At 36.0% G+C, this 69,673-nt stretch overlaps 9 protein-coding genes and 1 pseudogene across 12 annotated transcripts; 6 read left to right on the top strand and 4 right to left on the bottom strand.

Moving 5' to 3' along the window:
* Positions 1-124: 124 nt before the first annotated feature.
* AR401 (S-adenosyl-L-methionine-dependent methyltransferases superfamily protein) lies at positions 125-4,887 on the bottom strand. Its single transcript, XM_048099272.2, has 7 exons — positions 4,539-4,887; positions 4,141-4,266; positions 3,245-3,445; positions 2,081-2,177; positions 1,025-1,128; positions 702-753; positions 125-518 (listed from the first exon to the last, which is right to left on the bottom strand). The coding sequence occupies exons 1-7, from the start codon at positions 4,754-4,756 to the stop codon at positions 294-296; spliced, it is 1,023 nt and encodes a 340-aa protein (XP_047955229.1). The 5' UTR covers positions 4,757-4,887; the 3' UTR covers positions 125-293.
* A 766-nt stretch (positions 4,888-5,653) lies between these two features.
* On the top strand, positions 5,654-7,301 carry LOC125204070 (uncharacterized). Its single transcript, XM_048102617.2, has 4 exons — positions 5,654-5,681; positions 5,871-5,936; positions 6,035-6,396; positions 6,501-7,301. Exons 1-4 carry the CDS (start codon positions 5,654-5,656, stop codon positions 7,107-7,109), a joined length of 1,065 nt encoding a protein of 354 aa, XP_047958574.2. The 3' UTR covers positions 7,110-7,301.
* Positions 7,302-15,057: 7,756 nt separating this feature from the next.
* LOC125200338 (uncharacterized) lies at positions 15,058-15,954 on the bottom strand. Its single transcript, XM_048097995.2, has one exon. The coding sequence runs from the start codon at positions 15,861-15,863 to the stop codon at positions 15,327-15,329; it is 537 nt and encodes a 178-aa protein (XP_047953952.1). The 5' UTR covers positions 15,864-15,954; the 3' UTR covers positions 15,058-15,326.
* Positions 15,955-24,130: 8,176 nt separating this feature from the next.
* Positions 24,131-33,350, top strand: LIG6 (DNA LIGASE 6). The gene is made up of 19 exons (XM_048098628.2): positions 24,131-26,417; positions 26,525-26,642; positions 26,782-26,863; positions 27,094-27,196; positions 27,293-27,389; positions 28,136-28,238; positions 28,616-28,726; positions 28,891-28,938; positions 29,597-29,694; positions 29,778-29,843; positions 30,325-30,484; positions 30,645-30,752; positions 31,487-31,536; positions 31,795-31,829; positions 31,919-31,980; positions 32,058-32,219; positions 32,316-32,404; positions 32,571-32,670; positions 32,805-33,350. Exons 1-19 carry the CDS (start codon positions 24,146-24,148, stop codon positions 33,111-33,113), a joined length of 4,173 nt encoding a protein of 1,390 aa, XP_047954585.1. The 5' UTR covers positions 24,131-24,145; the 3' UTR covers positions 33,114-33,350.
* Positions 33,351-34,047: 697 nt separating this feature from the next.
* Positions 34,048-36,439, top strand: SGA2 (ASF1 like histone chaperone). Its single transcript, XM_048100245.2, has 3 exons — positions 34,048-34,377; positions 35,487-35,602; positions 35,696-36,439. The coding sequence occupies exons 1-3, from the start codon at positions 34,269-34,271 to the stop codon at positions 36,056-36,058; spliced, it is 588 nt and encodes a 195-aa protein (XP_047956202.1). The 5' UTR covers positions 34,048-34,268; the 3' UTR covers positions 36,059-36,439.
* A 115-nt stretch (positions 36,440-36,554) lies between these two features.
* LOC125201947 (uncharacterized) lies at positions 36,555-39,360 on the bottom strand. Of its 3 annotated transcripts, none has more exons than XM_048100244.2 (7): positions 39,224-39,360; positions 38,543-38,749; positions 38,237-38,287; positions 37,436-37,677; positions 37,075-37,197; positions 36,935-36,997; positions 36,555-36,843 (listed from the first exon to the last, which is right to left on the bottom strand). In XM_048100244.2, exons 2-7 carry the CDS (start codon positions 38,736-38,738, stop codon positions 36,775-36,777), a joined length of 744 nt encoding a protein of 247 aa, XP_047956201.1. In that variant the 5' UTR covers positions 38,739-38,749; positions 39,224-39,360; the 3' UTR covers positions 36,555-36,774. The 3 variants fall into 3 exon arrangements, with proteins under 3 accessions (XP_047956201.1, XP_088921615.1, XP_088921614.1); XM_089065489.1 differs by lacking the exon at positions 39,224-39,360 and adding an exon at positions 39,160-39,178; XM_089065488.1 differs by lacking the exon at positions 39,224-39,360 and adding an exon at positions 39,067-39,170.
* Positions 39,361-45,602: 6,242 nt separating this feature from the next.
* Positions 45,603-46,960, bottom strand: LOC148931622 (uncharacterized; annotated as a pseudogene).
* A 787-nt stretch (positions 46,961-47,747) lies between these two features.
* LOC125215756 (protein DETOXIFICATION 12-like) lies at positions 47,748-50,323 on the top strand. Its single transcript, XM_048117295.1, has 7 exons — positions 47,748-48,037; positions 48,422-48,966; positions 49,063-49,149; positions 49,228-49,284; positions 49,362-49,600; positions 49,686-49,891; positions 50,047-50,323. Exons 1-7 carry the CDS (start codon positions 47,816-47,818, stop codon positions 50,146-50,148), a joined length of 1,458 nt encoding a protein of 485 aa, XP_047973252.1. The 5' UTR covers positions 47,748-47,815; the 3' UTR covers positions 50,149-50,323.
* A 2,182-nt stretch (positions 50,324-52,505) lies between these two features.
* Positions 52,506-55,169, top strand: LOC125202384 (protein DETOXIFICATION 12-like). The gene is made up of 7 exons (XM_048100772.2): positions 52,506-52,759; positions 53,183-53,727; positions 53,817-53,903; positions 53,980-54,036; positions 54,129-54,367; positions 54,457-54,662; positions 54,783-55,169. The coding sequence occupies exons 1-7, from the start codon at positions 52,526-52,528 to the stop codon at positions 54,879-54,881; spliced, it is 1,467 nt and encodes a 488-aa protein (XP_047956729.1). The 5' UTR covers positions 52,506-52,525; the 3' UTR covers positions 54,882-55,169.
* Positions 55,170-62,996: 7,827 nt separating this feature from the next.
* Positions 62,997-65,556, top strand: LOC125203925 (protein DETOXIFICATION 14-like). 2 transcript variants are annotated; one of them, XM_048102445.2, is made up of 7 exons: positions 62,997-63,366; positions 63,642-64,186; positions 64,266-64,352; positions 64,443-64,499; positions 64,589-64,902; positions 64,987-65,192; positions 65,283-65,556. In XM_048102445.2, exons 1-7 carry the CDS (start codon positions 63,136-63,138, stop codon positions 65,349-65,351), a joined length of 1,509 nt encoding a protein of 502 aa, XP_047958402.1. In that variant the 5' UTR covers positions 62,997-63,135; the 3' UTR covers positions 65,352-65,556. The 2 variants fall into 2 exon arrangements, with proteins under 2 accessions (XP_047958402.1, XP_047958407.1); XM_048102450.2 differs by having other exon boundaries at positions 63,006-63,366; positions 64,589-64,827.
* The last annotated feature ends 4,117 nt before the right edge of the window (positions 65,557-69,673 follow it).

Genomic DNA, 69,673 nt, shown 5'->3' with positions numbered 1-69,673 from the left:
CTATAACAGTTTAAACTTTTACTAATAGATACTGAATTGACCAAAATAGCCCTGTTAAGGTAATTGGCATCCAACGTCAAAAAAACGCCAGCTATCAGTAAAAAGACGAGATAACATGCAGCTGTTGGATCTGGATATAGTAGTATTGATATACCACAATCTTTTGATCTGCCTTCTATGCCTAGTTTCAGACGCTTCCAACAAATAAATCAATTTCAACACATCAAAGTATTTTGCAAATTCGCCAAATCAAACACCAAGCCCAGTGTATAAATCCTAAACATCGCGTTACATCACTTTCTTAGAAATGCTACTGTTGCAACACGCGACCCAACTGATCCTCCAAACATGAATGTTGGATACGTGCGTATGTGGTCAACATATTCAAATATGGCATCTCTGCCCGCCGCATCTTGGTTACCATCATCAGCTTCGCGTGACCCACCATTTCTCCTTTGATTGTAAACCTCAACCTCTTGTATCAGTTCATCTTTCGTGTTATTGCACGATGTAATAACCTTAACAAGTACAAACCAAATGAGATTGGAATTTCATTATAAACCTACAAGGCTACGACTAGAGGTAACAGATATAGTCTATAAGTGCACACTATGTTGAGATATCATGTGAGTAAATAAAGATACAGATACAAGATGAACCGTAATGAAAGGAATCTAATATGCAATAATATAGATACTCACCACCAACCCACCAGAAGCCACAAGTCCTGATACAGAGTCCCAATACATTATCCTGAAATCATTATTTACAAATATGATCAAAAGGTCCAACTTTTGAGTGGTTCAAATTCTTGATCAGGATATTTCTATAGGTTGGCACCATTTTCAATATTTAAGCTCTAGTTTATTAATCTACACACAAAAGGGCCTGCATTTGAGGAAACCCCAGCATGACTAGAAAGAAGCATGACCACTTGGGGGAGTGGTAGAGAGGAACAATGAAACAGTATGCAGTATAATAGGACATTAACATAGAAGCCCACACTGTTGAAAATACTATTTACCTTTTGATAGGACCATCAGGATGCAATCCAATTGCATCCAGTGTTCCTTTATCTGTGACTAGCTGAAATTTCCGATCTAGTTTTGTGTCAAGAATATCATCAACCTGAAAAATAGTTTGAAGAAAAAGATCAACCTATTCATATATAACATGGAAAACAAAAGGTTGATTAAAGTATATGCATTGTGAAGAAGCCTTAAGTGAGCACTTTACTGAAGGAAAAAGACTTCCCTGATGAAATATTTGATCCCTAGGTAATAAGAACTGAAGAATGTTTGGCACGCCTTATTAAGCAAAGTTATTGATGATTTGATCCCAAAAGGATTAGGTATTTCACAATGATATATCTGGTCTAAAATTTTGCCTAGAATGTTCAATTTATAATTAGGCTAGTCACAAACCACTATACATCGGTAACAAACATATAATGCCAAAATACAGTAGATTATTTGTATAATGGTTAGAGACAAGTACTTAAAAACCAATTACTTTCATTTATAGATAAAGTGATAGGTCAATTAATCAAGGTTTCAAATCATAGAAAATGATAACGAAAACTGATGCAACATTGCATGAAACATAAATTTAGAGCAAATGTTAGAGAATGATTCTCTTATATAAGATGTCTGAAGACGTAAAGAGTAAGTGGAGTACTAACTAAAGACAAGCAAGGATAGCTACATTGTACAACTCAAATGTCTTGTAGTCAAACAATGCTGTTCTTCCAAAAATTTGCAGACTACAAAGAATGTTGTTCTTCCAAAAATTTGCATTATATTTATGTCCTTAGATAAAACAGCCTCAACTGGTACAAAACAGTATCAATAATTAGCAGTTCATTTACAGAAAAACAAGGATAGAAGAAAAACAACTTTTTAGTATTAGATCAGCATTCAGATTCAGTGAGTGTAACTGGCTCTCCCAAAGAATACTCAACTAATTTAAACTAAGAAACAATATTGTAGTAACAATGAGTATCCAGTAGCGTCCGTATCAATTATCACAGGTTTAGGCTGCAAGAGAACAAGAACGAGATGATAAATATTTGGGGTCTTACCAGGAATTTAATATTAGGGAATCCATCACGCTGTGCAAGGTTTCGAGCTAGGTCAACAGCTGCTTCACTGTAATCAGTTCCAGTGAGATCTGAGAACCTGTGAGGTGAAAGTAGTGACAAGTTGGAATCAAACTTCATCAAAATCAGCAAGAGACAATCAACATTAATCATCACAAAATATATAGCAACGCAAGACCCCACTTGTGCATTAAACTCCGCATTAAGCCACATGAAATTCTCAATTGCAACTTGCAAGCACACTTTATTTCAAGAATTTGATTCCAGCAGAGGCAATGCTTAGCACACATTTGGCACTTTCTTGCAGAAATTTCACACTATATAATATCGTAAGCATGTAACAGATACTTTTTGTTAATTTTATACAACTTAATTTATTAAGACTAATATGCTGGAGACTGCTGCTTAAAAAAATAGATCTGAAGTGAAGTCTTGATTGGCGTAATACGAACCTACAAGGACCAGTGTCAATAAATCAAAAGTGATGTCCCTGGAATAAATCAAACTACTTCCTTAAAAGGCATATGAAGTAAAATATCCATCAATATACGCCAGTATGAAAATTGATATAGGGTAGAAAAGCCCCATAAGCCTATGTTTATCGGTTATTCAGCAGTTGTATGATATCCCAACTAATTACCAATGCATCAATATCTCCAAACCATCACAAAACACTAACAGGACGTTCTCTATCTCTCTATCTCCTATCAGTCTTCCTTAAGTTCTTAACACAAAACTTGCATTATTGGAAGCTGGACTCTTTTTGTAGCCCCTCCTATGGCTGATGAGGCAAGACAAACAGCATCTTTAGCTGCTGGAGCTATATGTTTCACGAAAATAATTGTAGGGAAGCCTATCAGCCTATGTAAGTCTCATTGCAGGGAACGGATACCACTCCCTGCCCTACAATACAAGGACACAACTTCAGTATAAATTGTTGCAACTAACTAAGATAGCAATGCTCTCTGGAAATAATTTCCTTCAATGTAGAGTATAACTAGATAGGTGTATAATGCAACAGCCATAAAAATGCAAGACAGGTATCCAGCACCTAAAAGTGTGTACCGCACAAAAGATCTTTAGGAACAGGAGAAAAAAAAAAGAGAGAAATGAAATAACAAGCAGAACATTTAGAGTTTACTGTACCCCAGCTTACTGAGCTCCTGAAGAAGCAAGCCATTACCAGTACCAACATCCAGAATGCTCCATCCAGATAAGTCTTTTTCAGGCTGCCCAGCAGGCAAACAGTTTGTACTGTCTACATGGTTTGGCAAGTTACGCTGAGAAATTTCAAGGCATACACTTTTGGTCCATGAAGCCATATTTTCCATCACATCAGGTCCAAACCTACAAATTAAAACGTACATGACGAACTTATAGCTGATAAGGTTTGATATAATCACTTCCACAGCAGACAGAACAAGAACAGATGATATAACGAACTTATGCATTGTGATCATTTTCCTTCATGCAAAGTAGTCGCAGCGTATGTAAAGATCTGTTAGTTAGTTAAATATCGTGGTTTTACTTATTTCAATTGTACTGACTTCAGATACATATTTTGAATAAAATAATAAGCAAAGTAGTAGAAAATTTACAATGAGTGGTTTAGATACTCCAAATTTTATTTATAAGATCTGATATAAACCTGCCTATAGTGTTACTTAATACAGAGGAAGAATAACCTAAAGATGAAACATGTCACATTGTTAGTACACTGAGAAAATTTATCCTCTTCAAGAGTCTAGACCACCTGCACTTATCGAACACTCTCCTAAAATCACCCAAGACTTGTAACCATACATGAACATGGTAATCTCATCCTAATCAGAAATCCAAAAAACAATACTCCAACGGCAATAAGGAAATCCATGAAATTATCTGATGTTAAACACGAAGACTAGTTAGGGAGTAGGGAGAATAACTGAGACTCTGAGAGCAAACATAATCTTTCTCCATCACAGAGTTGGGACAGAACAACAATAGTTTCTAAGAATGAAATTGGAATACACCAACTGTCCAGAAACCAGATGTAGACTCACCAAACTTCTCCAGCATGACCATGTTCTCGGAAATTTGCCAATTCATCTGCATATGCTGCATCCCAGTAACTCTGGAATCCCAGCATTGATGAAACTGCCTCCGCATCTGGCTCCTCTTTGTCAGAACTGCTCAACACAAACATCAGAATTTTCTGAGTTCGAAACCACACAAATAAGTCATCCCATGACGAATGAAATTGAGAACCTATTTTGTAATTCCCATAATTAGTTAGCATTCTACACTATCAGTGGGAGAAGAATCCCCAAACGAAGTGACTAGCCATTTCAGAAAATCATGCTATGGCAACGTGGAGTTCAATTATTAGCATACCAAGCAAATTCAAACAGATCACTTGAAAGGCTAAAGTGTTACGAATCGGAACTAAGGCAGAAATGACCTGTAGTCGGACGCGGCACGGTAAGCAGCGGAGGAGAGCGCTTCAGCGGCGTCAGCCTGACGCTGCTCGTCATCGAGAGTGCTTCCATAATCGCTCTTTATGGACCAAGAGTCGGCGGCTATGGAACGGTCATCATCGGAGATCAGATCGATGGCGGCAACCTGCCGAGCAGCTTGCGATACGTCGGAATCCTCCGGCGGCAATCTGATTCCCGCCATGTAGACCGAATCACGGAGATATGTGATAGAGGGATTGAGTGAGAAACCCTAGTGAGAGGAGTTTGGGGATTTCAGGAAAGAGAAGATGAGGAGGAAGTAATGGGAAGCTGCTCGCATGATTTCAGCGTGTGACCATGGTAGGGGTATACTTGAAATTTCAAATTTAGACTTCGTACTAATTTTTTATTTTTTTAATTAAACCAAATTGGATCTGCACACTAAATAATTCAGTAACAAGGCTAAAATATCGTACTCCGTGCTACTACTACAATATCTCAAGCAAGATTCAACAGGTAAGGCATACAACAAGGAGAGACGTGACTTACGGGATAGAGGAGGTATAGGATCCAATAGATCATCACTCTCTAGCTGACCACAACCTATCAAAGGAGAACTAGGAGTACGAATATACACATCTAAATCCATTCTTGCATCCACAAAGAGCAAGTACGACTTAAATCTCTTAAGAAAATTTGTTTTTACTCTTTCATTCTTAGGGCTTGTTCACTATGCATGAGGTGGGTTCTCAAGATATGAAACAAGAGCAGAAATACGATTGTTGGGCCCACCTAATTGACAACTTAATGGGGCGTTCAGTTAATAAGAATTGAGCTGCAGTTTTGACCCAATTTTTTTGTCATTTATTTTTTGCTGCTTTTTTCCAGATAAAGTTACCGCTTTGCCCTTAAACATTTCAGCAAATTTAATTAGCCGCGCAGAACGAAAAGTTAGCGGCAATTGAAAAATTGAACATTGCCTTTTCCAATAAATTTAATTTGCCGCGCAGAGGATCGAAGTTAGCGGCAAATGAAAAATTGAACATTGCCTTTTCCAATAAATAAATGAACGAACCAGTCAGATTCTATCACAAACATTAGTTCATCTCAAACAGAAAAAATGCAATCCAGAGCACTCTCAATGAAAGGTAATCCCCGTTTATTTTGAAGTGTAAAATATGTCGACTTGTTAGGAATTTTTCAAGAGACTGTATTCACCCCCACCCCCAATTTTGTTGGTTTATATTTGGGTATGCGTATCTTAGGCATGTTGTTCACCAATGTTGTGTTGATATGTTGGGGGTATATTCCCCCTCGTTTCGTGTTTGATTTTGTAGGTCCGATTCCACCTACTAAACGGCCAAGGTCAGAGGGATTAGATGGTGGTATCAACTTGGGAGGAGGTGTGTTCTGTTTTACTAATCCAAGATGCTATTTTTTGTATTGCTTTTCCATTATATGTCTGTAATTTATGGTCAGTGCACTATATTTGTGTTTATAGCCTCTGTGGGAATGAATTTTTCACCAAGGCAGAAGTTTCGGAAGGGAGACCGCTCCCGTAGGATGTGGACACCGCGCGAGGAAGAAATTCTGGCTGCCTCACTCCTTGAACTCGTTGCTAGAGGGTGGAAATCGGATAATGGCTTCCGTTCAGGTTACCAAAGTAAGATCGAAGATAGTTTTCGTGCAGAATTTCCCGACTCCGATATCAAAGGGACCCCTCACATCAATTCAAAAATATCGGCATGGAAGAAAAGTTATGGTCTGCTGCGATCCATTCTGAGTAGGACAGGTATTGGTTTCAACAGTGACGGCAAGTATAAGATCGAGTGTGATGATGAGCAATGGGAACAAATTGTTCAGGTATTGTCTCAAGGCTTCAATCACTTAACCCTCCTCCAGTTTACCGTTCTCTGAATATTTTTTTTTGTGATTTATGCAACTAACTAAAGATACCAAAATTACAGGCCGACAAGGAAACAAAGTTTATGCGCACGAAGTCATGGCCCTTATTCGAGATATGGAAGAGTATTTTTGGCAAGGATCGTGCCGGAGGTGGTGGGGCAGAGCAAGTAGATGCAGCGGCGGCACGAGTCCGTGCCCAACTCGCGGGGGGCAGTCAATCCAACGACAACAACAACTACTACTACCCTACTTTCGAAGATTTCTCCCCGGATCCAAGTGTTCCCCTAACTGATATCCCTGATGTTATTGAAACCATTACAAGATCTTCAACCAAGGAGGCATCAACCAACAAACCTAGCAGGTTCAAAGGAAAAACTGACTCTGGTGACAACGCTATGATGGAGTTCCTTGCAAATCTACACAATGAAACCAATGCAAGGTTGGAGGTCATCTCGGAAAGGATCGGCTATGAGTTTGACTTGGGCAAGGCTAGGCAAGATGTTTATGATAAACTAGGTACTGTGGAAGGCCTGACCATAGCACAACGCTATCAGCTATGCAACATACTGGGAGACAAGCCTCAGCGCCTTGAGGTGTTTATTGGTATGCCGGAAGATGCTCGGCTTGGGTATGTGTTGATGCTTATTGATGAACATCGCAGGGGGATCTGAATGATCGTTTAGTCGTTGGTATATTTGCTTTTGTAGCTACGTTTTGTATGTTTAAACTAGTATTATAGTGTCCGACCAATCAACCTTTTGTACTTAACTAGTTATATGTATGGTCGTGACATGATCGAATTCTGTTGCAGTGTATATGAACCTGCATCTCTTTATCCTCATCGTCAACGGTTTATAGTTGACAACTTTTGTGAATGGATGTTTTCCAATATTGGGGATAATTGCAGTTGTAACTTTGACCCCCGTTTATGCTAAGTTGTGGCACATTTGCATGTCTTAGATGTATTAAACGAAGGCATAATTTTTTATATAATTAGATATGCATCAATACAAGTGCTTCTGAAATACAAAATAAGTGAGCAGCCTACATACATCCACAAAAGAGTAGTGAGGAGATTATAAACACAAAGTCCTTTACTACGTTGTTCACATTGCAAAACTCACACATTGTGCGTTGCGACAGGACTTTTATCTCCTTGCTTACAGCCTTCATTTATGCTGATGTGGCAACAACCCATTGAGTGAGTTGGAACCACAAGAACTTCCAAGTGGCGAGACACAAAGCTGGCCGGCAGGGGCACGCATATGGGGTGGTAGTGGTTTACGGAAAGTCGCAACACTCTCGGCCCTGGTTCGTATCGCTGTACTTGACTCCATGTCCGTAGTTGGTAGGTCTTCATCAAACAGTTTACGCCTAACATATGTTCGAGGAACGGTCGCAGGGGAGTTTACTTCTTCGTCAATCGCTCCTGCATTGCCCATGTGTAGTTCGCTTGACAGCTTCTCTGTGTCGTCGGATATGACAATCACTTCGGTTGATGGCTCCGGTTTCGCATCGTCCCTACCAAAAAGGCACACAAGTTTGGAGTACATGGGCTCTTCGTGATGGTAATACGCTCTCGCCAAGTCATTGTTCTACAAAACAACATATGGTTGATGATACAAACCACAAAACATGTAATTTTTTATAGGAGACATAATTTTTTTCTATCGTCTGAAAGCCAATAATATTGAACAAAACTTCATACCTCAAAGATTTGAAGCCAGACTTCGTCAGAGGCAATCACAGACTTGGAGGGGTAATCCCACCTGGCGCCTGGGAACGTCACGACCTCATTGAAGGCTTTGTAGCGCGAATGCAGCACGTCCACGCGTACATCGACTTCAATTGTAGTGAACTTGACTCCTCCGATGCTCGCAATCTCAGAGGCCGCAGTACGCACAAGACTCCAACTGGGGAAGAGGGGGTTCGTGTATTGCGGATCAGACTGCCTGCTCAACAAAGAATCCAGGAGGATATTGTCACAATCTGCAGTCCATTTTCCTTTGTAAAGTAGAACAGCTTGTGGAGGAATATCCATGGCTGCGATAATTGAGAAAGAGTGTAGCTGTGGTGGATGAAAATGACAAAGTTCTTCACCTTTAAATACCAAAACAGACTCATCAACCCCCAAACCATAATTAAACATGACATTAATTACGATGGACATATATCTACCCCTAATTTTCACCAATTTGGAATATATACACTTCAGCCTCTTTACTTTGTTGATGGACATATATCTACCTCCTTACAAATGGAGTACTTGATACAAGAGGTCATAGGTAGGCATTGGCTCAAGACTTTATTTATTTCTTTGCTGTGCAACACACCTCGTCCAGTGAGCACAAAAGATGTAGGTAGGCATTGGCTCAAGACTTCATTTATTTCAATTAAAACAACACACTTTCTCCTATCAGCAGTAAATATATAGGTTGGCATTGGTTATTTGAGTCAAATGATGCTAATTCTACTCCAACATTTCTCTTATTTTTTGCATTAAAATCATCTATCAATTAATCATAAAAGTATGATTATATATATTAGTTGATATATGTATTTGTGGAGTGACTACAATGAGCCAAAGCGGTGTGGACTGATTCAAAGGGTTCGTTTTCTACTAAGACAATGTCCAAATTCTTTTTTCTTATCACCGTTATCTTCGTCTTTGAAATAGCTACGCGTGGGTATCTTGTACGCCTCAATCGGAGCTCGGATGAAGAAGTTATGGCCATTTGACGAAGGCTGCGCGGAGCAGAGTGAAAACCGACGAAAATAAATAACTATGATTAAAATTATCATAATTATAACTTATTTTATAATAATTCATAATAATAATTAATAATTTATTAAATAATTAAAATATAATTATATAATATAAATCGTATGATAAATAATAATAATTATTTTTATAAATTAATAATTAATCAATAAAGTTATATTGTAATTTTAATTTATTAAATTTATTCACTTATAACATCCTTAAATATTATAATTATAATACTAATTATTATTATTATTATTATTATTATAAATAAGTATAATATTTCAAACTATAATTATATGTATTATGTTATACTCCCTCCGTCCCACTTTAGGAGTCCCGGTTTACCATTTTTGGGTGTCCCACTTTAGGAGTCCCGGTTGGAATATTCCATAAATGGTAATCGGCCCCACATTCCACTAACCTTTTCTCACTCACATTTTATTATAAAACTAATATATAAAAGTAGGACCCACATTCCACTATCTATTTTCACCAACTTTCATTTATATTATGAAAGATAATCCATATTTAAACTATCCATTGTAATAATAAATATAATAATATAATTATTATTATTTGTAATTAATAGTTTATTAAGAATTTTAATTTATTATTCTTTTTTATAAATAAAAATAATAAGTATATTTTTAGTTTGGTGTTTTAAATTAAATATAAATTTAAAAAATCTTGATATTTTCCAAACACAGGAAAGTAAAGTTACTATGAATCATATTTCCGGGATTCATTTTTCTAGGAATCATTTTCCTTGCCAACTTTACTTTCCCGTCAACCAAACATGGCCCAAATGATTTTATACATAACCACAAATTGATCTCGTACACAACCCAAAAAAATTCAGTTAACTTAACACAACATCAAATTTCAGTGCTTAGACTTAAATTAACCATACCAATTTTTTATCCAATAAGTACTATTACATAAGCTTCCCCATCAAAACACCACTCATTACGAGAAGCAAAGCCATGAACCTAATCAAGACATTGAGCTTAAGTTGCAACACAGTTTTATTATTTTGCTGAAAATTAGACGAACAATAAGGACCAATAATAAATTCCATCTCAACAATAAGAACAGAAATAACAAAACTCCATATCACCAAATTACTGCAAGTAAAATAGTGGATGATAAAAGGCACAAATGTTAACAAGATGACATAGTCTGGAAGAAGGGTCATAGTACTGATTTAGTTAACAAAACAACCTATCAATTCATCCACATGTTCATTGCTAGTGTCTCCCTAGTTTGAGTCCACTCGGCTGTTGGCTCAACACTGTCCACATAATCAACGCCTATGTTGTCTTCGTGAGCTACCTCTGAGAAACACCCATCAAGCTCCATTTCTATTGGATCTACCTCCATCTCCCGACGAATAAAATTGTGGAGAAGGAAACAGGTCATAATCAAACGGATTTGAGTCTCAATTGGGTAGAACGACGCACTTCGAAGGATCCCCCATCGCATCTTTAAGACAGCAAATGCGCGTTCGATGATGTTTCGTGCCTTAGTATGGCGCATGTTGAACATTTCTTTTGGGTCTTGTGGCGCCTCCATGCCCGGGCCAAACTCATTAAGATGATAACGAACGCCACGGTATGGTGTGAGGAAGCCATTACTGTTAGCGTACGCATTATCGCACAAGTAGTAACAACCTACACGATCAGCAAGCATACATATAACTTCAGATTCACTACTAATTTATACACACAACTTCATACAAACGGGCTGCTACAATGTAGACCAACATACCTTGTGGCACCTTGAACCCATTATGCCGGGAAACTGCATCTCTTAGAATGCGGGAGTCCCCAGCAGACCCTTCCCATCCGGGTAGCAGATACACGAATTGCATATTTCGATCGCATACGGCAAGGGTATTAGTCGCTATCTGCCCCTTCCTAGTTCTGTATCGAGGCTTGTCGTCAGTGCGGACAAGTACGTTGATGTGTGTTCCATCAAGAGCACCAAGGCACCCCTTCAATGCAAAGAAAAACAAGGTCAGACCATCAGTTATGTACTCATTATTTATTCATATTAATTTTGAGGGAACCAAATAACAATACCTTAAACCATTTCCATCTATGGTCCGTGCAGTTTTCGGGGACAGGAGTGGGTTTGGCCATTAAAACAGAGTGCAGGCTAAGAATTGCACACATCACTTTGTGCACACACTGTGACACAGTGGCCCCAGATCGCCAGAACTGGAATTTAACTCTACGGTTTTTGTCATGATGGGCCAGAACACCCAGGAACATGGCAACCTGTTCCTCAATGCCTAAAGTTCTCCCGATTCGCAAGCCACCCCGCGCATATAGTATCCGACACAACCGTCCAAAAGTGTTGCGGTCCATTCGCAAGTTTGCAATGCAGTCCGCATCACTGATATGAATCAGTCTGTCAAGATGCTTTATTTGGCGGTCCATTTTATTCAAAATACTGTGCCGCTGGTCAAGGATCCTTCTTTTTGACAATCGGGTGCGTGCATTCATGTACTTGAGCAGGAGATCGGTGGTTTCAACACGGTAAAGTAGCATAATATCCTCCAACAGCATGACCAGATCTCCGTATTTGGTTGTGCGGCTGCGCATTTCGTAAGAGGCAGCAGATTTTTGCACCTCTATTTTGATTGAACAAAATACAACTCAACACATACAAGACACAATGATCTCCAAATCAGAGGAAAACTACATCAATTCCGTATCAATTGACGATTCAAATAGCAACAGATAATCCACAAGATATGAACAAATTACCATAACGTATGAAAGCGACTCAACCTAAAATATAGATATTCTCTACCACAAAAAAACAGATATTAACAAATATCAGATTTTATCTCAAATTGGACCCCTCGGAATGGAGAATACAGAGAGAATTCGCGACTTACTTGGGTAAAATGGATTAGAGCTTGCAAATCCTTGTATGTGGGTGGGTGGACTCAATCGTAGGAGACTCGTCGTTCTCTGCACAAAACACAAATCAATTTTAGGAAAGGCAGGTCGAAGGCCATTTCAAATTGTTAGGCCTTCAAGGCCTGAAGCATTGGTGAATGGAAATTGCACTGCGAATGTGTTCTCAAGATGACAACGGCCCTGCTACAACTTTGAATGCACCTCCGAACGGAAAAAAAAAAAACTTAACTCCGATGCTGTTGAATTTTAATGCTGAGGATTTTGTATTGATAAGTGGATGGCAAATAGGGCGAACTCCGACGCTGTTGAACTTTCACACCGCCATTGTAGAACTAGGGCAAATTTAATTTTGGATGAGTTCAAATTCAATTTCAAACTGGGTGAAAATGAGAGTCTTGGGGCACAGTAGACTTTTGGCACTCAATTCTGGACACAGTCTACGATGCTGCTCCAATTAGCACCCTCTTGTCAATAAATGAAAATTGGGTTATTATGGGTGTAATAGTGCGGGCCGAGCTTATATTGTAGGGCCTGGCATAATTGACTAATGGATAGTGAACATCAGTTTTGGTTAAGAAATAGAGCCAAAACTCACTATCTCATGCATAGTGAACAAGCCCTAGAATTTCAATAGGAGTCGATATTATATCGTACACTATGACGAGTTGTGGCAGAGCGAATTAAGAACAAGGTGTATAGTTTTACCCGAAAACACTCTAAACTACGAAAACAAGATGTTTCTTTGTTCGGTCTTGGATTTCCATTTTAGCTTGTTAAATGTTTCTTTTGTTAATTTTTATTATTTATGGTTCCTAATTATGCTCATATTGATTATATAGAAAATAGTTAAGATAACAAAAGAAAAAAGATTAATTTAATTTTAAATCTTTAAGTCGATATAATTATTTATTACATCCACAATATGAAATTCCTAGATCCACCACTACCGACTAGTTCAAAGATCTATTATCCCGATTTCGAACAAGATGAGAATGCTAGGAAGACTTTTCAAGCGTACCAGATCTCCACTCTCTCCATCAAACGCCATCCATATGTTCTAAACTGCGAGGACCTTGTTTTCAGTCTCATCTCAAGCATCCTCAATTAAAAAATAATACTTGTCGTTTTGTGCGAAAACAATACTATTTCCTAGCATTATTATTCGTGTTATGTCCGTTTTCTTAAATGTTTATATTTCAGTTTTAACAATAAAGAAAGATCAAAATTATTTAGTGTGATTCAGCTCCCAAAGGATGTGTCCGCCCGCCACAAAATCATGTAACTTTTGTTAATTATATTTCACGTAATTAAATGGAGTATTTCTCCCATCAACTTTCTCTAAAATGCAAATGTATGAGAACAAAGGTCAATAAGGATGATTGGTTTATTTATTTTGCAAGCCCAAAAACATTGGCCCAGAAAAGGGAGGTCCAATATTTTGGGACTAGTAAAAGTAGTTAAGTACTCCGTATTTGGGATTTGGCTATATTTTTTTTTGCTAAAATCAAACCAAATTGATGTCATGAATTTATATATGCTTGAACTTTATTATAGTCGTACGGTCATACCATCATAGTTGAGTTTTTTTTTCTAAATAGGGTAGTTCCACCTATATTATATTGTACTACTTTGTTCTCTTTCTCACTCTATACTCTCTACTCTATATTCTATTTACTTTGTTATCTCTCCACCTTACAAAGTAACCATCATTTTCTTTTTCTTAATCTCCATGAAGTAATGAAATGTCTCAATTATGATAGAACATAGGGAGTATTGTTGCTTGATATTGATTACCCTATTCAGTATTTGCAAGAAATTGTCCCAAGTATAAACTTATGATCAGTAGGTCAAGAGATTGTCCCCAAGTTTAAGCATTGGGGTTTTTTCAGTAGCATAGCTTATTGCCTTACTTCCAACTCATAATTTCTAACATAGCGGCAAACACTCGCAACCTAAACATTGATTCTTTTTTGAAGTACCGATTGAGATATGGCGAATAGCTACGCATCCTTCCAAGATCACCAAATCATGATTAGCAAATGCCAGCTACTTTTTGTACCTAATTTGTATCTTACACCTATATAGAAAATATTTAAGATGATATTTGTGGTGCAATGGATAAATAATTTAATCGAACCATATATTCTAAATAAGCTAGGTAAATAATCAAAGTTAGACTTTGTGAGATTTGGTGCTTAATTCCGTAGTCGCATTGGGATTTTATCAATCTTGCCTGATTCAGATCATGAAAAGAAAATTACGATCTAATAATTACTCATGTCCATGTTTATTGTGGTTTGAATATATATATTTTTTTAATTATGGTCAGAATAATTTATATATTAATTTACAACTCAAAATAAATTTTTCATTTTAAATCAGTTGTACAATATAGATCAATTATGTTCGGTTAAATGGTCTACTAGGAGGCCTGAGAAATTTTGACACGATATAAAAATCTGACATGAACATGCACAAAATCAATGGATTTGAATCAAATTTTATTATATTCGTGTTCTTATTGGGTTAACCCATTGAACCCGATAATATTGATATAGGTTTGGATGACCCATTAAAAAGTGATATAATCACCGTAACTATTTATTTATAAAATAATAAAGTTTTTAGTTTTATTATCTAGGTTCGTGTAAATCAGATTTTTATTGTACAAATCAAGTATAAATTGTGTAATATCAAATTTTAATTGTGTAAATCATTTTTTTATCAAATAATATCATATGTTAATCATGTAAATCATGTTTTACCATATAATATCAGGTTTTAATCATGTAAATTAGGTTCAAATCATTATCATGTCCTGTAAATCCATATTACATAGTGTTGTTAACATATTACATTAGTGTTCCGGTTGAGATTTTTTTGAATATATCATGTTATCACGTAGTATTTGGAAAACGATACTTTTAATCAAACAACCTTGTTATTGCGTCGTGTTAGCCTATTATCGATCAAATAAATCGAAAAGAAGAGTGCAACCAGTTAGTACATTTTAATACGTTTACAATTCTTCAATCCCTTTCCTAACTTTGGATAATCACGTTCCCAGCTTAACTAAAAAAAATTAATACTAATAATAAGTTTTCTCTTCGCCTAAATTTGAAAGAGCAAACTTAAAAAAATATAAAAATATATCTATATAATATTTTCTCCTTTTCCTTGATCAAAATCCCTCATCTAGCAAAAGCAGGTTCTTCAGCAATGGTCTCCAGCAACGGCTTCTTCGATCTGCAGAAAGACACCCTCTGCTTGAACTCCGCCACCGAGAAATCATCAATATCGTCGAAATTGAGCTTCGGCTCACCCGATTTCTCAGCAACGCTCTTCACAATCTGCACATCGCCGCCGCCGCTACACGGCAGGATCCTCACGCTCCCCCTCGACATTCGCTTCGCGGAGGAGTTCGCCGCCAGGAACAGAGCGCCCATGTCCGCCGCCGCCACCACCGCGTTAACCTTACTCATCGGAAAAAACACGTACACATTCCCCATCTCCAGATCCTCATCCGCATTCAGCGCGTGGAATCTCCTCCCGATCTGGAGAGACTTGGTGTTCACGACGAAGGAATTTGGCACCTCCAGCATGAGCTCCGCCGCCTTCGTCGGCTCGTGGAGCGGCCGCAGCTCGCCGGAGGGGAAAATGACCTTTGTAGCCCTGCTTGAACCTTTCCCGGCGGGGCCCGAGAGAGTGCATGAGACGTAATTTCCCATTTCTCGAGGGATAAAATGGGTATTTTGCTTCAAAGCTGTGTTGTTTGAGAGAGAAAACAGAAAAGCGTGTGAGGATTTGATGAAGTTGAAAAAATGAGAGGTGTGTATATATAGTGTTTGGGGAAAAAGTCAATTTCAAATTATCTAAATAAAATATTTATTTGACAGTTGTATTGAAGTGTCAAGATTCAACAAATTAATGGAAATGTGATCAAAATTATTTGGTGAGTTTTGGAATGTGTAGGGAGTGGGGTTGGGGATAAAGTAGTTTGGTTTAGTTTGGATTTTAAAATTTTTATTAGTACAGTACTATAATATTTTGTGTTTTGGTAAGTTGTAATTCAATTTTTATTATGTGATGACCGATAAAGGAAAAATTTAAAAACTTAGTATTCCATGTCCATGTTCAAGTAACTATGTGGTCTGAATCAATTTGAATTTAAAAAACTTACTCTTAAAAACATATGGAGAGTTACTATAAATGTGCACACATTATATAATGATTTAACTGTTCCAGTCAGGTAATCTGATTCAATTTTTAAAAAATGGCAAATTCCATGTATTCTTGATAGTACGTTATTATATAAATTTAGGTAAAATGCATGACATATTAATTTTATAGCACAGTAGAAGCTAATGTTTAAATTGAATAAATAAAAAGAAAGTTAGGAGGAGATTGAATTTTAATAAGATAGGAGGCATCCGCGTCTAGTAAAGTAGCATACGAGTTGTAGAAGCGGAAATTTGTTGGTAAAGCGCACATTCCAGTTGGTTATAACTCAATTTAATTAATTTTTATATTGTTTTTGCTTAGGCAATAATTTATGCTTCTGGTACAGTGGTACTTATATGCGCGTGGGTCCCCTTCTCCGCCAGAGTTCCATTTTTATTGTGTCTATAACTCACATAATTTGGTGAGAGTTTACTAGTTTACACGTTTGGTACCAATTCTCTGATATTGAAGATATACAAATTATTCAGATATGTTTGTTTGTTGCTATGTTTTTTCCTTATAAATAGATTTTGGAAAGAGTGGTGATAAATTATTAAATTTATTGTATATTCATCATGCGCATAATTATTTCAATTTACATGATATGCTAAATAGATAAATCAAAACGAACAATGCTAAAAGTGTGTCGAACGAGAGTGGTGCTCACATAAGGAGCCCATATAAGATGTGTAGCATATGCATATCATTCCTCATTTATTGGGTTAGTTACATTTTAACGGGGTTTTTACTTTACATGAATAATCATTCGCGGACCACGGTAACTAAGGGATGAATTTATAATATTATCAATTCCAATTTCAAAACTGAAAAAATGATTAATCCTTCCTTGGTGTAAACTATTTTAAATATCATAAATTAAAATATATGACCTCACTATTATTTATTAGTATTATTAATTCCCCATCACATATCTTTTCAAAATTCTAACGAAAAAAATTGAAATTAGTTAAGAAAAAATATACTACAAAACAAAGAAAAAAATGTCAAATTACTTTATAAAATCAGACACTATATTATACTTATATTTCACTCTATTCTCTTTGACTGCCATTGTAATTATTACTTTGCTATTTTTTTTAACATCTAATTTACTACTTACATTTCTCATTTCACTTTTACAATATTTAATAAATAGATCTCACACTCCAATAATTTATTTCATTTATATATAATTATAAATTTAATACATAAAATTCATATTTCTTATTTTTTCACATTCTTAAAACTCGCAAATAGCATGAGGTGTATTGATAGATGAAGGAAGTATATGTATACTATTATTATGGTTTAAATTTAAATTAACACTTTAAATGCAAGTTATGATATGTTATCCATTTGTATTATTTATAAAATTGTTATGAAAAATATATGAGTGTTTGCATTATTATGACAAATTAAAAGAAAAAAGATAAAAAAAAAAAACATAGTATTTCACCCAAAAATAAGGCATGATTCTTTATCCACGAATTTGATGCAAACCTTTAATGAATCATGATAGTACTAGTTTTTTGGATAAAATAATAATATATTTCCTAAAATTAGGAGGGGAAATTTAGCCATAAAATTGTATAAAAGCGAATAAGCGATCATATGTCCGATTGAAAATTTTGTAAATTTAATGATCTCATTTGGAAATCCATTTATTATTGACTAGAGGAAGATGAGGTTGAATTCATTGCATTTGTTTGTGTCCCATGTTAAAAATCTGCTCTTTTTTTGTAGGAATTTCCTTTTCTTTTGTCAAAAATTTTCCCCAACAATATATTTCTTTAATTGTGAACTTATAATTATGCTTGGACATGGTCTTAATCAGAGCATCGATTCTTAATTTGTTTTCGTAGTGAACAGTGAAAATGATTTGGCAATTGAATAACCAATAATTCATTTTTGAATACTTACTCACTAGTCCGTATAGTACTATCGCTTAGATTTATCATCGATTTTATTTTATTTTTTTATGGTAATTGCAATAACATTAAATTAATTGAGTAGATGATAATCAATACGGAATACTATAACATACAGATAATTTTAGATTAAATCAGCGATTTCGATAGGCTATCTGAAACCTAGTTTTTTATAAATAAAATAGTTGACTTTATATTTTCAATTATAAATTTAAACTCTTAAATACGGAAAAGAATGATAGAGAGAGGGAGGGAGGTGGTTTATGACTCGATTTGAGAAAGTGGGGAGAGTATGGATGAGACTTGAAAAACAATTTTCTTATTGTTTGCTTTAAATTTCTTTGCTCTTACATAAACTTAAAAGAGTGGAGTAGGAAATAATGATTGGTTGGAACTTATTCAACTTAGGGTACGTGGAACATTTTCGTGAATTCACAATTATAATAAAGTTTGATTGAAAGGAGGACTAACGTGCATGTAACAAAAATGAGGTATTAAGTTCAAACTTTAACTTATCAAGATTTATCAATTATCAATTGAAAATTTGAAAAAGATTATCCTTTCCACCCCACCCCCAAAACTATTAAAAAGTACTCTTACAATTTGCAACATAAGTATTTTTATTTTATGTTCCATAAATATTAACCACACCATTACATCATATCACGAATTATATTTAATTGATTTATTTATTAATTAATAAGTGTTTTATAGGTTATGTAAAGCATGCATAAATGTTCTTCAGAATAGGATCACTATATATTTATTAAACCTTGTGCAGTTTAATTATCAGGTGTATGAAATTGGAGGGAGGTTATACATTCTAAATTGGTTGTTTTTGAAGTACATCCCGAATATTTAAAAATTAATAGAATTTCATATATATAAGTAAACGGCTACCTGTAATCGGTTCTAATGTATAACAAGAAATAAAATTCTAAAGTTGCATATATAGTAACTTTCTACAACGTTCAAATTACAAAGTTATAAACAAATAGATGAAAAAAGTAAAAATTTGTAAAAAGGGTTTAGGGTATCTTTTTTCTTAAAATAACATATTTTAAAAAAAATTTATTACCATTATCAATACAGTCCTGAGTATGGGGCCGCCAACGGTCCGGTTCTTTTATGCCTTCTTTTTCTTTTTCCTATTTCCAACATTTCTCATTTAATAATATAAATTCTCGAGATTTTGAGTAATTAATTGAAGAACTATACAGAAATTTTTGCAAAATTATTTAAGCTAAAATATCATCAAGTAGCATAGAAGTGTAGAACAATGCAAGTACATTGACGACGAGTGTATAAACGTTATCGAGTCTTATGATTACCTTGAAGGATATGGGATAAGAAAACTGTTGTTGGAGTGGGAAATACTAATATTATATGGTAGGTTTGTGTTTGACATATAAACACAAATGGCCCTCGAAGAAAGCTGGAAGACATCATGTGCTCTTTCCGCGTCGACAACTTACATTCCTTTAAATATTTCTAATATAATTAAATTTTCAAATTTTTAATCAATCATTTGTGAGTAACGCTCATTATTAACGACAATTGTCAGAAAATAATGTAATGTACCATTTTGTACACTACTCCTATAGTCCTATACTCCTATTACATACTCCTACATGATTGATTGAATATTAGTTTTATAGCCTATGAGGTTTGGGTTTCGTTGGCAACGAAAACACGCGCACACCGTTGCTCATCAATATGACAGTATCCATATCTTTATATATAACAAAAAAAGTTCTACTAGTAAACTACGTATATCATAAAATATTTATACTGTATACATTTATTGGTCAATATAAGAATATGATGTATATAGGGATTAAGTCGACTCAACTAAGGGATTCGATTCGTCTTTGAAGATTTCCCGTTGGATTCCATCATACCGGTCATTAAAGTTGGGTAGGAACCGGTAACAACCTCTTGATTTCTATCTCCTTTATGTATGTGTAGCACTTAAGGACTGAAGGACACTTTGATTAGTTCAAAAAATGTAATTATTATTCCATAGATATTACATCAAAGTCTAGAGATATGTTGATATTTTTAAAGAATAGAGGTCGCATATGATATTATAGCAAAGTTAATGGACTATTTGGGTTCAGGTCAATCCGCTCAGAATGTCGGACTATTCAGGTTATGAATTTTCAACTCTTTTGAACTATCGGGTTTCGGACTAACCCGTCGTGTCAATCAGGTTAATTTTTTTTATAATATATTTACCCAATGTATATTTCAATTAATAAATTTATATCTATAATAAATTCATACGCATACAAACAATTGTTATTTTAACTTTAAAATATTTAACTCATAAAGATATAGTACATTTTTAAAAAAATTTATCATTTTTCCTAAATTAGTAGTATAATTTTTTTTATTTATAATAGTTGTAAAAATAAAAATAAATAGTACCATTACTATAACTTTGAAATGGTGAATTAAAATGGAGTATACTTTTACGATTTAAACAACGTATATAGTAATTAACTTTTAATTTTTTTGAAAAAGTAATGAAAATAGACAAAATAATGATAACCATTTTGGCCCACTCTATATATAGGGCTTCGCTCAATTTGCGGCTGCGGGCTCATTGGATTATGAGTTTTTTTTAGCTTATAAATTTTCAAATTAAATTTTATAAAATTATCAAGCTATTTTTTTTTTAAACAAGCCAAATAAGAAAAGTAGTCTATTTGCAATACTAGTATTAACACTCGTGTTATGCACAGGACATAAGAGTTTCAAATAATAAATACAAAATATAATAAATATAAAATATAAGAATTTTAAAGCAAAGTGAATATTTAAACTATAGAATATACTTATCTTAAATCAAGAATTTACTACTCCTTAATGAATATAATATTATATAATTTTAATTTATGATCTAAATGGAATAAAAATAATAAAATTAATGACAAAAAAAGATGTGTAATCTATCCTAATCTAAAGTGACAGTTTGGTGAAAAGATATTTTTATCCTTTTTGGAGGAAAAATGTAAAGCTATTTTTGTGTAGTCATTTTAAGAAATATCAACCATTGGATAGAAAAAAGGCAGCTCTGAAAATGAGTCCAATCAAATGCAAACTTCTTGAAGAAGATTTTAAACACATTTAAATAGATGCACTAGAATCTGAGTCCAATCAAATGCAAATTTCTTGAAGAAGATTTAAAACACATTTAGATAGATGCACTAGAATCTGCATTTTTTGGTTTTATAATTGCAGTATAGTAGGTGTGGCTCTGCTTGGAATCAGACGACGTGAGGCGACGAGGAGACGCCGGAGAGGAAGAGGAAGCGGCGCCGTTGATACTGTCATGTGAGGAACAAAGGTGAAATCTTTTGAACACCAAATGACCAAAACTCAAGTTTTAAATTAGAACTCTTAGGAACATGAAATAAAATGAACAAAAAAATATCTCACCCCACCGATGAAGGGAGACGACACTGGTGATGGCGGTGAGTCTAGCGGCTGAATGCAGTGGCGACAGTGACGTCAACAATGGTGGTGGCGTGAAACCGTGAGAGAGGCGTAAGAAAAAAACGAGAAGAGGAAAGGGAGAGGAATGAGAAAAATCAGCGAGGGGGGCGGTGGCGACGACGACGGAAAGAGAGGTGAGAAAAGGAGAGGGCGGCGGTGGTTGCTGCCCGAGAGAGCTGCTGGAGATCACCACAGCTAGGTTGGCGTGTGAGGGCGGGTGACGAAGGCGAGGAACGATGGCTAGGCGAGCTATGCAGTGTGGCGGGTGTGGAGGAAGCAAGTGGGCGGCGAATCACGGACGTCGAGGCAAGCGGAAGGAGGCAGGCGGAGCGGGCGGCGGCGGCACATGGAAGGGAGGAAGGAGTAGGGTACAGTTGAATGGGAAGAGAGAGAAATGAGGCGCCTCATATTAATTTAGGGTTTCTATTTGCTAATTGGGCTCTAATTTTGGGCTTTTAATGTAGCATATAATTTGGGTTCTTATAGTGAATTTATACATGATTAATGTTTTTTTTATTAAATAGAATTTATGTTAAACTCTATTATTATAATTATCATACTTTAAAGCTAGGTTCTAATTTAGACTTTAAATTTATTGTATTTTGTATATATTTTTAAAATCAAATTAAATTTTATATTAATTTCTTGACTATTTTTTATAACTTTTTGTTATATTGAAATTACTTTTAGATTGTAGTTATGTATAAAATTTTATTTATATTTAATATTCAATCACTATCATTTATAAATATACAATACTACTATATATATACCTATTTAAATTCAAACCTAGCTTTAATTTTGTTTTATTATGTATAAGTCTTATCTAAACTCATAGAAATTACGCATTAATATTATTTTAATATTTTTATATGTATTTCATAGATATTATTAGAAAAAATAAATGACCTCCTTTAATTTTAATGGTATACATCCCTCATAATTATATGATAACAATCAATACATAAATTTATATAAAAGTGTACTCGATTTTTTTCATATGATAATACACAATTAAACTTTATATAATTTTTATATTTATATAATAAACTGATTTTTTTTTCTTTGCTTTCTACTCACACATATTTTCTTTATTTGTATATCATATTCTAACTAACTCATACTACTCTTTAATTATTAGTCACACATCTCTTATTTGTCAATTATATTACTCCACTTATATCATAAATCAAATTGTATAAAATTGTTTACTGAAAATTTGAAATATTTTATAGGAATAAGTAAATTATTGATTTAGAGTGGGATAAGATAAAGCATATATATGATTTTGTAAATATTTCTATTGTTATGAATTCTTATTTCCTATAGTTTCATTGGTATTAGTATATTCATTATATGAAAATTCTTATGTCCCGTGCATAGCACGTGGGTTAATACTAGTTAATGATCAAAGAGTAGAAATCAATTGGAATAAGAAATGTACAATAACAGTATATTAGATAAATAAAAAATTAACTTTTAAAGAATATCAATTAAAACACTTTAAAATATCTAATATAGACAAAACAATCACACTTCAATAACATGTTACAAACACTATCAATACATATTGATAAAAAATAAGAAACATTATCATTACGAAGACTTTTAAGAAATTGTGTTAAATGAAAATATAATTTCTTTCTCTTCACCGCTGGATTTGCATAATTTCTCTCTCTTCACCGCTGGTAGCAATAATATGTTTGTAAAGGATCTTGGCGAGTTTGCACTGCCTGGTAGCCGCCTTCACCTTTGTTGTACTTCTCTCTCTTCTTCATCTTCTTTTTCGTCTTCACACCTTTCCTCCCTATCTCTCTCGCCCCGAACCTGTCACTTTCTCGTAGCCAGTCGCCGCCTTGCCGCCACTGCCCCACCTCCATCAGCCTTGCCGCCTTCGTCACCCATCGTCAGAGTTGTCGCCGGATTCCAAGATTCCTGCTATGTTGCAATTAAAAATAAAATTATCAGTAAATCAATCAATCAATAAAAATGCAGATTCAATTAAAGGTGTGTGTATGTATAGGTGCTTTAACTTTTTGAGAAACCACTATTTCATTAGACCAATCTTTGTCCAATAATATCAGCCTCTTTTTTATTTAATAGTTGTCATTTCTTAAAATGACCAAAAGAATAAACAAAATAGCTTCATAGTTTTGTGAAAAAAAAAGATATAACCAAAAGTGGGACTTTAGATTATGTGTTAGATGTTAGATTAGATTTGATGTTAGATGTTAGATTAGATTAACGATTTCTTTTATTTATCAATATTCAAAGTGTGGCACCATTTGCCATTTTATTTTGTTACTACTACGGAGTACTATAATTTCGAGGCAAAATAGAGAACCGCTCAAAACTGTGCAATGTCGAAACCGGCGGAACCGCTCAACTTAACCACCGCCGCCCTCCACCGCGCCGCTCTCTCCTCCCTCTCTCTGCCGCCCCCGCCACCCCCTACTTGCCCCCTCACCTCCCCCCCCGCTTCCCTCCCTTACTCCAAACTCATTCCCCATTCCCGCTTCATCGTCGATGGCTTCAAACACGCCGACCCCAATTTCTCCCTCTCTTACTTCCTCTCCCACTTCCACTCCGATCACTACACCGGCCTATCCCCGCACTGGACCACCGGAATCATCTATTGCTCCTCCACCACCGCCACGCTCCTCCACCAAATCCTCAACATTCCCCGCCAATTGATTTCCCCCCTTCCTCTCGCCCAAAAAGTACTAATCGATGGCTCCGAAGTCTACCTCGTCGACGCCAACCACTGCCCCGGCGCAGTCCAGTTCCTATTCAAGGTGCCGACCACCTCTGGCGGCGCTGATTTTAGGTATGTGCACACTGGTGATTTTAGGTATTCTAAGGAAATGAAGAACGAAAATGCGATCTCTGAATTTATTGGCGCTGATGCTGTGTTTCTCGATACGACCTATTGTAATCCGAAATTTGTATTTCCGAGTCAGGAGGAGTCGATTGAGTATATTGTTGGGGTAATTGAGAGGCTTGGATTTGAGAATGCGAAGAATGTGTTGTTTTTGGTTGCTACATATGTTATTGGGAAGGAGAGGATTTTGTTAGAGATTTCTCGGAGGTGTAAGAGGAAGATTCATGTGAATGAGAGGAAGATGGCGATTTTAAGCGCGTTGGAATTGGGAGAGACGGGAGTTTTTACGCTGGATGAGTCCGAGAGCGATGTTCATGTCGTTGGTTGGAATGTGTTGGGCGAGACATGGCCGTATTTTCGACCTAACTTCACGAAGATCGGTGAGATTATGAGTGAGAGAGGTTACTCGAAGGTTGTAGGCTTTGTTCCGACTGGGTGGACGTATGAACTCAAGCGAAATAAGTTCTCAGTGAGAACTAAGGACTCATTTGAGATTCATCTAGTTCCATATAGCGAGCATTCTAACTATGACGAGCTTAGAGAGTATGTGAAGTTTTTGAAGCCAAAGCGTGTTATCCCCACAGTTGGTGCTGATGTTGAAAAAATTGACAGCAAGCATGCCAATGCAATGCAAAAGCATTTTGCTGGTTTGGTTGATGAAATGGCCATCAAGCAGGAATTTTTGATGAGCTTTGCTCGTGGTGGGACGAAGGCAGTGGATGAAGGGAAGGATATACCTTCCAGGTCTGATGATGTAATAATAGAAGAAAAAGAGGATGCCCCTTCGTCTGCATCACATTGTTGTACTGACATGGAACAGGAGAGTGACAGGAGATCTCCGTGTCCTCAACAGGAACATGAGCATATTGATTCAGAAGATATCAGAAAAGATTGTTTGGAGAAATCTGCACAGGATATGCGGGACTGCCTGCCCAGTTGGGTCACTCTATCTCAGATATTGGACTTACTTAAAAGTTCAGGTGGAAATGTTGTTGAAGCAGTTTCTAATTTTTATGAACATGAAACGGAATTTCATGAACAGGTCCGTCCTGGTGTATTGGTCTCTTGTGCTTTTGATGAAGGCCCAGAAACTAAACCAGTTTCGCCCATTAAATCTATTGTCAAGACTGATCACTCGGAGACTGTTCCTCTGAGTCAGAGTTTTAAATTACCTAGTCCTAAGAGTATAAAGAAAACCGCAAATTCTCCAGGCAAAAGGAAGAGAAACTTTGATAACAAGGGAACAAAGAAAGCAAGAGTTGGTTTAACCCGGAATAGTAATGATTCAAAACAGTCTACCATAACCAAATTCTTTAAAAACAAATTGCCTGTTGTCTCTGAAGAGACCAAAGTTGACGTTGAATTTAATGATTGTTGCAATGACAAAAAAAAGTTTCCCGCTGAGGTTACTGAGTTGTACAAAGATGAGGTGGATCAGTTTATTCAGCTTGTGAATGATGGTGGTGAATCATTAAGAAGCTATGCAGCATCACTCCTTGAGAAGACCAAAGGAGACATCAATATGGCTCTGGATACGTATTACAATAACCATGCTAGCACTGCCAATGACAGTAAAGAAAATTTGCTGGGTAATGATAAATTCAAAGAGTCTGAGTGTACACGTAGAATCTCCTCCATGGAAGGTCATGCTGAACAGAGGAACGCTGTTGAAATCAAGTCTGATATAAAGGACAATCTTTCTGTAGATTGTGTATCTCTGCCACTTGAGCGTTATTCCCCTATTGAACATGGTTAGTTAGTTTATGGTCATCTGACTGTGTAAATTATTACTGTATGTCTCATTTTTGGAGATTATTGCTTCAGTAGCACGCTATTAAAGGGTTAGAATCTTTCCCAGCATGCTGGAGGAAAGGACAACCTGCTCCATACATTCATATAGCCCGCACTTTTGATTTGGTTAAAGAAGAAAAGGGCAGGAATAAAGCTATATCAATGATGTGTAACATGTTTAGGAGGTCGGTTTTCTTGTATTTGATATAAAAATTGAGTCTGTTATATGCATTTGGTGCTAGTATTTTTTTTAATTTTTCCCTTTCCAACTGATCGGCCTGGGCCTTATTATTTTTTTATCATCCATTATACTTCGTTATGTAGTTTATTGGCCCTTTCACCAGAGGATGTTCTTCCTGCTGTGTATTTGTGTACAAATAGGATTGCTCCTGAACATGAAAATACGGTAATATTATATTCAATTTTGTTTTCCTTACACTCTTTCTAGATTTTTGTATAATTTTGTACTGGAACAGTTCAATATAATACAAGAGCTGGAAATGTAATTCCACCCGATAAAATTCTTCCTGTCCTGTTTGTTTTATTCACCTATCTAGCTGTGCATGTATAGTTTATTTACAATACACATATCAAAATTCTGTTCTGGAATCCTTTATTCTGTATGTGATGTTGTAGGAACTGAATATTGGTGGTGGCATTGTTGTTTCGGCCCTTGAAGAGGCTTGTGGGACTAACAAATCAAAAATAAAGAACCTTTATGATAGCCTTGGTGATCTTGGTACACAATATAGTTTGAATTCTTTCTCCTTATGTTGTACAATTATCTGTGCCACTGGTGGGTTTTTTTGTTGCTGAGTAACTTATATTCTATCAGGTGATGTTGCTCAGCTTTGCCGGCAAACACAATCACTACTCTCTCCTCCAGCAGCGCTTACAATCCGGCAAGTGTATTCTGTCTTACAGAAGATAAGGTATGGATATCCTAGTTATGGATTTTGTATGTAGAAAGACAACTCATTTATCTTTTGGTCCATGGCCTCAAACAATTGCATGAGAACAAGGCCCAAAATGTATTTCCATGAATCTGAGCTGTGTCTTATGTGGAGTGGTAAGGCCATGAAATATAGTACCAACTAATGTTCTTTTTTCAAGGTTTTGATGAAAAATATTGCATTTACTTATGCCATGCTAAGTTTTATATATTCCCCTTTTTATAATGTAGTATATCTTCTACTAGTAAATACCTATATATTTCTATTATGTTAGTGGTTTTTTTGTCTCTTGAAACTATTTTTTAATTGATCAACCAATGGGAAACATGTCAATGTATTATTGATCTTCTGAAGTTATAGCTTTCAGATTAGTTATCATTCTCTTCATTTTCTTACAAGTGCATGCTTACTTTGGTACCTTTGCCTGCTGTTCAGGAAAAATTTGGTTTTATAAATCCTGAATGCAAGTACTACTTTATAACAAGTACGGCACAGCTGAGAAGTGCTAAATTTTTTATGTGCTCTTTTGTTAGGTTCTAAATTGGTTCGGGCAATAACATTTTCAATGAACTGAAAATTTTGTGTTATGATACTAGAGAGTTTTTTTGTCGAATTATTTTGTATGTTAGTAATGTGTTCCATGTTCAGGCGATCATATGAGCTATGATTTTATCCTTTCCACTGTATTCTGTAAGCATCTTTCACCTCTACATTGAATTCGTCAGTGTACAAACAGGTAGTGGCAGTACAAGCCGGAAGAAAAGCCTCATTGTGAATCTCATGTGCTCATGTAGAGAGAAGGAGATGAAATTTCTCGTCAGAACTCTGGTACGGTGAAAGTGATTATGCTAGTAATTGGATTATTTTCAAACCACAAAGTGATTATGCTAGTAATTGGATTATTTAAAGTTAAACCAAAATATAAGGCTATAGAAAAAGATCATGCAGCAGTTACAGGGAAACATGAACATTTACAAAAAAAAAAGAAGATATGAAAGCATTGTATCTTCCTTGAGATCTGAAATCGCCTGGCTGAAAAAGATGGTGAGAGACTCCACTGTCTCTCAATTAAAGCTGAGAACGGAATTGAAAAATAATCTGAAAACTTTTCTTCGTACCCTCTTGTAACTTATTTTACCTCCTTGTTAGTCATGATGTAGCGTTACACCATGGGTGCATGGGACTTCACATTTTAATTGGTGTAGGTTAGGAACTTAAGAATTGGAGCTATGATGCGAACTATTCTTCCTGCTTTAGCCCAGGCCATTGCAATGCATTATAAAGGAACAGCTGAAAACTTGAAGGAAGACATTCAGGTTTGTTTAGTTTGAGTTTCTATGTGTGCTGTCTTACATTGGTTTGGTATCAAGTTCTGTTCTGTTATACTCCTTAATATCCTGCTATGTTAATTAATCAACTGTTCAATGAGTAGAATGCTGCAGTTTTGCTCATTTATCTGCTTTTCCTTGTTTTTTGATAGCGTCTCTCAGGTGCTGTAGTTGAAGCATACAACATAGTTCCGAACTTGGTAAGTTATGATTCCATCGTCCTGCCTAATTCGTGTTGGTTGTTTTTATTATCAGTACACTCTGTTTCTGCATTGAATATGATTGGTATCTGCGAAACAGATGAAATCTTGAACTTTCCATTTATTGTCTTTAAAAGAACTTTATTAGATCAGATAAGATGCCTGCATACTTTTTAGTGGAGAATATGTGAGGTGGTGCATGGATGGCTGAAAGATTTTCACGGAGAAGAGATTTGCCTCTCTTTTCCTTATTATTTTTCATGTGATTAATATCTCCTTATCTAGATTTAGTTCTTTCTCTAAATCAGCTAATCTTGACACTTTTGCTTGAGCTTACATAGTCTGGGGATATAGCAGTGCATATGTTCTACTATATTATCTTCTCTGAAACCTGGTGATATAGTAGTGCATATGCCTCTGAATTCATTCCAACAAAAAATGTAACTCCGTTATAATGGATGTAAGGTACTATTTATCTTATGATTGCCCTAATTATTTCGCGGAGTCTCTTGTGGCAAGGTTGTTCCTTTCAACAATTATATCTTGTTGATCAAACACAAACACATGTAGTTACTAGTACGTCTTGATAGGTACTTGTAGAGAGTTGTTTGTGATTGAGATATTATGAACTTGTTGATTCTTCTTGTTGCTTTTACAGGATTTACTCATCCCATCTCTGATGGAAAAAGGGATCCAGTTTTCATCATCAACCATATCAATGGTGCCAGGCATACCAATCAAGCCAATGCTTGCAAAGTTTTGTGACCACTTACTTTGTGTTTGATGTAAAACCGATTATTTTATGTATGCCTCCTTATTTTCATGGTATATAATCTCAGAATCACTAATGGAGTGCTGGAGGTGCTGAAAATCTTCCAAAACAGAGCATTCACATGTGAATACAAGTCAGTTCTATAGATACTTGCTATAACTATTTGCTTTCTTGAATTTTGGTTATATTTATTGCAATTTAAAAGCGGCCAGGAAATCTAGTTAGCTCTTGTAATTTATACAACTAGTACTCAGTTCCAATTATCACCGGCATAGTAATTCTTCAGAACTTATGAGGCTTGTTATTCCATCAGAAATGAGTTTTTTTCTTTACTGAATTATGGTTTCTGGCTTTAGTATTGGGGCAATGTGAATTTTCTGAATGCGATGCTTATCAGCTTAGTCATTGTGCAAGTATTTTGGTCTAGTTAAGACCTAAGCATCAAGAGAATGTTGAAATGCTCCAAGTTTGGGATTTTCTATTTTTTCCTAAATTATATGGTATTTGCACAAGAGAGCACATTTTCCCTCTGAATAGTTCTTGATAGCATGGCTATCTGTAATGGAGTTCAATTTAGAAATCGCTGAACATTTCATTTCCGTTGTGTTTTCTAGATATGATGGTCAGCGCGCTCAAATTCATAGATCTGCGGACGGTTCTATACGTGTCTTCTCGAGGAATGGTGATGAAACCACATCAAGATTCCCAGATTTAGTTCAGATAGTCGTCGACTCTTGTGTGCCTGCTACTGGAGCATTTATTTTGGATGCTGAGGTCAATCTTCAGTCTTCCTTCTCTTTATTTTTCTGTTATTTGTTTGCATTCTGATGCAGATGCACCCAAAATTAGCAATCTACAAATTCATATGTTCATTGCTTGGTTTCAGATTTACAGGGACCATAAGTTAGTAACACATAATTTATTTTGAGTTCAGGTGGTTGCAATTGATCGAAATAATGATCGGAGGCTAATGTCATTTCAAGAGCTATCAACCAGGGAGAGAGGGAGTAAGGATTCCATGGTTGACGTAGATAAAATCAAGGTTATACAGTGTCACTATTTAAAATTTAAAACTGATCATTGAAATGTTTTTGACTTGATCTGCTCAAGTAAAAAAAAAGTTACTATATAAGTTTGTTTAACATTTTATATTATGATATGAAGACTTTGGAGGATGTATTTGAAAAATGGAAACCTGCAAATCTTTTTTATTAACTATGTAATTTTCCTTTAGTTATTGTCTTCCTTTTTCTTTTATCTCAATTTCCTCACCTTTAATGGATTTAAAAGTAACCACTTTTCTGACTACTTGTTACCAAAAAAAATTATAAGATGAAAGCTACTAAATTCACCTTTTCGATGGAAATATGGGCATGCCATTTAGTTTCTAATAAATTTATTAGTATTGCTCACTTCAAAGTTAAAAAGGCATTATTCATATGAAGATGAGTATAAAGATCATTTAAGGGTCATATGTTTACTCGGAATACTCATTAAGTCCTCCGCTGAGAAAAGTAATCAGATTCAAGGAACAATAGAGCAACTCATGAATTATTCAAAATCTAGTATATTGTGGCTCCATGTATAGCAGCTACAAAAAATATACTGGAATATATACATCAGAACATAAAAACTAAAATTCTATATCCTAAGATAAGCAGGTCTGGCAAACTCTTTCTTACATGTTCCAGCTCTATACTATATTTGTAGGTCTGTGCTGAAGCTAGTTATTGTTGGAGGGGAGACTATTGTATCTGATCTCTTCTGTTTTCGCAGGTTGACATATGCGTTTTTGTCTTTGACATTATGTTTGCAAGTGGAGAGCAGTAAGTGTTGCCTACAGCCCTTTAACAATCTGCATCCCCACCCCAAAACTACATATACGCAAAGAGAATAAGGAAAAATAAAATGAAAAGTAGAATACGTATGAAGATGATAACTAGTTTAAAGATGCATTCAACTCTCATACAGATGCTCATACCTAATGGTTGGGTTTGTGCACAACTTGCTCCTGATTTCATTTTCTTGTTTTTGTTAGAAAATTTGTTGTGTTATTCTCAATCCATACAAAATTTTAAATGCAGGTTATTGGATTGGCCCCTGCGTGTAAGACGGAAATGTATGGAATTCCTTTTATTGATCATTTCATACTGTTGTCCTGGATGACATTGTATGTGGCCTAATTTCGCATTCTCTTTGGGGAACCAGATTTGAAGGATTTATTTGGTGAAGAGAGACCAGGTTATTTCGAATATGCTAAAGAAATGACTGTAAGTTTTCTCTGTCTTTTTGATGAATGAGTCAATGACTTTACACTGTTCCTACAAAATAACCAACCTCTGTTTAGATCGAACCCCAAGATGCTTTTTCAAATAATGAAGCTACAACAGATAGGATGAGTAGTTTCCTATCGGACGCCATTCACTCCTCATGTGAAGGGATCATGGTTAAATCTCTTGATGTTGATTCTGGGTACGCTCCATCAAAGCGTTCCGATGCCTGGTTGAAGGTGTTATATATGTTTGAAACTTTTTATTAGAACATTTTATTATGAAGGGGTGTGTAATGCTTTACTCCCTGAGCAAATCATCCTTTCTACTTGCAGGTAAAAAGAGATTATGTCGAAGGGCTAAGTGATTCCTTGGACTTGGTACCTATAGGTGCTTGGTATGGGAATGGAAGAAAAGCAGGATGGTAAATAATACTCTCTATGAAAATGATACTAAGCATCAATCTGGCAGTAATTAATCCTGTGCTGGGTGTAGTGACGATGCTAGTGTCTTTTTTTACACGTCTTCCTGGGAAGAACGCGAAGAATCTTTTGTTTCACGCATGTAAAACTGCATTTATGATATTCCAGGTTCAGTCCGTTTCTAATGGCGTGCTACAATCCCGATACTGAAGAATTCCAGAGTGTCTGCCGGGTCATGTCAGGATTTTCAGATGCTTTTTACAAAGAGGTAAGTCGAAAAGCTAAACTCTATGAAATTGGAGTCTGTTTAGCCTTTGCTGAAAGTTTTTAACATTAAGCAAAGATGAACTTGTTAGTTACGATGGATGTCAACAGATAACTAGTTGTGACTAAATTCTGCAGATGAAAAACTTCTTCACTGGAGACAGAATTCTTTCGAAAAAGCCATCATACTATGGAACAGCAGAAGCACCCGACATGTGGTTTTCTGCGGAACTCGTGTGGCAGATAAAGGGCGCGGACTTCACGGTTTCACCGGTTCATCATGCTGCCATTGGTTTAGTCCATCCATCGCGTGGTATTTCAGTTAGATTTCCTAGATTTATTCGATCTGTCACGGACAGAAAGCCTGAAGATTGCAGCACAGCTTGTGATATAGCTGATATGTTCAGTTTGCAGACCAGAAAAATGGATGTAGGAATCAAAAAATGAGGGAGATGCAGTCGGGTAAGGGTAGGGTTCTTGCTCTTGTAAAAACTTGTACAGTTATTACGTGTAAGTTTTTGAGACATAGCTTTACTACAGCTGTGATCTTTGGTAAACACACTATCGATTTTATTTTGCAATCAATCGGTAACTATGAAACCGAGGGTGAGCAAAATAACCGAAAACTGAATATTTGATCTGAACCAAAATGAAATTTAAAATTCAGTTATGTTTTTTCGGTTTTATGGTTTTGTTCGGTTTAAATTTTTGATAAATTTTGGATTTTTGGTTCAATCCGATTTGGTTCGGATGTATAAAAATTGGAAAATCAAATTTCTTCTTAATATACTATATGTATAATATACTAATATTTAAAAATAAATTCTATTTGTATTAAATTATACTCATAAATGTTATAATATTTAGATTTTATAAAGATTGTAGTTGTTTTGATATGCTAATTGGTTGATACAATATAATTGTGTTAGTCTCAGAAAATTAATTTTCAGATTTTAATTGTTTTGGATGTATTGTGTAATTTTAAATTTTTGGATTTGGTTTTTGTCGTTTAGATTTTAGTTTTTCGGATATTTTTGCAACTTTGGTTTTTCGGATTAGTTTTAAGAATAATTTTGTTCGGTTTGGTTTTAATTTTTAAAAATTTTGGTTTTTCTATTTGATTTGACAAAAAATTGAACTGAAAACCTAATAGGCTAATACACACAGCTATACACATTAGTAAAACAAGTTAGATCCAATTAGTTTTTCAAGTATTGATTTGAAGTGCCTCCAGGCTCCAACCCAATTAGTTGTGCAAGAAACAAACATAAGGCCAAAATGAAAGAAACTCCCGCCAAATTCGAAAACCGGCTATATCCGGTTGCGAAGACAGTAGCCAGTCAGTTATATAAATAGTAAAATCAGAAGCTGATAATAAAATTATGTGTTGGATTTTGGGGGTAAAGCTAAGCTCGCTCTTCCGCTTCTGATGTGAGTTGTGACATCCAATTCTCGCTGCGCTTCTCTTCTTCTCTCTTCGCCTTTCTCACAACCAATTCTGCTGCCCCTCCCTTCCTTGAAGTTTGCTCTGCTCGCGCCTCGATCGGGGGCCTTATTTACCAACTCCAACTCTGCCCAATTCTCAACATCCTTGCCCCTCCGATGAGTGCCGTGAACATCACCAACGTCGCTGTGCTCGACAATCCGGCTTCCTTTTTGTCCCCTTTCCAGTTCGAAATCTCCTACGAATGCGTTACTTCTCTCAAAGACGGTAATCTCTTGCCATTTCCCTTTGTAATTTTAGTGCTCACTTTAATTACATATCAATTTGCTCTATTACCACATTTAGGGCTACTTGATTCTAGGTTATGCGTGTTGGAGTTATTCCTTTTTTTGGCGTTTTTTGTGTTAATTGATTTGCAGAATTAGTTGATTCTGGTAGTGAAATTTAAACGGTTTAGCTAAGAAATGTATCGATTTAGTGATGAGGGAAAAAGTTGATTTGGGTGTTTCTAATGGTGAGTTAGGGTTTATGATTGATAAGCTTTTAAGAGGATTTCGACAAATATTGATGTCCTCAGCTACTAGATTGGCAGAAAGAAATCGTGGAGCTTAGGTAGAAATCTACATCATGCTAACCATTCATGGACTACATGCATTTAGACTCTGTTTGGCTATTTAGGACCTCTCCTTGATTTCACATAAAATTGTTTGAGACAGGGAATGATGAATATTCACTCACTCATATAGACAGGATTGAGATCATTCCAAATTCCACTGCTTCAAAAATTCGAAAATGAGGATTATAATTTATTTGGTAACCCATTATCATGTATAACCGGAAGACATTGTTCATTCTACAATGTGCTAGGCAAACAAGTTCACTAAAATGGCTGCAGACCATGAAAATGATGTTTTAGTATATTCATTTGCTTGCATGTCCATTCTATAAGAGGTTACTTCTGCAATTAGACTTAACAACTCATGATTAGTAAACAAGTGCGCCATGACTATGAGGATGGCACTTCCACCAATATTCTGGGATGGAGCCGTTACTGACTTTAGAACCCCTCAAAGTAGATAAAGGATGTAAAGAAGGAAAAAGCAAGAGGGTAATGACATTGAAGCCACCATTCTTTCATATTCCTCTGGGAGAAGTAGCAAATAAGGATCTGATTGCTTGTTAGAAATGTATTTTAAGCCTTTCCCAAATACAATTAATTTTTCTCTTTCAGAAATACTGGTGATTAGGTTTTTTCAGTTTTCAAGAAGATCTTTGGATCATTGGCTTGACATAGATATCAAATTTTCACGATAATGTATTGTCTATAAGAAAACTATTCTGCCTATTCCAGTTTGTATTAACTAAGTGCTCTCCAGATCTGGAGTGGAAACTCATTTACGTAGGATCTGCTGAAGATGAAACCTATGACCAACTTTTGGAAAGTGTTCTTGTTGGCCCAGTCAATGTAGGAAACTATCGTTTTGTTTTGCAGGTAAAGCTATAGTCAAGTATTTACGTATTTAAAACTTGAACTACTTTGCATGCTTCTCAAGATCTTATGTTCTCTTTTGGTTATTAATATCAGGCAGACCCTCCAGATCCTTCCAGAATTCGCGAGGAAGACATTATAGGTGTCACAGTGCTCTTATTGACATGCTCTTATGTGGGTCAAGAATTTCTTCGTGTGGGCTATTATGTCAATAATGACTATGGTGATGAGCAGCTCCGAGAGGAGCCTCCCCAGAAGATCATGATTGACAGGATTCAGAGAAACATATTATCCGACAAGCCAAGAGTGACCAAATTTCCCATTAATTTCAACCCAGAAAACAGTGAGAACGGAGAACAAGCACCTTCCCCTGATCACGTTGCTGAAGCAGATAAGCATGAAGAAGAGACGCTCCCCTCAACAAATAATATTTCTGATAAAGATGAGCCTAAAACATGACGCTACTAACTTCTCCAGTCATCATGTTGTGCTGTGCTATCCGCATTTGACATTGTTAGTTAAATTTAGGTCTGAACTAAGTTCTGGCTACTATTTTCTGTCATTTTTGGTTCTTGCATCAGTTATGCCAGCTGCTGTGCTCAATACCATGCACATCTGATTCTTATGCTTCTAACTGAAATATGTTTGTTGTTTTAAAACCTTAAAAATTCTAAGGTGTTCAAGGATTTGTATAGTGTCCAGCCTGTTCAACTTAAAGCTAGGAGCCTCTTTTTCTTAAATTTTAATTTTACTCTTTGATCTTTTTTTCCTTTTTTCTAGAAGCTAAGAAGCCCATCTTTGGCTGGCTTTTGCCTGTTACTTAAGTTACAATTTTGTTCTTGTGATTATTGTCATAACCTTATAAATGTAAAACTATATCAGAAAATTGTTTCTACATTCCTTGATTACATGCTGCTGTCAAGCTATGTTGAAAGAACCCCAATGTTAACGATGATTAATGGAGAATATAAATTGAACCCTGCATTCACCCTTTCTTGTACAGCTAATGAAAATATAAAATGAAGAGTTACAAACAACTTATCCATTATCCTGAATCCAACAAAATTTATAAAAACGCAACAAAGAGGTCAAAAACTTGTTTATGGGATATTCTTGTAGAGATTGAACTTCTGTCTATTGGAAACTGCAGTCATTTATAGAAAAATTGGTTGTCTTCAGTCCTCATTCTTACGCCTCTTCTCCCGCTTCTCTGTTGATCGTTTTGCTTTTCTAGATTCGGCATCCTGTGCTCAGGAAATCGAATCATAGTTAGTACTACTTCCAGAGATTCTAAAAATCATTCTATTGCAATAGTATTAGGGAGCTTTTCTTCACCTGTCTAGGTCTCTTCTTCTGTTTCAAATGTCCTTTGCCCTTTTTGTTTGGCTTCTCTGATTTCTGTTATGATAGTTATGTTTAGCATGTTAAATTAGGCAAAGATGGTAGAAATAAAGCACATTCATGAAGAACAGTACCTGTCGAGAAGCTGTAGTAGGGGCATCATGCTCAGAATACGCCTCGCCCTCAATTTCTCCTCTCTCATTTAACATGAGCTTGAGTCTCCCTTCTCGAAGTAGTTTCTCAGAGCGGATGTGCTTCTGGAAACAACAAAAAGGTATGGTCTGTCAACACCAAGAGCATGTATAGAGCTCACTAAAGTCGAGCAGAACACAACACAATGCAAGATTGGGGGATGAAAGTAGAACATGATTGAGGATCAAGTTAAAGGGCTAGGATGCAAAGATATGTGAAGACAAAGCTTTCAGCTAGAAAAAATCTAAGATAAACATTATAGGCTCATCTGCTATTAAGAAAAGCCGCAATAAACATTCTTACCTTGGAGCTGAGATGAGCCTTTAAAGTCTCCTCTGATAAGCAGACTATCCTAGGGCAAAGCCTGCATTTAAAAACTGACTTATGTTTTAGAATACAATCTGCTGTCTCAAAGTCGGTTTTATCCTTCTTGGGACTATCCAGAGCTATGGTAGGTAAACTGTTTCCTTCTCCACCAGAAAGACTTCCTACAATGTTTTGGCTGCCAACTTGAGCTGCGGTGTCTTCATCACTAGTAGGTAAACCTGCAAAGACCAATTCAGTTGTAGAAACAGGGCGAAAGAGTTCTAGAAATCAGCGCTCTTGATTCAAAATTTCTAATGTGAGCAGCACGCATCCCAAAAAAATCATTATAAATGAACTCCCACAAGGGTCCATGATATCCACATAACATTTTTGAGAATTTGGGGAAAGCAACTTTCAGAAAAGAAAATGTTGAGTAACAGGTTAGCCACTTTTTAGTTGAATTTAGATTGCACAATGATATACAACTATGTCATAACAGCATAACCACTAATGAGCAATGAGCATAACATAAGCATCAAACACATGGGTGATGGGCCACAATAACTCTGTAGCATTAACACCATGATAATTGCTGATAATTTCTGCATTAAACAAGTCAAATAGAAAAGAACAAAACATACAATAAACTGTCAAAATACATGAGAAGGATAAGTTTATAAGCACCACACACCAATATATTCATGCCAAAAACAAGATTGGATTTACACACTGGCTGAACCTAAATGTGCTTTTGTTAAATAAAGTTCTTTACAAACTCTGGTCCATAAAAATTCAAACCTGATGAATCAAGATTAACTTCGTTTACTGAGCTGTCCTCACTTTCATAACCTGAAGATCAAAGCAAATGCATCAAAACATATTTGCAGCAACACAAGCACCAACTCAAGCCTAGAACACCATATATACTGGCAGAAAGAAGAGAGTAAAAAGTGATTAAATCAAATTTATAATAAATTAAGGAATGTTTGTTGAAGTAGTACTCATCTATCTACCAGATACTTAATCAGTAAGGGTAAAAAACACCAAAATCATACAGACTTTAAATGCTTCGGAAAGATAACAACACAACAAAAGATCACCCACCAGAAGAAGAAGAAGCTTCTGCGCCCTCTCTCACATCGTCAGCAACATTTTCTTCTGCTTCTTCTTCTACTTCTTCTTCAATATCAGTGTCCTCAGTAGCTTCTGCCTCCATTTCGGAGCCTGACGAAGACGAGGAAGATTCTGATGCAGCATCCTTAGCACCATGTTCAAACCTATAGAATCGCCTTTTTATCATAATTATCTCCTCTGCAGAAATGAACAAAACGTGCAGTGAGCATCAAATTAAATGTACAAGAAATCCGAGCAACAAAAGAGCAAGTCCTACAACAATATCTTCTACTCAGTCGACAGCATTCTATCTACAAGCATCACATTGACAATGCCAATTCGCAGCTGTTTATCAAATTTTATACTCTTCTGCTCAACTGTTATCAAGTGCTTCCAATTCAGCTTAAACAGCATATTCCAATCAATTTCAATTCATAACGCTTTCCTGTTTATTTTTTCATGTGGCAAACAATCAAATAGGAAAAAGGAGCAGAAAAGAAGATGCTTAATCGTACAAAGAAACGCCTCCGCATAGATTGCATAGAACTCACTAGCAAAATTTCCAGAAAAAAAATTAATTGTGGTTTCCTCAGAATAACTGACATTACCGAGAAAATGCAAAATTAAAACGCACGTAAAGATACATAGAAAGAGGAGAAAGAGAGAGAGAACCGTGAAGGGCGGCGGAAAGGGGTGCTTGCGTTGCTTGTGATGTTGCGGAGGGAGGAAAGGGAGGAGGAGGGTTTTGGTTTCAGCGGGACCCGCAAATGTTGAAACTTGAAACCTATTACACGAATGTACACTTCATTTTGACTCGTGAAATTTATTTAGAACATGAAATTTATTTATACCCTTCGACTTTTGAAAATACACATAAATTAAATTCTTAATTTTATTTTTTCCTTTTAGAAGATGATTTTTTTTTAAAAAAAAGGTAATTTTATACTCGAGTGTTACGCATTAATTATCTACTTTAGCCATTCTCACGTTAACCATAAATGGTAAGTAGACCTCTTATTCCACTAACTCACTAATACTCCCTCCATCCACGAATAAGAGTCTCGTTTTTCTATTTTTGTCCGTCCACGAATAAGAGTCCCGGTTCATAATTACCATAAATGGTAAAAAGACCTCACATTCCACTAAACTCATTCCACTCACATATCATTTAAAACTAATATATACAAGTGAGACCCTTATTCCACTAACTTTTTTCCACCCACTTTTCTTAATATTTCTTAAAACTCGCGCCATTTAGAAATGTGACACTTAATCGTGGACGGAGGGAGTATATAAAAGTGGGATCTATATTCCACAAAATTTTTCAACCCACCTTTCTTTACATTTCTTAAAACATGTGCTGAAATCAAAGTGAACAATTATTAGGGGATGGAGGGAGTAAATTTAAGGTGTCTTTTCGGATATAATTAATATAGTAATATTTTTTGGAATAAAGTTTACTGGAAAATGATCAATACAAAAATGCATCTCAATACATAATCCAGACCAAATCCTGACCATGAGATTTTTCAATCTAATGGTTAATAATTAAAGAAAAACATGGTGGGTCATTATAAAGAAGTTTTAGGTCATATTATAAAATTTGGATTTGAGGTTATGTTAAGATCATTTTATGTCATCCTTCTTATAATGACATAAAAATAAGCTTACGATGACCTAAAAATGACCTCTGTATGCTTGGTTTTGTATTTTTGTATTAAGAACAAAATTTACTCCTATAAAGTTTGGACTTTTGAACAATAAGTGAGCAACACAATTACAAACTCTAAGGGTTGAATTAAAAATTGATGACGTTAAAGTCTTCTTGCAATAGCCCAATGTCACAACCTCAGTGTAGGTATCAAGGTCCAGATTACCATATAGTCTCTTAATCAAATTTTGGTCCATCATATTGCGCATATACTATAGAAATATTGTAAAAAAGGGACATATTTAAATCATGCTGAATTGAGATATCTTCCATCAAATTTGTCGACCCAGTCACTCTAAGTTCAGTCTTACATGCGAAGACAACCATCCCCTTTTCATCTCTAAGAGCGTCCACAGTGGGAGAGCCGCGGCTCTCGGCCCGGGCTTGGGCAGCCCGCGGCCCCCCACTACTGAGGCGAGGCATGCCCGCGGCTCGGGGGGTGGACGAGAGAGAGCCGAGCGCTCGGCCAGGCCGAGGCTCTTGGGCAGGCGGCTCGGCCCGCCACTGCAAGGGCCGAGAGCCGCGGCCCTGCCCACCGGTTTTCATTTTTTTTTTTTTTTTTAAAAAAATTCGAAAATTATATTTATAAATACTATATTCATTCCATTTTTTTTATCTTCCTCAATTCTAAACCCTAAAAATTTCACTATCTACCATTTTCAAAGTCTACAAAATGCAAGGTGGAGATGATTCTCCCGGCTATGGAGAATCGGGATTTGGCGCATATTCGTCTTCCCAACCGTGGAGATCGAGTCCGACCCCCCCTCCAACGAACCTGTGGAGTCCACAATCGCCGCCGCCGTGGCAACAGACACCCCAACTCCGGGGTCAGTCCTCCTCTCAGCCGCAGAGGAACGTGGGTCGTCCCCAATCAGGGTTCGGCGACTACCGGCCCAATATGGACGCGATCAACAACCCTTCTCAGCAATTCCAATCCTCCCAATTCCAATACACTCAATCCCCTCTATCTGAATCTGATAGATTCACGTGGGAACAGTTGATGGGAACACCACCAGACACCCCGGTGTCCGATACTCAAGGCGGCCGCGGGCGAAATCAAGGCGTTGGGGGGCGAAACAGTGGCGGAGGTGGGCGAAATGGCAGAAATGGTGGGGGGCGAAGCGGCGGCGGTGGTCGAAGCGCCGGCCGCCGAGGAGAGCAAGGCACCAGAGGAGGTGGCGGCCGAAGTGGTTGGCGAGGCGGCGGACGCGGCGGCGGCGATGGCGGTGGCGGTGGCGGTGGCGGTCGAAGCCGGCGGTCGACCTACTATAGCAATGAAGAATCCATTGCTGTAGCCAGAGCCTGGTATGCGGTCACAACCGATTCTATAGTCGGTACGGATCAGATCGACGTTTGCTTTTGGAATCGCGTTCTCGATGTGTACAATGAATTCAAACCAGATGGGAGCGTCGAGCGTACAGCTAGCCAGGTCCGGAAGAAGTTCGGAAGGATTACTAAAGCGTTGAAGAGGTTCAGTGGCATATACGAGACCCAACTCTGCCTTGCTGAGAGCGGCCGCACCGAAGCCGACGTATGAGCGTTGTCGTATCAGTTGTTCAATACTGAATCGTGGCCGAAGTTTATCTACTGGGACGAATACCTCGTTCTGCGTGACTGCCCGAAATTCAGGGTCCTCATCGACAAAGATCCTGTCTCTGCGCCGAAGCGGACTAGACTGGGCGTCGCCGGCAACTACAGCAGTAGCAGTGACTCACGCGCCTTCGACCTGAACGATGATGCTTCGGAGGAGGAGCCCCCCTCTAGCCTCTCTCAGCGCCCACGTCCGCAGGGCCAGCGTGCCGCAATCCGGGAATCTAGAACCGGCTCTCAGTTCTCCGCTGCGACCTCTACAGCAATGCCCTCAACACCGCGGGCGGCTTTGGCTCATACCCTAGAGGTGCAGATGATGAAGCAACTTCAGGATAATTTGGCCTTGTACGAGAAGTCAATTGATCCAGAGACCAGGAGATTCTACTATGATCTCATTATTCGACTGAGGTCGAAGTTGGGATGGTCCGAAGGGTCGCAGTCGGGCGGTGCCAGCGGCAGTGGGGTCGGTGCAAGTGGCAGTGGCGGCGGCGGAGGCGGTGCCGATGATGTGATGGATGACGATGACGACACCGAGTAGTCGGGCGGTGTGCGTCATTTTTTTTATTGTATTTAAAACGTTGTCGTTGTATAATTTTACCCTATCTATAATACTACGACAATTTGGTTTCAATTTTTTTTAGTAATTTTTAAAGTATGCATTTTTTTTAAGTATGCATTTTTTACTTATTATATGCATATAATTTTTATTCTAGGAATATTAAAACATACAAAAAATGTATAAAAATAATTTTAATTGTTGAAATAGAAAAAAAAAAATGGTGGCCCGGAGGGCCACCATTGTGGTGGCCAAGTTTTGAGGGCAAGGGCCAAGTTTGTTGGGCATGCCCAAGAAATGGTGGCTTGGGCATGCCCAAGAGGGCCACCATTGTGGACACCCTAAAGATCACACTCAGTCGAACTTGACCATTCTTGAGAATGTTTATATCACTATTCATCATAAGAGTGCCCAATGGAGGAGGTTCCCATTTTTGGAAACTACAATATTTCCATCCAATTTCCATCCAATTTTTGTGCACGAATGACAAGATTTCTTTGCAGTTAAAATTTTTCACCCGAAGTAAAAGTCATTACTTCTCTTCCAAATATTCTATGTAGTTCAAGAAAAAAGTGCAAAGGCTTCGTAGAGTGATTTTTCCAAAAGAGACTAAACCACTTGCTTGCTTAAATGAAGAGTTATCAAGGAGATGGGAGTCAAAAGAAGAGGGTCGTACCTCCAAATATTAGCTACTTCAGTACAATGTAACAATAAATAATCACTTGACTCACAACTCAAGTTGCAAATCTTACAAATAGATCCCACATTAATGCCTTGATGATAAAGATTTTCATTTGATTCGAGGAGACTTTATATTCATGACTTTTCCCAAAAAGTATGCTTGCCAAGTGATACGTTGTCCTGAACGAATATATTTCTTTTTTAATAAAAATAAGATATACAAATAAAGAAAAACGTGTTAAACCTCAAAGATGAAGTATATAATAAAACTTAACATGATTTAAAATATAAAAATATAAATAAACAAACATATATAAATAAGATGAATGAATGAAACGAAATAAAATTATCAAGAATTTTAAGATAAAAAATATTGATTAATTAAATTTAATTATCTATACAAATTTCTAAAGCTCAAAATTGAGATCCTTTATAAAATTAATAACTTAACATTTATAAATTATTTAAGAATACAATCAAAGTTCTAATCTCCTTAGACTTATAAAGCTCTAATTCACATCTACCCTTACAAGGATGTATAGCATAGATATCGAATGTTCACTTAACTAAAAGCAACAATTAAATTCAAACATTTTCTTCGAAAAAAAACAGTGATAGGTTCTAAAATCATAAATCAAGGAACAAAAGTTCTAAGAATATAATCAATCTCTTAGCATTTATGATGACAAAAATAGACATTCAAACATTTATCCAAATTACTATATTTCTTTAAAAATTAAAAATCCAATTCAAAATCAAAATCACAACAACAGAAACTATATTGGATTAAAACTTTAATTAATCAATTTATGTTTCAAACATATAAAAACGTAATAGAGGTTTAATAATTTCAAGAAACGTACAAAATATAAAATAATTAAATTTAATATATTATAAATATTTACATTAAAGAAATTTACATCACAAAAAGATTGATTTGACATGAACTGGGAAACAAAAAACTGAAAATATGGTGCAAATCTATTCAACTAACAATGCAACCTCTTTATATATGTATAAAATGCCCAAAAAGTATACTCTCAGCCCAAAAACATAACCTAACTCGTACTAGGCCCAACATACTTCCTCTCCCAGATTTGATTAAGTTGATAACAAATTAATTGACTTCAACGGCTACTTAGAATCATAAGACGTAATTAGCATACAATAAACAGAGTATAAATAATTTTTTCTATCTCATTTCTAATTTTTGCTCTCTCATTTCACACACCGCCACCGACAAAACCCTACAATGAGTTTCACCAAAATTCGCTCCTCCGATTTTTTACACAAATTATACTAAATTCAGAATTTTGTATCACAACTTTATTTTAATAAAAGTAACTATTTTCATCAAATATAGTAATAATATACCTCCTCCATTCTCCAATAATTATCCACTTTAGTTCCAGAACGAAATTTAAGAAATATAAAGGAAAGTGAGTTAAAAAAGTTAATAGAATTTGAGTCTTATTTTTATATATTAATTTTATAATAAATTGTGAATGAAATGAATTAATGGAATTTAGAGCCTATTTACCATTTATCATAGAAATGAAAATAGATATTAAATGGGAAATGGACAAAAATGTCAAAAATGGCAATTAGTAGAGGATAAATAGAATATATGTTTATTATTAAATATGTTTAAAATTTTAGATTTATATAAGGGTATTGTTTAATATTTCAAAATAATATTTTATAATTTGATATAAATAATATGAGTCGATGGTACGGTTAGTTAATTATAAATATAGAGTAGCAGAAAATTACAAACACCTATCTACACTCGAAGAGTGGAAAATCCGTGGCTGCCACTATATAGCAAAAGCATAAATGCTATATAATCAAAGAGTGGAAAAAATGCGTGGCTGCCATTATAAAGCAAAGCATATGTTATGAAAATTAATTAACGTTACTTTTCTATTACTAGTAGAGTGGAGTCTGCGGAGATATTTCTTTTTTTCATATTGAGATTAAAAAAAATGGTTGCAATCTATTAAATAAAAAGATAATAAAATAGAAGAAAGGAAAGGTAGAGAGAATAAAATAAGAGCTAGAAAAATAGGAATGAGTTTACTCCCTCCATTTCAACTATATTGAATAAAACTTTTGGACACGAAGGTTAATAAATTGTTTTGAAAGTAGGAAAGATAAGAGCATCCTCAATGCATGCGGATGTTCCATAGCCTTCCCGATGGACATTCCAAAAACACCTCATGCCACGTCATCAAGGACATCTCATAGCCTTCCCAGCACTGCCACGTCATAAGGACATCTCATAGCCTTCCCTGCATAGTGGCGGACATCCCATAGCCTTCCTGCGCGGACTTCCCGCAATAAAAAAAAATCACAAATTCACCAAATTAAAATTTTCACGGAATTAAAGTAAACAATGTTCGGAATTAAAATTTCGTAATGCATACGGAATTAAACAAAATGCAAATTAATTTCATTAGATTAAAAAAAAGGACAAAAAAAAAGAACTACATCACTTAACACGCCCGAACATATTAACGACCACCCCGACGCAACCATAGCTCTTCAATTATATCGTTCTGGAGTCGAATATGGGCTTGTTGTTGGCGCATGTCGGCAAACGCACGGACCCGATCGAGCCCTTCCTGGGGTATCCCCATACGTGCACTGGAGGTGGCCACACCGTGGCTTGGACCGGCACCATCATCATCGGCCCACTCAGTCAGTGCTGGACCTTCATCTTCGACAATCATGTTGTGCATGATAATACACGCATACATGACATCAGCGATGGTCTCCATATCCCACAACCGTGATGGACCCCTCAATATCGCCCATCGACTCTGGAGCACACCAAATGCCCGCTCCACATCCTTGTGCGCTGCTTCCTGACGACCCGCAAAGTATTTCTTCTTATCTTTTGTTGCGCATCTGATCGTCTTCACGAAGACGAGCCACATAGGATAGATCCCATCCGCCAAATAGTAGCCCATGTTGTGCTGGTTGCCGTTGACGACGAAACTGACAGCCGGACCAACACCGAGTTCTTGGTCGTTGAAAAGGAGAGACGACTGTAGGACGTTGATGTCGTTGTTCGAACCGGCTACTCCAAAATATGCATGCCAAATCCACAGCCGGTAGTCAGCTACCGCCTCAAGGACTATCGTGGGATGTTTGCTCTTGACACCGATTGTGAACAACCCTTTCCAGGCGGAGGGACAGTTCTTCCATTCCCAATGCATACAGTCTATGCTGCCCAACATTTTCGGAAACCCGTGCTGGCTCCCGTGCATAGCCATCAGATCCTGGCAGTCTTGGGGGGTAGGCTTCCGAAGATAGGTATCCCCGAATATCTCCCTAATGCCTTGACAAAAAAACTCCACACATTCTCGGGCAGTCGTCTCGCCGATGTGGAGGTACTCGTCGAACATGTCGGCCGTACCTCCGTAAGCCAGCTGCCTGATCGCTGCAGTGCACTTCTGAATGGGCGTGTGACCCAGTCTACCAACCGCATCCTCTCTCATCCTGAAATATAAGTATCGACGCTCGCACCAACGATACGAAGAAATAGTTCACGACGCATCCAGAAACGTCGGCGGAATAAGTTGTCTCCAAACCGCGACTGTGGAGCAAAGTAGTCCGCGTACAACCGATGGTGTGCTGTGATGCGGTCATGAGGTATATAAGTGCGGCGATGGATGGGTCGAGGTACCGCCGGCTGTTGTTGCTGCTGCTGCTGCATGGCCGCTTGTAACACCCGATTCATCTCCCTAGACGTAACGACACGCAGCTCATCCCTAACAATCTGGCGCCAATCGCTAGCACCGCTACCACCCGCACCACTACCACTACCACTACCACTGCCACTTCCACTACCACTACCACTTTCCATTATATTAAATAATAAAAGAAACTTAGAGAGAGAGAGAAACTTGTTAACACAAGTGGTGCGAGTGAAATGAAGTTCAATGAGCTGTATATATAGATTTTGAAAAAAAAAATAAAAAAAAATAGAATTATCGGACGTCCGTCCGCATGCCACAGCGGCGGACGTCCCGTCGCCGTCACGACGGAAGTCGCGAGATACCCGCGGAACTCCCGTGGCCGCACGGGACGTCCGTCCGCCCCTCTTCCTCGCACAATGGCGGACATCGGGGACGGCGGTCTGATGCCCGACGGAAATCTGGTGTTGGATGCTCTAAAGAGAGTAAAATATGAGTTAATATAAAATAGAGTAAACTACATAAATGGTACCTGATTTTTCAGTTTCGCACGCAAGTGGTACCTGATCTTTATTTTATATCGTTTTTGGTACCCAGTGACAAAAATAACCTGAGGTACCTGATCTTTATTTTTTTTCTTCCTTACTTATTTCTTCATTTTCTTCTTTCTTTTTAGGATTTTAACTTCCTTTCTTCTTTCTTTTTCTCCATAGTTTATGTTACCTCATTTTTTTATCTTCTTTTTCTTTTTTTTTTAGTGTTTTATATATACATTTAATTGCCTTCATAATATAAATTAATAACAAAACACCTAATTAAATTAATTATTTTAAATAATTAAATATTTTATTAAATTATTTTATACTATTTTTAGAGTTGAAATACCTAACTAAAAATATTCAACTCTACATTTAAATTCTGCATTTAAGTGGACAAAAAAAAGTTCGGCAGTTTACCAAATCTGCTAATTTAATAAAGTCTAAAGTCCATGAAAACAAAGGAGAGTTTGTGAGTCTCACCAGAAAATGGAGGTGGCGAAGCGAAACGCTGCGGCGGCGAGAAAGATCGCATTCACAGCGGAGGTGAAGCGTGTGAATTGGATCGCGCTGCCGATGATCGTCGTGACGATATCGCAGTATCTGCTGCGGTTTTCGCCTATGTTCATGCTCGGCCACGTCGACCAACTCTCCCTCTCCAGCGCCTCCATCGCCACCTCTCTCTGCAACGTCACCGGATTCAGTGTCGTTGTAAGTTGTCATTTTCAATTTTACACGTTTTTGCTCAATCACTAAATATGATTCACAAATTTGTGCGAAATTGACCTTGCTCTTCTTAACAACCGTGTCAACGGCCATTCAACCTAATTTTATACTCATTCATAATTTTCTTCTGTTTAAAGATGTTGACACTTTAGATCACTCAATACTAAATAATTCTACATTCAAAAGCCATTGAACCAAAGCATAATATATTAGGCATTTACTATGTGTGATAGCATAGATGTAAAATATTAATCATCTAATCCCTACTCAATCATGTGGTCAATTCAATCTATCAATCGTATATTCGTGCATAACATAGTTTGATGTGTAGAATGTATTGCCTAATCGATAGTGTAAGTTGGTATGCAGTTTGGGATGGCTAGTGCTCTGGAAACACTATGCGGGCAGGCATACGGTGCTAAGCAATACAAAAGAGTGGGAACGCTAACTTATGGCGCAATGTTGTCGCTGTTTTTGGTGTGTTTAGCTCTCTCTCTCGTATTCATCTTGACCGAGAAACTGCTTCTTGTGATGGGCCAAGATCCTTCAATATCAGCTGCAGCAGGCAAGTTCGCCGTCCAGCTCATCCCATCGCTCTTCCCCCAAGCGTTTCTCCAGTGCATTGTTCGTTACCTGCAGATCCAGAGCTTGATTTTCCCCATGGTTTGGAGCTCATTAGCATCTCTCTGCTTCCAGCTACCTCTCTGTTGGGCTCTCATATTCAGATTCCATCTCGGAAACTCTGGAGCAACTATCTCCATAGCCATATCCTCTTGGTTCAATTTTCTTCTCCTCGTGCTTTATGTCATGTATTCGCCTGCTTGCCAAGAAACACGAGCTCCGTTGTCATGGGATGTGCTTGCCACCATGAGGGACTTCTTTCACCTTGCTATACCATCTGCTGCCATGGTATGGTGAGTTTGAGTTCACTTTCTATTTATTTATTTTTTCCAAATTTGGATTTGTCTTACATTTCGTAGCTTTGACCAATATGTGGTTTATATATACAGTCTGGAATGGTGGTCTTTTGAGGTAATACTGTTGCTGTCAGGAGTGTTGCCAAATCCACAATTGGAGACATCAGTTCTTTCTATATGGTATTATTCTTTGATTGAATAACTCACACTGTTTGTATCTACATACATTTCTAAGTGTCTACTTTTCCTTGCTTGCAGCTTCACAATTTCGTATTTGCACTATCACGTCCCTTATTCTTTTGGCTCTGCTGCAAGGTCTACTCTCGATTTTGCATTACTATTAACTGCACAATGACTTACATGTTTTGTGAATATTTAACTCTCGAGTCCAGCACGCTGATCTCGAACGAGATGGGGGCAGGAAAGCCGGAAGCAGCCAGAGCCACTCTACACGCAGTGTTGGCTCTGTCTGTCACAGAGTTCCTAGCAGTTGGCTTCGCCATTGGCTCATCAGGCCATGTGTTAGGATACGCATTTAGTGCAGATAAACAAGTCGTCTCTTATGTCAAGAAAATGGCGCCTTTCCTTGGCATGTCAATTGTCATGGACGGCATGCAGGCTGTTCTTTCGGGTAAACTTTGTGTTGACTCACTTGAAATCCTCCGATGAATGATATTAGTTGTTTAATCCTAACACGGTGCTTTATATTTGTGCAGGGGTAGTTAGAGGCATCGGGTTGCAGCATATGGGGGCGTATGTGAATGCGGGAGCATATTATCTGGTGTGTATCCCAGTGGCTCTGTTGTTTGGCTTTTTAGTACACCTGAAAGGGGTTGGCCTTTGGAGCGGACTCGTGGCAGGAGCAACGGTTCAATCTATCTCGCTTTTTCTTCTAACGGCCTCTACCAATTGGGAAAAGAAGGTACTGTATCTATCAATCGACATGAAACTCTGTGAGTCCATTTTGTGTTTTGATCAATGTTGGAGTATAAAGATTTCATCATGCATAGTAATGCTTTGTTTTCTTCATTTTACACAAATATGTTCCAAGAAATGTGGTTGGACTGGATTTTACAGGCAATTGAAGTACGGCAGAGGATCTTCTCGGAGGAATTTCAAGTTGGAAATGATGCCATAAGCAAGCATGAAATAGAAAAATTGGTGGAGATAGCAAATTAAATGAAAAAGAACAAAAGTGAAATCTTATGATGTGTGGAGTATCAATTGAAGTAAGACAAATGTAGAAATCAAAATTTCTCAAATATGAAAATAGGGCTTATGTAAATAGTCTTGCACTTAAACCAGTTAATATGCATTTTTCTAATATAGCTTGAAGCTCTTCATTGCTCTTTCATTTATGTATAGTATTTACATTTATTCAATTCTATTTTACAACATGCATGTGCATCACTCCATTTTGGATATATCAATATATTTTAATTAACACTTAAAATATAATGAAGCTGTTTTGTAAAAAAATTTAACTCCACTGTTGTCATATCATATATTCGACATTGTCATATCTCTTTCAATATTTATCATTATGGAAGAATTAAAAAGAATTTATAAGTTGTGATTTTATATTACTACAATTTACAAATTATAGAATCAATAAGAAGTTAACGAAAGCAATAATTTAAATAAAAGTTTAATTAGTAAAATATGAGGTCAATTACCAAAAGTACTCTTAGAAAAAGCAAATGAAATATTTATTGGTGGTCGGATGAAAATGACAGAATGAGACAATTATTGGTGGGCGGAGGAAGTATATTCATACAAATTTTAATATATTACTCCTATAGTATTTGAGCAATAATTTAGTTTAAAAAATATATAAGAATAGTAGAGAGTTGTGGATTGTACAAATGAAAAAGAATTTTATTTTATTTAACTAAAAAATATTCAAGAATAGTAGAAAATCATGAATTGCACAAATGAAAAAAATATTTTATTTTATCAAATATGTTGACAAACAAAAAGACCTATATCAAATCGAATCATATAAAATCAAATCATATCATATCCTAATATGAAATAATTATCAAACATGATAACAAAGTACTTATAAAGCATATCTTTAGGTACATATGGAAGATTGAGAGATTTAAACATCAATAGCACTATTTCACGGCCCTAGGGATGGATAGGCACGTATACCTTACTTAAATGCGGTATATGAAAAAATCATATCTTTATCTTACAAATTTTTTTGATATATCGATATTCTCGGAGTACGTATATTCAAACAAATATTAATATATTACTCCTATTGTATTTGAGCAATAATTTAGCTTAAAAAATATTTAAGAATAATAGAGAATCGTGGATTGAACAAATAAAAAAGAATTTTATTTTATTTAACTATAAAAATCCTCAAGAAGAGTAGAGAATCATGAATTGCACAAATAAAAAGATATTTTATTTTATTTTATCAAATACGTTGACAAACAATAAGACCTATATCAAATCGAATCATATAAAATCAAATCATATCATATCCCAATATGAAATAATCATCAAAGATAATACAAATACAAAGTATAAAGCATATCCTTAGATACATATGTAAGATTAAGAGATTTAAACATCAATAGCACTATTTCACCCAGATTTAAACATCAATAGCACTATTTCACCGCATGGGTGGGTAGGTATGACGAATTTGCATATCGATACCGGTACCTCAATTTTGGTATACTGTACCAAAGTTTGGTATACCTCACTTTTACGGTATACCTAACTTTTAGCATCAATAAAATATAATATTTGACTCTTAAGAATATTATTTATATTTTATAATTCAAAAAATATAGAAAATATATTTTCCTCATAATTATATTTTTATTTCACAATTGAATTTACGATTTAAAAAGATATAAGTACTATATTTTATATATAATTATATTTATATACCGTTTCGGTATGCCGCGGTATATGACCATTACCTTACCGAAATCTTTCGATAAGGTATAATATCGTACCGAAACTTACCGTATACCTAAAATTCAGTATTTTTGATATTTTTTCGATACGATAAGACCGATATTTCGGTATTTTTCCTCGACCTAGTTACTTACACATTTTGAGAGCGTGCAATATTCATTTTCAGAAGAAAAAATAAAGAGTCATTCAGATAATTTAATTGTTGGATTACCACTAAATAGAATCCAAGAGAAGTTTAACAGCCTAATTAAATTAATTAGTAGATTTTTGTAACGAAATGGTCTCAATCTAAACACAAGTAAAATCTCCGAAACACTACAAACATAATCAAAACTAATGTTGAACTTCAGTTTTTCTGTGATTTTTCAGGTTTCACACCCTATAAAAAATTTCTTTATATGAAATTATTAAAAAATGATCGTAATGAAAAGTGTACATCCTAATCATTTCAACTTTCAAGATATATAAATTATTAATCAGTAAATTAAAATTAAGCAACGCCGAAACACCAATGCAATTTCTCCATTTAATATACTGCTATTTAAAAAAAGGATTAAGTTGAGTTTATGAATATAAATGTGTGGGTTGTTACGTAAGGAGGAGTCGCCAGAAAATGGAGGTGGAGACACTAGTGGCGAAGCGATACGCCGCGTCGGCGAGGAAAATTGCATTCACGGCGGAGGTGAACCGTGTCAATTGGATCGCGCTGCCGATGATCGTCGTCACGGTATCGCAGTTTCTGCTTCGGGTTTCGCCTATGTTCATGCTCGGCCACGTCGACCAACTCTCCCTATCCAGCGCCTCCATCGCCACCTCTCTCTGCAACGTCACCGGATTCAGTGTCGTTGTAAGTTGTCATTTTCAATTTTATTTCTGATTGCGTCCACGTTTTTGCTCAATTGCCGAATGTGATTAGGAAATTTGTGCGAAATTGACCTCGCTCTTATCAATCGTGTCGACGACCATTCAACCTAATTTGATACTTATTAATAACTTTCTTCTGCCTAAAGATGTTGACAGTTAGCTCAATCAATACTAAATAATTCTCCATTCAAAACCATTGCACCAAAGCATTATATATTAGGCATTTACTATGTGTGGTAGCAAAGATGTAAAATATTACTCCAGTATGATCACATCATCATCTAATCCTACTCAATCATGTGGTCAATTCAATCTATCAATCGTATATTCGTACTTGCTAAATCTATATGCATAACATAGCTCCATGTGTAGAATGTATTGCCTGATTTATACCGTTGATATGCAGTTTGGGATGGCTAGTGCTCTGGAAACTCTATGCGGACAGGCATATGGTGCTAAGCAATATAAAAGAGTGGGAACGCTAACTTATGGTGCAATGTTATGGCTGTTTATGGTGTGCATAGTTCTCTCTCTCGGGTTCATCTTGACCGAGAAGCTGCTTCTTGTGATGGGCCAAGATCCTTCAATATCAGCTGCAGCAGGCAAGTTCGCCATCCAGCTCATCCCAACGCTCTTCCCCTATGCGTTTCTCCAGTGCATTGTTCGTTACCTGCAGATCCAGAGCTTGATTTTCCCCATGGTTTGGAGCTCATTAGCATCTCTCTGCTTCCAGCTGCCACTCTGTTGGGCTTTCATATTCAGATTCCATCTCGGAAACTCTGGAGCAGCTATCTCCATAGCCATATCCTCTTGGTTCAACGTTCTTCTCCTCGTGCTTTATGTCATGTATTCCCCTGCTTGCCAAGAAACACGAGCTCCGTTGTCATGGGATGTGCTTGTCACCATGAGGGACTTCTTTCACCTTGCTATACCATCTGCTGCCATGGTATGGTGAGTTTGAGTTCACATACTATTTTATTTTTACTGAATTTGGATTTGTCTTAAATTTCGTAGCTGTGAACGATATGGTGTTTTTACAGTTTGGAATGGTGGTCTTTTGAGCTAATACTGTTGCTGTCAGGAGTGTTGCCAAATCCACAGTTGGAGACATCAGTTCTTTCCATATGGTATTCTTTGATTGAATAACTCTAACTGTTATATATGTACATACATTTCTAAGTGTTTACTTTCCTTTGCTTGCAGCTTCACGATTTCGTATTTGCACTATCACGTCCCATATTCTTTCGGCTCTGCTGCAAGGTCTACCCTCGATTTTGCATCACTATTAACTGCACAATGTCTTACATTACATGTTTTTGTGAATATTTAACTGTTTTCCTTGTTGAGTTCAGCACGCTGATCTCGAACGAGATGGGGGCAGGAAAGCCGGAAGCAGCCAGAACCACTCTGCACGCAGTGTTGGCTCTGTCGATCACAGAGTTCCTAGCAGCTGGCTTCGCCATTGGGTCCTCAGGCCGCGTCTTAGGATACGCATTTAGTGCAGATAAACAAGTAATCTCTTATGTCAAGAAAATGGCCCCTTTCCTTGGCATGTCAATTGTCATGGATGGCATACAGGCTGTTCTTTCAGGTACACTTTTTATGTCGACTCAATTGAAATTTTCGCCAATAAAACAAATTAGTCGTTGAATCCCAACACGACACTTAATATTTGTGCAGGGGTAGTGAGAGGCATCGGGTTGCAGCATATAGGGGCGTATGTGAATGCAGGGGCATATTATCTGGTGTGTATCCCAGTGGCTCTGTTGTTTGGCTTTTTAGTACACCTGAAAGGAGTTGGCCTTTGGAGCGGACTCGTGGCAGGAGCAACGGTTCAATCTATCGCGCTTTCTCTTCTAACGGCCTCTACCAATTGGGAAAAGAAGGTACGCTGCTGTATCTATCAATCGACATGAAACTCTGTGTGTCCATTTTGTGTTTTGATCAATGTGGAGTAGAATGATTTCTTCATGCATAGTTAATGCTTTGATTTCTTCATTTTACAGGCAATTGAAGCACGGCAGAGGATCTTCTCGGAGGAATTTCCAGTTGAAAATGATGGCATATTGAAGCATGAAAAAGAAAAATTGGTGGAGATATTGTGACATTAAGCATTGTTTTTGGAAGCAAATTAAATGTTTGCATATGTATAGTAGTCCCTCCACTTCGTAGAGAAATTAGTGAAGGAAAAATTTGGATGATACTGAATCGTCATGGAGCACAACATGAAGCCGTGACGTGGACGTGGGGCAATTACTTCTTTTATTCTTTATTACTTTTATTTTTATTATTGATTATTGATTTCAACTCAGCATAGCCCAGGTGGAATAATTATTTTTAGTCCTCAACTTGAATTGGAAACATTATAATTAGACTTGTCAAGTGTGCCGGGCCGAGCCGGGCTCGGCCTTTACTAATTTTGCTTAGTATAGCCCGGTCTAGGCCCAGGCCCACTTGCCATGTGGGCCTGGGCGGGCTGGGTGGCCTGGGCTGAGCTTTGTTTAATTTTTTAATTTATATATTTTAAAGTTATGCTAACTAAATTTAGATTTAAATAATGTGTTTAAGTTAATTTATTGTCTTTGTAAGTTTGTATTAACAATATTTTTGATGTTCTTTATTCTATTTAAAAGTAAGTGTATAACTAAAAGAATAATGAATATCGATAATTTTGTTAGTAGATGATGATATATGAGTCGATGTTATATTTTTAAAATAAATAAATGAACTAACTAACAAATTTATAGAATTCTATAGTCATTCATCAAATACTAAGGTTTGAATAATTAATATTCTTAAAGTTAAACTTTAGAATCATCTTTTTTATATTTTGAATAAAAAATATAAGAAAAAAATTAGATATAGTCAAGATTGAATGTTGCATTCAAGATTTGGCTGAAAACATATGTTGACATCCAAAACATTGATAATATAGACAAAATTAACATGTCTCGTGCACAAGATTACATGCATAAATAGAGATATATACTATTAGGATAGTGATAAAATGCAAACTTATATATTGTACAAACTCAAAATTCTTCAACACAGCTTCAACACAGTTTCAATACAATATCAACACAGTGTAAAATTTCAAAATTTTAATGTCAACACAGTATCAACACAGTATCAATCATTGACTACCGTTGAAATTCTGTTGACATTTTCTTGTTGATGTTTTTTTGTGATCTGTTGACATTTTTCAATGGTCCAGATCATAGTTTTGAGTTTGTACAATATTTAGAGTTTTCATTTGATCACATCCCTATACTATTATTAGTAATTAATTATCTAATTATATTAAAAAAGTTAATTATAGAAGGTGGGCCTCTGATGGACCTGAGCTTGGGCTGGGCTTCAAATGATCCTGGGCCTGGGTTTACAAACTGACCCAATTAGAGCCCATCTCAACTAATGAGCCTAAACCAGGCCCGCTTCATTTCACTAGTGGCCGGGCTTGGGCCCGGATATAACGGGCCTGTGCCGAGTTGGGACGGGCCAGCCCGGCCCAGTTGACAACTAATTATAATGCATCTTTCCTAGTCCAAAATGCTTATGTGTAACAATCCAATTACAAATATACATGTCAAATTATTTTCTGAAATAATCTTTACTGTAACTCGCATAATGCTTATCTGCAGCTACAACAAATTGGTGCGTAAAGCATCATTAATTTGATCTGAATAATTGCTTAATACGGTATGTGTAATGTATCTGAACAAGTATATAATCGCATTAAAAACTACTCGGTTCCACAAATTAAGTACTATGAGTCTAAATGGGTTTTATTCTGATTTCTAAGTTTTTCGAGTATTATTCCTTTTGTGTGCGTCAATAGCACTCCCATATTTTTGGCATGTGTTTTAAGAATTATTTTAAAGTGAACTATAAAGTGTACTATAAAGTGAACAATTAATGGAGATGGATAAAAATGACAAAAGTGGACAATTAATGTTAAATGGAGAGAGTATTAGATTTACATTAAATGCGAGTAGAATGAGCAGTGGAATGTGTGGTCCTAATAAAAATGAACCGAAACTCCTATTCACGGTGGACTAAAATGAAAAAACGAAACTCCTAATTATCAAATGAGTACATATTTAGTTATTTACATTGAGTCCGAGTCCGAGTCCCTAACCATAGGCCTTTTAGTATCTATATATATCTACAAGGAAATATGCTTTTATATGTTTAAAATTAATGCCTGTCCTGATTCTCGTCTTCTTTCTGGAGTACAAAACTATACTCAAGTCAGCAATTATTTCAATCAACTGTAGAAATATGGAAAATGGGATGCTTGTTTGTAACGTTCTGAATGTGACGTTGAAAAATATGTCAAATTCATGATAAACATGATAATCATCTCCAACTTTATTAATGTTGACTCTGCGTGATGCACAAATTTAACTTATACTAGTAAATTCTAATATCAACCTTAAAAAATAAGGAATGCAAGTGGAGTTCCACTAATCAATGTTATTATACATAAGTATTTTACTTTCCACGAATCGAGATCGATTATTTTAAATACCTTTAAAAAAGCCCAAGATTTAGTTGTTAAGTAAGATTTGGGATTGGAATTATGGATGTTCTCAAATCAAACTTTAGTAGTATGTCTGTTCAATCATATATACTAAACTTGCTTTTCATTTTGAAAACATCCGAAGCACGTGCTCATATTCTGCAATTCAACAGAATGTAGAATATTACACGAGCTATATCATGTATATTCCTTTTGCATCATAGAGGAAGTACATATAGAGGTATTGTCTATACAAAAGAAATATTGACAGATCCAGGAAACTGAATTCGTGGAATTAAAACTTGTCGACTGCATTCGTTTGATGCTGCGGGACAAGAACCATTTTTTCCTTTTCGTACTTAATCTGAATCATGAAAGTACAGTTTCTGTGAAATATGTTTGAGGTTTTGCAAATCCTACAATAGAATAAGAAGAGCAAGGATGCAGGCGGAGCTGCCATAGGATCAGATATTTTCTGGCAGTACTCATGGATCGACGGTAGAATCGGTCGGCACCCTACGTCCCTACCTAGATATGTCCCTCTTTCTAAATGTACAATCTAAGTACATTTATCTTTTCTCATCTAACATATGATATCATGATTGTAACTCCATTAGCATTTTCCTTCATAAAACCACATACAATGGCACGTGTGGTCACTTTCTTATGGACATTTTTTACTAAAGTATGGCGATATATATGTATCATAATATTCATAATATCTATAGTGGGGAGTGCGATGCATGTGACTATACGAAAGGAAGTCTCGTTGTGGCCACTCATATATTCTGATGGCTTAGTCCTCAAATTGACAATCAGATTATTAGTATTATATTTGAACATACATAGATAAATCTTGACCTTTCACGGTAATTTTTGTGATTTAAAAAGAGAGATGTAATATAATTGAGCAACACATTTTTATAATAAGCTAGTTTAAAACTATGTACTACTAGTGTATTATATGGTGTTGATAAACTCGTAAGGTTTTCACCTAATGAATGAATAAAATTTGAAGAATTATAAAATGGACATTTGAACCCTGTAAGTCAGATAATTGTTCTTTTAATCTCTAAAAAAACAATAAAATTTGGTAAAGTTAATCGAGGGGTTAAATGCTAAATATGTACGGATTTCATGAAAAAACACAATGGACAAGGTGGTTTGAATTTATTGATTTTCCTCTGGATTCTTCTTTTTTTTCAATACATATGATAATATCTTTATCAAAATCAATTATATATAGATTTAATCTAATATGGCCCCTAACGAAATTATAAAATAATATAATAAAATTATTTTACAAAAACACATTTCAAAAAAAAGGAAACTGATAAAAAAATCATAAATTTTCACAAAAATTTGATATTTTCCAAAATCTTTAAAAATGGGTTTTAATATCACCACAATTTTGATTGTGCGAATTTCCCGCACTATAGTTTACAGCATAAATTTTACCTATGTGGAATGTCAAAAAAACCTATATATAATAATTAGAGCTACATTCCATCTTATGAGAAAAATATTAAGTTTTTGCAAAACTTCATGATTTTTCTAACCAATTTTCCTTAAAAAATTGTTTTGAGAAATTATAAGCCGTGCAAATATAATTTATTTTCAGTACACTATTATGTTAAATACATTCTTTATTAGCAAGGGAGTTTGGCACATAAAAAGGTGACATTTGACACAAAATTGTAGAATTAAATGTAAGTCGTACATTATAGTACAAAAATAGGTAGAATAGATGCTATTGTAGGATCGAATTTAGAAAGGGTAGTAGGTGGATTAATTGTTTTAGGTTGAAGACAATGAATGGGCATGCATGTCGGTGCAATAAACAGCATAGCAAACTAATCAACTCATGAAAAATCTATTCTGCCACGTTATGATTAGTCATAATATGACATTTTAGTAAATTTAGATGTTACGTATTAGTCATTCAGATATTTTATTTAATGCACCAATAACATTACACTTTCATTTTAAAATTGGTTAGAGAAGAATGGAGAAACTTAGAAATGTTACATGTGATCAAGAAATTTCGGGCACTACATATATCACTCTATCAGAAGTTGGAACAAGAAGTGTTTCGAAAATATAGACAACAATATCAAAAAGTTGGAAGAAGAATAACTCCAAACACAGATTAAGATCGATGATGGAAGTGGAGATGCGTGTGATATCGCCAGATTAGCTGTATTGGAGGTACAACTTAACAAATGGCTAGACAAAAAGGATTATACTGGAGGCAATTGACACGACAAGAAGGTGGATCAAAGGAGGAGATATGAACTGATAAACACGGGTTTACATGTTTTTAAGGCCTAGATTTGGCTCGTTTTAAATGTCATTCATGCAAATTATGTTCTAAAATTGCATATGTCGTACATTTTGATTTTTTGACGCGTTTGTTGATAAATGATAGAAAAAGACAAAAAAAAAAAAAAATGCAAAAAGGCCAAGGTGCAGTAGCCTTTGTTCGAGCCCATTCTGCCAGCAAGTTTGAAGTCCAATCAGTGCCTACTTCGTCTTAGAAAGAGCTTTGAGTGGGTACCTTGAACATCTAATTCGGAGTTCCGTGGAGAAAGTTATGACCATTTTACAAACGTTGCGCAGTGCAATCAAAAGCTGGCGGAAATTAGACGAAAATTAAAGAAATGAAAGAAATTGTTGCCTTGTGATACCAAATCTCTCCTATTAATTGAAGGACTCAAAATTACCATCCTTTCCATTACTTGGAGGATACTTTTTACAATTCTAAATCTTTTGCAAGCCTATATATACCTCACAACCTAATTCATAACATTCATCTCAGAGCCTTCATTCTTCTCCCTCTCTATACTTCTGCCATCCCATATTCACATATTATTATTCAATCTTCCATTGGAGCGGAGCTCTGCAGATCTAAACTAGAGAAGACTGAAGACTGCATAATCCATGAGAAGATTGAAGACTGTATATTTCAACCTTGTGTTTTGTTTTGTTTTAGTTCATGTCTAATACTTTAATTGATGTTTTTACTTGTCTATGAGTAGTAAACATCTTTTGTGGAATTTTTGATAAACATGCTATGATTTTGAGTTATTTATTCAATTGTGCCCTGCAAGATTGACTCATTACTAAAAATGTACACTCTTTTAATTTATCACTACTTTATTCTCTTCACCCAACAAAAAAAATAAAATATCATAAAAACCTCGTGCTGATCAATAAAATTGCATAAAATCTCGTGCCATCCAACATCTTCCTTGGGACGGAGGGAATACTATATCGTAGTAATATGCTAAAAAAATTTAAATAAATCTAAGATCAATTAAAATTCTTCGTTAGATATACTGTGCTCTTAGCTAAGAGCACGGTTGTGGGCCTGGTCTCACTTTTTCTTCATTTTTTATTTCGTGCTTTTAGCTATGGCACAACACCCCCAATCGTGCTCTTAGCTAAAACATCTTTATTCTTTATTCACGGGTCCCACTATTCTATTATTCAATTTAAATACTTCAGTTACTAAAAATATTTTATGATATTAAAAAGCATTAAAAAAACCTGAACTACTATTGCAAATTCCTAAAAAATGAAAAAGTAAATAATTAAAATCCTAAAAGTTTTAAATTGCATAACTAAAATCCTAAAATTAAAAAAACCTACTACTCGTGACCGAAATTTTTTCCAAAGGTGTTCGACTAGATCTTGTTGTAGTTGGACGTGGGTTTTGGTGTCACGCATTATTATTGAGTATTTATATGTGGGCGTTTTTAAATTGTATGAAGAAAAATGAGTGAAGTATGAGTGAGATATAGTTTGATGTAAAAAATGGGTGATGAATGAGGATATTTATAGATGATTTGAATGAATTGGGGACAGAAAAATTCAATTTTTTTTGATAAAACAGTCATAAAACAGCTCTATTTTTAGGAAGTGAGAAAATATATACTCCATCCGTCCCATAGAAGTAGCTCATATTTTCTTTTTCGTCCGTCCTATACAAATAGTCCATATCCATTTATGGTAATATTTTTCTCCTTACTTTGTACTTTTTTTAATTATGGACCCCACTATCCACTACACATTTTCAACTACTTTTTCTCTTTCTCTCTTACTTTACCAATTATGCATTAAAACTCGTGCCGAAACCAAATGACATATTTCTATGGGACGGAGGGAGTATATTTTTTAATTTTTTTTCTGATTTTTTACGAATTAAAAAAACATTTTAACTAATTAAAACATGTTCAATCGCCATAGGGGGCGATAGGGTGTCACCGCCCACACATCGCGTGCCACATGTCCTGCCCACACAGCGCGTGCCATGTGTCCCGGCCACCCGAAGAGCATAGCTCTTAGCTAAGAACACGTCTGTGCCGACAGCACGAGTGCAACCCTGAACATGCATGTTTTCGTGCCGATGGCATGAGCTCGCTCTTCCGCAAGGCAACAGTCGGGAATGCTCTTACGATCATATCAAAATTTATTATGTTACATAATAGTACAATATAGTACTCCTAATTAGTACATATGCACCACTATATCTTACTAGTATCTACACTACTACTACTACTACTATTATTATTTTATTAACTATTATTATTAATATTGACTTTATTGCTATTATCATGTGGTACATGACGATTTGTGTACTAAATTTTAAACTGTACAGTATTATCACCATAATTAACGTGTGAGGTGAGGTGGGTGTGAAACTGATTTAGTAATGAAGTGTTTTATTTAAAATTTATTTTATAGCGTAATATTATCATATATTATTGCATTTTCCATATTTGTTAATGGCTAGTGCTCAGTTTTAACTTTTTCCGAACATGCATGCGTGGAGTAGTGAGGACACGTGTATTCCACATTCGTTAATTTCAAGGTGTTTAATTTAATTAGAGTTAGTCACTTCAGATATAAATGCCATTAGTTATTAGTTAAACATTCCAGGCATATAAAATACAGTTGGTTGTAATATAAATACCTCCTCCATCCAAATAATACGAAAAATCAGTAGGTGGTAATATAAGCACTTCTCCATCCCAAATAATACGAAAAGTTTATTTTCCGGTACGTAAAATTAAATATTATTACTATTATTTTATATGTTAAATTGAAAATAATAAAACAATATAAAAGGAAATAAAATAAGGATAGTAGTAATATTTTACTTAAAAAAATATATATATCACTTTGAATGGAATAACTTATAAATAAAAGGATAATATTCATTTGTATCATTTAAATGAAATATCACATGATTTTCGAAATTAAAATATTAAATTACAAAATTTTATTTTTTTTCTAAACAGTCTCATCCATATATAAAATATTGTCCATTAATAATGTTGTCCAAAACAACATATTTCATTAAAACATGCTCCTTTATTTCCTTAGTTTATTAAATATTGTTATTTATAACGTCATTGAGTAATATTGATTTATGCAGGAATGAAATAATAGTAAAAAGTTAAAATTTTATGATTTAAATTCCAATTTAAAAGATTATCAGAATGATCAAATTTAATGAATAATATCCCTAAAAAAATATGCTACTTTGAATAGACTGGAGAGAATAGTATTATCTGTATTTAATTTTATTTATTAAACTCGCAAAATAATACTAGTAATATTACATAAACATGCTTAGCTTTATGCAGAAGATAGAGGGAGTATCTACTCCATTTAAACTGGACATACTGTAAAGTAGAATTGGCATTTAAAATATATAAATAGTATGTTAGATGATTTTGGATGGCTGTAGATTTGTCCATATTGAATATTGATAGACCAACGCCGCATTCACGACTAATCCAACTTATCATCACACTCGAATTCGATCATCCATGGAAGAGGAGGCGGCGCCGCTGCTGCTGCTACCCGGCGGCGAAGGGGAGGTTTTCGTGGACGAGCTGAAGAAGGTGAGCTACATAGCGCTGCCAATGGTGGCCGTCACCATCTCTCAGATTCTGCCACGCGTCGTCTCCATGATGATGGTCGGCCACCTCGGCGAGCTCGCCCTCTCCGGCGTCGCCGTCGCCACCTCCCTCGCCAACGTCACCGGCCTCAGCCCCCTGGTCTCTTTAATTCTCCATTTAATTTTTACTCCACTTATGATTGGATTTAGTATCTTCAATTTGGGAATGTTTGATGTTGACCTCATTTTTTTTGCATTAATTGTTTATCTGCCTCCAATTGAAAATCATCAAACAAAGCTCTTCTTCCTTTTTCTACTTGCTCATCTCAAATAGATTGATCTCTTGAATAAGAAGAGATATAGATTGTTAAGCAGCATAGTAGTTGTAGATACCAGAGCTATTTCGCAGCGAATTGATTTCGTGTTTGTAAACAGTTTGGGATGGCTAGTGCCCTCGAAACCTTATGCGGGCAGGCCTTTGGAGCAGAGCAGTATGAGAAGCTAGGACTTTACACCAATGCTTCAATTCTATGTCTTCTTCTACTCTGTTTACCGCTCTCTCTTTTGTGGATCTTTTTGGAAAGATTGCTCATATTTATCGGTCAAGATCCTTCGATTTCTCATGAAGCCGGCCATTACGCTATATGGCTTATCCCCGGGTTATTTGGTTATGCTATTCTCCAAGCACTGATTCGATACCTGCAAACGCAAAGTTTGATCGTTCCCATGGTTTGGAGCTCCATCGCAGCGCTTTTTGTCCATGTACCTGTTTGCTGGGTTTTAGTGTTCAAGGCGAACCTAGGCACTGCAGGGGCAGCGTTGGCGATCGGATTATGTTATTGGTTCAATGTGATTTTACTTCTTTTGTATGTTAACTACTCTTCGACTTGCAAGAGAACCCGTGCACCATTTGATAAAAGCGTCTTATCGGGTATGAGGGAGTTTTTGCGCTTTGCTGTCCCTTCCGCTGTCATGGTCTGGTAATAAAAACATTGGTTTTTCGTCAAGAATATCTTTATCTGATAGCATCTAACATGTTGAAAATGGTAATCAATGCAGCCTTGAATGGTGGTCTTGTGAAATATTGGTATTGCTCTCTGGTCTTTTGCCTAATCCGCAACTTGAGACTTCGGTCCTTTCGTTATGGTAATGTTATCCATTGAATGTTCTAAAATAAATGAGTGACACTTGATTCGTCTAAAGATCTGATATATCTCTCCTTTGATCTTTGCACAGCCTCATGATTGCTTCGTTGCACTACTTCATCCCGTATTCTGTTGGTGCTGCTGCAAGGTTAGCGCTTCGAATCTAATTGTGTGCATTAATTTTTCTCTGGTTTGCTGCACTATTTGACTGTACATACATGCCTGACATTTCTATAGCACGAGAGTTTCGAACGAACTTGGGGCAGGGCACCCAGAGAGGGCTCGAGCTTCAGTTTATGCTGCAGGCTTTCTTTCGATAGCTGAGGCGATAGTCGCTTGCACATTTCTCCTCAGCCTGAGTAATATTGTGGGATACGCATTCAGTAACGAGAAAGAAGTTGTCGATTATCTCAGAGAGCTCGTTCCATTCATTTGCCTCTTGATTGCAATGGACTGTATCCAAGCAGTGCTTTCAGGTTTGGCCTCAACTCCTCTGTTCGTGCCATTTTCTTCTCTTTCGGGTAGATGCAACATATGGCGAAACTCAACAAGTACGATAAACATAGCCAAAATGACACACACACACACACACTTGAGATGAACAATAATACTAGATTATGTGTTGTATTTCCTAGGAGTGGCAAGAGGTTGTGGATGGCAGCATCTAGGCGCTTACGTGAATCTTGGAGCGTATTATCTAGTCGGACTACCAGCAGCGGTTACTCTAGGTTTCGTGTTTCATTGGCGGGGAAAGGGTCTATGGCTCGGGCTGAACATGGGATCGATAGTGCAATCAACGTTGTTATGCTTGGTGACATGTTCAACCAACTGGAGGAAACAGGTTTTGTACATTATATTTTCTCCCTTTACACAATCTGTTTTTTTGGTGCTCCAGTATCTCCGCAATTGATATTGATCAACAACATTGCAGGCATCAATGGCTCGACAACGAATTTTCGAGGGCACAATGGCTCCGGAACATGAAAAGGTTTTAGCATGAAAGTGTTCTTTACTATTCGCTATGTCCACCAAACTTGGACATTGTTACACCTCCAAACTAAATGGAGTAAGAATATATATGGAAGTAAATTTTTAGGCATTGGGGTTCAGGTTTCTATCAGTTTCCATTAGTTTTTACTAAAAGATCGATTATAATTTCTGTACTTAATATTCAATTTTTAAAATATTTTTATGTTATTCTTCAATTGTGCATGTGTTGTTGATTAAAATCGACATTGATGTAAGAGATAAAAGTCCATTTACCGACTTGCATTAGCCGCAACCGGTAAATGATGGGATCATAAATAAATGCTTATAGGCAATGACGGATCCAGAAAATATAACTCGTGGGGTCGGACCGAAAATTTAATACTAAAACAATATTTAAATAATAATTATATAATATGTAGTATAAAATAATTATTTTTGTCATTTTTGCTGCCTTAATATGTTTTTGTTACAATCGAAAACAAAATTTATAAAACTTGAACTAAATCAATTAACTATGCTAATTAACATTTTTTAAATATTTAACATATTTATAGGATCTACTAAAGCTAAATTAGTTACACAAAATAAACAACCACATGGTATTAAATATATTAATTAGTAGTTTAAGCTAAATTAGTTACACAAAATAAACAACCACATGGTATTAAATATATTAATTAGTAGTTTACAGCATAAAACAAAAATATAATGAAATATAAATCATAAATAAAAAAAAATTCCTAGATTTACTAAATCGCCGCCCCTCTCTTCTTCCAATTATTATGCAACTTAGTAGTTCACATTTTCTTCAAATTCAAAATTCATCAACAGAGCTTGGCTAAATTTTTATAGCATCTTTAAATTTGTTATTCTTCTGTAAATTTCCTTCCTATAATAATCCACAACAATGGTTTTTGATATTTATCTACTTTCTTCTCATTTATTCTCTAGTTTTCCGTAGAGGTGGAATTGTCGTACGTGGGGTCAGGAGGTGGAGCTGCCGTGGGTCGGAGGGCAGATTATAGAGCTTCCCAAGCATTACTCACAGACCGCCGGTGGGGTCGGCCGACCCTGCCCGACCCCACCTGGGTTCGTCCGACCCTGCCCGACCCCACCTGGGTTCGTCGTTGGTTATAGGTCCACATTCCACTATATTTTTTCACCAACTTCCCTTTGCATCTCTTAGAATCTGTGCCGAACTCTAATGGGCTCCTAAAGTGGGACGGAGGGAGTAGTACCAAGTTTTTGAATAGTGAGAATTTCCCACACTAAAATCTACGGCATAAATTTTTTGACCTACGTGGAATGCCAAAAATCTACGTGTATTAGTTGGAGCTACATTCCATCTTGTGGGGAAGATGAAACTGATGGTGATATATATGCTCTAGAATTAGTGTCGACATTCGAGGTAGGCTAAATTTATGTTAAAAACTTTATTGTGAGAAATACGCATGATTCGAAAAGTTATTGATTTTTAAAACCACTTCTAAAGGTTATAGGAAATACTCCCTCCGTCTCACTTTAGGAGTCCCGGTCACTTTTCTACATCCGTTTTTAATATCACAAAGTTTTCTAATCGTGCGAATTTCTCATACTAAAATTTACAGTATAAATTTTGCCTACGTGGAATATAAAAATCCTACGTGTAATAATTGGAGTTACATTTCATCTTGTAGAGAAGATGAAACTGATGATGATATATGTGTGTTCGAAAATTAGTATCGACAATCCAGGTAGACAAAATTTATGTCGGAAACTTTAGTAGTCGGCGTCAATGGCTCGACAATGAATTTTCGAGGGCACAATGGCTCCGGAACATGAAAAGGTTTTAGCATCATGAAAGTCTTCATTACTATTTGCTATGTCCACCAAACTTGGACATTGTTCCACCTCCAAACTAAATAAGATATATATGGAAGGGAATTTGGGGTTCAGGTTTCTATAAAAAGGGTGTCTAGATTGGTTATCAGTTTTCATTAGTTTACTGAAAGATCGATTTTAATTTCTGTATTTATATTCAATTTTAATTTTATTTTTATTTTTTATGATATTCTTCAGTTGTGCATGTATTGTTGATGAAAATCGACATTGATATATAAGAAATAAAAGTCCAATTACCAACTTGCATCATCATCAGCAACAATAGTAGCTGGGCACAAATCGAAACTTTTATAATATATCTCTTTATTACTCCATCCGTCCACATTTGTAGTAACATTTAGTTATGGCACGGGTTTTAAGGAATTGGTGGAGTGTGTAATTAATGAAGTGAGAGGTGGAATGTGTAATAAATGAAATGAAATGGTGGAGTGAGATGATGAAGTGTGTAATAAATGAAGTGAGATGATGGAGTGTGTAGTAAATGAAGTGAGTTGGTTGAAGATGGGTCCCTCTTTGACTTTTTGGTTTTTTATTTTTGTTTTGATTTATTTTAATATAGATTATGGCATTTTGGTGTAATTTTAGTGAATAATGGGGTAAAATTTTATGTGCAAATATGGTAAATTCTACTACCTCCGTCCCTCAAAATTTGCTTCACTTTGACCCGACACGGATTTTAAGAAATGTAATGGAAAGTGAGTTGAAAAAGTTGGTGGGATGTGAGTCCTACTTTTAAAGTATTAATTTTATAATAAAATGTGAGTAGGAATGAGTTAGTGGAATATGGGGTCCACTACCAAAAATGGTAAAAGTGAAGTGTATCAAATTTTCAGGGACGGACCGAAATGGTAATATGTATCAAATTTTCAGGGACAGAGGTAGTAAATGTTATTTCAAATGTGAGACGGACTTTTATGGCAAAATGTTACTACAAATCTGGGACAGAGGGAGTATTTATAAGATGGAATTTCATGTTACATTACTAAAAGTGAATAAACATGAAATAATCTATAGATTTAAGATGATACAGTAAATCTTAAAATTGGTTGAGTGAATAAACATGAAATAATCTATATGTCATAAATTAGAAAAGGCAAATTTGGCCCAGTAAATCTTTAATTACATACTTTAAAATTGTATTCTAAATATTTTCAGCTATATATTAATTACAGTAAATCTTAAAATTGGTTGAGCGAAGACATAAAATGGTTCATACTTACTTCATAGTGCGTTTTAAGTTTTTTTTTTGGCTTACAAAATTATAGTAGTACTAATCATCTTTAATTATTTTGAAAGATCGTACTGCAAAAGTAAGAATAATATAGCTGCCTGCAAGTAATACATTAAAAGCAAAGTGTATACATACAACTGGAAATGAAGATGAAAACACTAGTATACTCATAATAAATTCAAGAGGTGAAAGACACAGAGAAAATCGAGTTGCTACGTTAATACGGACCAAACACGAGAACTCAGCCCAAAAGACTAACCTACTCTATTAGGAGAAAAAGCCTATTTACTCTATATAAACCATATCAGTTATTCTCACAGCTGATGTGGGAATTGATTCTGTAACATACATCATCAATAGTAGTAAGGCGGTGGCCGTGGCGGAGGTGGTTGTGAAGGATCACAATAAACTGGTGGCGCTCCGGGACGATTCATTTGATGCTGCGGAGGAGTAGGAAGGATGTTGTACGGCGGCGGCTCACCCCATAGACTGATTACTGGAGTTGGCGGTGGCGGTGGCGGTGGCGGTGGCGGTGAAGCGTGATAAACCGGTGCAGGAGGTGGCGGCCCAGGCCATAAAGGGAGGGGAGTAGGCGGCACAAAGTGATTGTGGGGTGGGATTAATGGTGGTGGAGGTGGTGGTGAGTCTCTCCTATAGGCCATTGGTGTGATGAAACGATCAACTATATTTAATTATGCCAACAAATCAAATAAAATGAAGTTTATTAAATGAACGGTGTAGTGTAGGATTGAGATGGAAAAATAATACAATTGGATTTTTTTTTGCCGATGAATTATAAATTTCAGATATACTATTTTCTTTTGATACGTGTTCATCATCTTTACAGCTTGCATGATGAAGTTCCACGTTGATGTAATTTAGTAAAATAAAGTTTATACTATTTGTTAGTCTATGGAGTATATAATTAATGATACTTCATCCTGTCTCTAATAATTAATTGTTCAGTTTTACATTCATATTAGTTACCTCATTTCATTTTTATTATTTTTAATAAATAAATCTGATATGCTATTAACCTATTCCATTTACAATTGTTATAATATAATTTATATAACATATCCTTTCACTTTTTCATATTGACAAATTAAATAATTTCTTAAAACCTCTATATATTTAAGGAACTATAGAACAAGTAAAGAAGATTGGAGGGAGTATTACTTTGTGGGAGAACTCCAGTTTTATTGATAGAATCAATTTCG

Source organism: Salvia hispanica, chromosome 2, assembly GCF_029641045.1.
Source record: "Salvia hispanica isolate PSC_SH4W2 chromosome 2, Shi_PSC_v1, whole genome shotgun sequence".
NCBI lineage: Eukaryota > Viridiplantae > Streptophyta > Magnoliopsida > Lamiales > Lamiaceae > Salvia > Salvia hispanica.
The sequence above is the reverse complement of the archived record's forward strand: the minus strand, read 5'-3'. Positions and strand labels throughout refer to the sequence as shown.

Excerpts from the sequence above, each read along its gene's own strand:
- LOC125201947 (XM_048100244.2), bottom strand. The coding sequence starts at position 38,738 with ATGATAAAAAGGCGATTCTATAGGTTTGAACATGGTGCTAAGGATGCT. Across the intron at positions 37,678-38,236 it reads AGTTAATCTTGATTCATCAG|GTTTACCTACTAGTGATGAA; the intron begins GTTTGAATTTTT and ends TGGTCTTTGCAG. Across the intron at positions 36,998-37,074 it reads CTACTACAGCTTCTCGACAG|AAATCAGAGAAGCCAAACAA; the intron begins GTACTGTTCTTC and ends CTATCATAACAG.
- LOC125203925 (XM_048102445.2), top strand. The coding sequence starts at position 63,136 with ATGGAAGAGGAGGCGGCGCCGCTGCTGCTGCTACCCGGCGGCGAAGGG. Across the intron at positions 63,367-63,641 it reads TCACCGGCCTCAGCCCCCTG|TTTGGGATGGCTAGTGCCCT; the intron begins GTCTCTTTAATT and ends GTTTGTAAACAG. Across the intron at positions 64,500-64,588 it reads TCTGTTGGTGCTGCTGCAAG|CACGAGAGTTTCGAACGAAC; the intron begins GTTAGCGCTTCG and ends ACATTTCTATAG.
- LOC125200338 (XM_048097995.2), bottom strand. The coding sequence starts at position 15,863 with ATGGGAAATTACGTCTCATGCACTCTCTCGGGCCCCGCCGGGAAAGGT.
- LOC125202384 (XM_048100772.2), top strand. The coding sequence starts at position 52,526 with ATGGAGGTGGAGACACTAGTGGCGAAGCGATACGCCGCGTCGGCGAGG. Across the intron at positions 54,037-54,128 it reads TCTTTCGGCTCTGCTGCAAG|CACGCTGATCTCGAACGAGA; the intron begins GTCTACCCTCGA and ends TGTTGAGTTCAG. Across the intron at positions 54,368-54,456 it reads CATACAGGCTGTTCTTTCAG|GGGTAGTGAGAGGCATCGGG; the intron begins GTACACTTTTTA and ends ATATTTGTGCAG.
- LOC125204070 (XM_048102617.2), top strand. The coding sequence starts at position 5,654 with ATGCAATCCAGAGCACTCTCAATGAAAG. Across the intron at positions 5,937-6,034 it reads TGGTATCAACTTGGGAGGAG|CCTCTGTGGGAATGAATTTT; the intron begins GTGTGTTCTGTT and ends TTGTGTTTATAG. Across the intron at positions 6,397-6,500 it reads AATGGGAACAAATTGTTCAG|GCCGACAAGGAAACAAAGTT; the intron begins GTATTGTCTCAA and ends CCAAAATTACAG.
- LIG6 (XM_048098628.2), top strand. The coding sequence starts at position 24,146 with ATGTCGAAACCGGCGGAACCGCTCAACTTAACCACCGCCGCCCTCCAC. Across the intron at positions 26,643-26,781 it reads ATGTGTAACATGTTTAGGAG|TTTATTGGCCCTTTCACCAG; the intron begins GTCGGTTTTCTT and ends TTCGTTATGTAG. Across the intron at positions 27,197-27,292 it reads TGATAGCCTTGGTGATCTTG|GTGATGTTGCTCAGCTTTGC; the intron begins GTACACAATATA and ends ATATTCTATCAG.
- SGA2 (XM_048100245.2), top strand. The coding sequence starts at position 34,269 with ATGAGTGCCGTGAACATCACCAACGTCGCTGTGCTCGACAATCCGGCT. Across the intron at positions 34,378-35,486 it reads CGTTACTTCTCTCAAAGACG|ATCTGGAGTGGAAACTCATT; the intron begins GTAATCTCTTGC and ends AGTGCTCTCCAG. Across the intron at positions 35,603-35,695 it reads ACTATCGTTTTGTTTTGCAG|GCAGACCCTCCAGATCCTTC; the intron begins GTAAAGCTATAG and ends TATTAATATCAG.
- AR401 (XM_048099272.2), bottom strand. The coding sequence starts at position 4,756 with ATGGCGGGAATCAGATTGCCGCCGGAGGATTCCGACGTATCGCAAGCT. Across the intron at positions 4,267-4,538 it reads CGTGCCGCGTCCGACTACAG|TTCTGACAAAGAGGAGCCAG; the intron begins GTCATTTCTGCC and ends TGTGTTGAGCAG. Across the intron at positions 1,129-2,080 it reads TCCCTAATATTAAATTCCTG|GTTGATGATATTCTTGACAC; the intron begins GTAAGACCCCAA and ends ACTATTTTTCAG.
- LOC125215756 (XM_048117295.1), top strand. The coding sequence starts at position 47,816 with ATGGAGGTGGCGAAGCGAAACGCTGCGGCGGCGAGAAAGATCGCATTC. Across the intron at positions 48,038-48,421 it reads TCACCGGATTCAGTGTCGTT|TTTGGGATGGCTAGTGCTCT; the intron begins GTAAGTTGTCAT and ends GTTGGTATGCAG. Across the intron at positions 49,285-49,361 it reads TCTTTTGGCTCTGCTGCAAG|CACGCTGATCTCGAACGAGA; the intron begins GTCTACTCTCGA and ends TCTCGAGTCCAG.